The sequence below is a fragment of the Chionomys nivalis genome, chromosome 14 (assembly GCF_950005125.1).
Source record: "Chionomys nivalis chromosome 14, mChiNiv1.1, whole genome shotgun sequence".
In the NCBI taxonomy this organism is placed as follows: domain Eukaryota; kingdom Metazoa; phylum Chordata; class Mammalia; order Rodentia; family Cricetidae; genus Chionomys; species Chionomys nivalis.
The window spans coordinates 60,799,484-60,853,124 of NC_080099.1; the positions used below are offsets into that span (position 1 = coordinate 60,799,484).

The 53,641-nt window shown below is 41.4% G+C and overlaps 1 protein-coding gene across 1 annotated transcript; it reads right to left on the reverse strand.

Moving 5' to 3' along the window:
* Positions 1-6,190: 6,190 nt before the first annotated feature.
* Positions 6,191-35,833, reverse strand: Dsg3 (desmoglein 3). The gene is made up of 18 exons (XM_057789165.1): positions 35,782-35,833; positions 35,168-35,196; positions 33,225-33,240; positions 26,327-26,454; positions 25,337-25,492; positions 24,752-24,896; positions 23,837-24,003; positions 22,860-22,988; positions 22,028-22,213; positions 19,113-19,384; positions 18,112-18,251; positions 15,933-16,163; positions 13,958-14,212; positions 10,950-11,095; positions 10,612-10,675; positions 8,069-8,298; positions 6,702-7,054; positions 6,191-6,497 (listed from the first exon to the last, which is right to left on the reverse strand). The coding sequence occupies exons 1-18, from the start codon at positions 35,831-35,833 to the stop codon at positions 6,191-6,193; spliced, it is 3,006 nt and encodes a 1,001-aa protein (XP_057645148.1).
* Positions 35,834-53,641: the final 17,808 nt, after the last annotated feature.

Consider the following 53,641-nt stretch of genomic DNA (forward strand, 5'->3'; position numbering starts at 1 on the left):
ACCAAAACACATGTTCCTCAGGAATTTGGGGGTCGACCCTTTAAGAGATTTGTATCTTTGTGACCGGGATTTCTTGATGCCATTTCTGTGCCATTTTAGGGACTGGTTATGTGTGGTGTGGTTTTTGGACCTAGCCATGGCTGAACCATACATAACTGGCTGCTCCTGAAGCACCTAAGACTAGAAGAGCAATTGTTTTTTTTTTTTTTTGTTTTTTTTTTGTTTTTTTTTTCATCAACAAAACTAGAAAGCACCCTGCATGAACACAGAAACCGTGGGCACATACTGAGCTTGACTGTCTGGCTCATGGATTTGATAGTGAAAAGTCTTGTTTTAGCTACTTCAAGCTATGTGGTGATCTGAGGCGTGTGTGTGTGTGTGTGTGTGTGTGTGTGTAAGCCTGTGTTTTGCCTTGGAATTTGGATCATATAAGTCACACTTCAGTTCAAGTCAGTTCAACATGTTAATAATAACGACTTCAGTGCACTGTAAGGTAAGAAATGTGGGGTGTAAGGCCGAGGATATGATGGTCTTACATATTTGGCTGGAACAAAAGTAAAGTGGGGGTAGCTTCAAAGAGTAAGGCAAATCCAGCTGTTAAAATGTGCCGTTTCTCGTGACCCATGGAAGGACTCCTTTTTAACATATTATCTTTATTAACTCTGAGAATTTCATATAATGTTTTTTGATTGAAAAGACTCTTTTAAGAAAGTCATTTTCACACAGCATATTTCATGAAATCTCTTCCATGTAGTTTGCCCCTAGCTCTCTAAATGATTCTTAAACGTTTACTGGAAAAGAGCCTGTGACTTTCAAATAGCTTGTTTGGGTGCCTATGACATCTGTCAGCAGAAGCCATAGTCACATTCAGCTTAAAGACTTGTTCTGATCTATCTATCTATCTATCTATCTATCTATCTATCTATCTATCTATCTATCTATCTATCTATCTATCTTTCTTTCTATCTATCTATCTATCTATCTATCTATCTATCTATCTATCTATCTATCTATCTACCTACCTACCTGTATGCTTGTCTGTCTGTCACGTATCAGTCATCTGTCTTGTTCCACTATCTATCAAATTACCATTTATCTATCTATAAATACATCTCACATATCTGTCTATCTATCTGCATATCTATGCTTATATTATATTATACTCGTGTGTGTTTGATACAGGGTCTTGCTTTGTAGCCCAGACTGGTCTCAGAATCATGCTATTCCCCTGCTCCAGTCTTCTGAGTGCTGGGTTTATAGATGTGAGCCATCATGTCCCACACTTTAAAAGGATTTTCCCCAGTACTGGGAATTGACTCTAAGCTTCTCACAGTCTGAGCCAGTCAGTCCCCTGTCACTGAGACACATCCTCAGATGCCTTTCCTACTTATTTTGAGACAGGTTCTCACTGAGTTGTCTAGGCTAGTTTTGAACTTGCAGTCGCCCTGCCTCGACCTCTGGGGAAGCTAGGATTATAGAACTGTGCCACCAGACCTGGATACTTTCATCTCTGGGCTCTGTGTTTATATTTCTAACCCTTCTTGTTATTGTCATTATTTTTTCTCCTACTCTTTCTAATTTCTCAGGTGTTGCTCAAGTCTTAGAACGGACATTGAAGGGCATCTTCCAAACAGTTGTTCCTAGAGGACGGTGACTGTACATACACTTTTGTGTTTGCTCCACTTTGCTGTGTAACCTGGGAGAGATCGCCCTTCCAAGTCTCTGCATCTGTGATTGCAGTCTAAGGGTTACTGGAAGAGTATGGGGCTCTCCCAGCCACATGGCAGCGCTCAGTGGTATCTTCCTATTCTGGTAACTACAACCATTGGTACAGCTGCCCCAGTGCTGTTGTCTTGAGTTTTAACCCTATAACCATCACATCTGTATTTCTTTGTCTTGTATTTGTAGCAGAACTTTTTAAAAGAAAGTAAACACAAACCTGAGCATGGCTGATGTATTGACTGTGGACAAATCTTAGCCCACTGTTAACCAAGTAAAGCATCAGGAGTCTTAAATTGTGGGGGGAAATCTGTGGATTCTGGCACGTGGAATTGAAATGATGGTTACTTTTCTTTATTGAACAGTTGCTTTTCTTCTTTAAAACTATTCCAGACTGTATTACTGAATAAATGCTAAGCCATGTAATTGCCAACTCAGAATTCCTTTTCATAGACTGGGCAAAGGATGTGAAAAAAACAGACCAACCACCAATAAGGAGCCTGCTTGTATTTGTTTCCTAACTGTTGATGTCAGTGAAGCTAGACAGTTGCACACATACCTGTCACACTTTGTCTTTGAGGTCACAAAATTAAACCAAACCAATTTTGCAATGTTTTGTTTGGTGTGTGTGTGTGTGATGTCAAGGGTTACAAGCACAGGTGTGTGTCAGTGTGTGTGTGTGTTTGTGTGTGTGGTGATATCAAGGGTTATATGCAAAGGTGTGTGTGTGTGTGGTGATGTCAAGGGCTACATACACAGGTGTCTGTGTGTGTGTGTGTGCGTGTGTGTGTGTGATGTATATGGAGGCCAGAAGTCAAACTCAGATGTCATTTCTCAGGGGCATCCATGCTGTTTGAGACAGGGTCGTGCATTTGCCTGGAGCTCACTGGTGAGGTCGGGCTGGTTGGCCAGTGAACCCTGGGGATATCTGCCTGACTCAGTTCCCCACTGGCTGGGATTACTATGTGGGTTTTAGAGGTTGAGTGTTTTCAGGGATAAAGTATAACAAGCACTTTATCAATTGAGCAGTCTCCTTATATGCTGTCTTGTCATTTTCATTTCTTGAATTTTTCTATGAATAGAATCTAGTAATATTTTTGTAATTTACCTAAATGACTTTCACTTTTCTGGCCTTGATTCGGAATGTTCAGGGCAAGTCATTCATCATTCTTCAAGATTCTTCATCTAGTGACCATTTTTATCTAGTTTTTTTTTCTCTACATTATTTTCATCTAAGGCTGACCAGGTTTAAGGGGGAAGGGCCCATCAGAAGCAAGATCCCGTGTCTTGGCACCTCTTCAAAGGACACGTAACAGTGAGGCATGTATTTAGTGACAAGCCACCATGAGGGCAGATGGCTCTTCACAGTGCCATGGTACAGAGTCTGTCACAGTACGTGAACACTGTTCCTTCTTTACTCCAGCGTCTCTCTCGAAGTCATCATAGAAGGGTGGAGTTTTGCTTGTGAGGTTACTCCTCTCGTTCAGACACAATGTGCATGTTTAAAAGCAACCAGGTTCTAAGAGCTTTCTGCTTTGAACTCCTTGAGTATTGCACCCTCCCAAGGCAATTCTGAATCCTCAGATACTTCCTCCTTGACTTGGAGAATGAGGAAGAGGTATTATCTAGGAGCAAAATGCTAAATACCGTTAAAAGATTCATATACACGTTTGCAACATGTTTCTTAATAACCATTATGGAAAACTTTTTCTTTCACAGAGTGATTAAGGTTTGTTGACAGTTTTATTGTAATAGTTTTACACTACCTGCTTTACCTGTTTGTTTGTGTGTTTGTTTGTTGTGTGTGGAGCATGCATGAGCCATGGTGTGCATGTAGAGACCAGAGAAAACTTTTGGGAGTGGCTCTCTCCTTCTACTATGTAGGTCCCAGGGATCAAATTCGTGTTGTCAGGATTGACTGCAAGCACTCCACCCACTCAGCCATGCCACCAGCCCTTTTATTACGTACTGCTTACAATGTGTAGTGTATGAAGTCAAAGGAGACTTACATTTTCTACTTAAAACAATTTTTATTTTTAGTAAAAAATACAGATACATTGTTATAAATGCAGAGAACTCCTAGGCTGTTCCAAAGAGCAATACATTTTCAAACTCAAAAACACATTTAGATTTTCATCCACATAAACTTTACCACTGTGACCTGGTTTCCTCTGCGTTTTAATAACACAGTCAAATATCCATTTTTGAGGCTATTTTTCTAACCTTTAGTTTGAGACAAAGTCTCATGTAGCCAGGCTCGCTATGTGGCTGAGGATGACTTTGAACTTTGGATCTTACCGCTTCCATTCCCAAGTGCAGAGTTATAGGCATGTGCTACCAGGCCAGGCTCCAAATCCCATTTTATAAGTTTAAGAGCTAAAGCTAAAGCGCTCTGAGAAACCCGAGTCCACCTCTGCACATTGAGTAAGAACTGTTCTGGGTGTTAGTCTAGCAGTCCTGGAAAAGCAGAGGCACAGGCCAGCATCTGCATTCTGGATCAGAGCAAGTCCCTGGGCAGAAGTGAGGGACGGGCTGCTCCACATGCTGGGCTTCTCATAGTACTCGGTACAGGTGAGCTGAAAGTCTTGTCTTGGAAACATGGGCTGCTTAAGCTTCTCAACCTGTTTGTCCTAATACATACATTCCTGGGAACCACAATGCTAGCAAAAGGGACAGGAACTAGAGACAGTGACATTTGGGTGTTTGCTTCACCCTCAATATCATTAGACTTTATTTACTTTTAGGGTTAAAGCGTAGCTAATTAATATTCAGAGTCTGGAAAACATTTCAAAGCTTTCATCATGAAAAAAATCTGATGTAGGCGGTGGTTCATGCCTACAGTCTCAACACTCAGGAGGTTCACAAGTTCAAGGCTTGCGTGACTACCTAACAAGTTTCAGGACAGCCTTAGCTACAGCAAGACCCTGTCTCAAACAAAACAAAAAACAAAATAAAATGAACCAATCAACAAAAACAAACATCAACAACAAAAATAAAAACCCGGAAAGGAAAATTAAAAGACCTACTTTTTATGCAATTTGAAATAACTGAGCTGGACAACGGTCTTGGAAAGATTCGGCGAAGACAATAATGCTGAGAAGCAGGTGAGGTAGGGTGTTCTTTGTGGGCTGAAGGTTGGGGTCATGAATAACCAGACACGTCTGGAAGAACTGTATTTACTGTTAGGGCAACTCTTATGAAATATGTTCTAGACCAGAGGTTCTCAACCTATGGGTCACGATCCCTTTTTGGGGGTGTTGACTGACCCTTTCACAGAGGTCACATTTCAGATATCCTGCATATCAGGTGTTTACATTACGACCCATTACAGTAGCAAAGGTACAGTTACAAAGTAGCAGTGAAAATAATTCCACAGTTTAGGGTCAGCCCAACTGTATTAAAGGGTTGCAGCTGCAGGAAGGCTGAGAACCACGGCTCCAAATGTTCACTTACACAACATCCCCACACTCAGCATTAATTGCTACAGCTGTCCAATTCTGTTTCGCTTGAAAATGGCTCCACTTTCTCCTAAAGTGACACACGTTCACTCATCTCACTGCCTGCTATTTCAGTCCACGGCCCTTTTGGCTTCGAGGAAAAACCACGCGTTCTCCTCCCACAAGCCCTAGCTCGACGTTATTTGCACACCATACCGCATGTGCATCTGTGAGCCAGTCCTACTCGTTGGCACTTACACTAACGTGTCTCTTTAAAAGACTGGCACAGGCTTGGTTTTGGAGGAGTATCTGTGAGGGAGCTCATGTTTTCTGTAGGAAGTTGCATTTTCTTGGGCTAGCTTGAAATACATACAAAATATTATCTACACATACTAAACGTTCTTACATGCTACTTGTATTTTAAAACTGTCTTATTGTGAATACACATAGAATATAGACGCAGTAATTTAAGCATGTTCACCCACAGCCCTGGGCTTGAGCGGAAGACAGGCTTTGAGTTCTCTCACCAAGAAGACGAAACCTCTGAGCTGCATCCATTACCCTTGTCCCAAGCTGCCCTGAAAGCTTCATCATGCCCCTCAGATTCCCACTGTTATTAATAATACTCTCATATCCTTATTAATGATGCCAGAAAGGTGACAGAGACAGGAGCCTGAACTCCAAGAAGGAAGCCAATGTGCTAACCCACACTGCGTAGGGCTATAGCATCTTCCTTTGATGTTGATATCACAGAACCGTAAAGATGCTTAGGAACACTCCCTACATAATATCTTAAGATTGTTTTTGAAAATATACAGGTTTTACTTGTGCTTGAAAAAAATCAGAGAATTAGAAATATTCCTTAACATACCTAGCTGTTGTATATGAATAAGAATATGTAAATCATGATCATGATCAGAGGTTATCCAGTAGGAGCCAAATTAGTCTAATACCACAAGCTTTGCTAGATTTTAAAAAGATATTTGGGTACAAATATCCAGATTTGGCTAGTATATTTTTCCAGTTTGCTTTGGTCATAGATGGGAACAGGTTTCTTTTGTATAGAGCATACTGTAGGAGCCCCGCAGCTCCGTGGGAGCCACTATGCTGCCAGAGATACTAGGAAGGGGGCAAATCACTCTTTCTGTTACGGTGACATTCTGGGTGAGACGTGAGTCAGAGGTGGCAGTGGTGGGCTGCACGAGGGAACCTGAAGTTGCGTGGGTTTCTGTGAGCAAGTAGTTACCAAGCTGTAGAGGGTCAGGGATGGCAATGGCAGGGTGGACAGACCCGGAAGTGAACAAAACAGAAGCATCCTGACTGCCAGGCAAAGTCTGGTGCCTTTGAGCACCCAACTGAGCGACCTCTAGACTGCCAGGCAAAGTCTGGTGCCTTTGAGCACCTGACTGAGTGACCTCCAGACTGTCAGGCAAAGTCTGGTGCCTTTTAGAACCTGATTGAGGGACCTCTAGACTGCCAGGCAAAGTTTGGTACCTGTTAGAAACTGTTTGAGGGACTTCCAGACTGCCAGGCGAAGTCTGGAACCTTTGAGAAACTGACTGAGGGATTTCCAGACTGCCAGGCAAAGTTTGGTATCTGTTAGCACCTGACTGAGGGACTTCCGCAGAGCGAGCACAGATGCCTGCCCCAGAACCACCGTCTTTAGGGCCTGGCTTTGCCTGCTTGGCTTCGTCATCAATACCGAGACATATCTCTGCAAGCTTTTTAAATTTGGGGCCAAGGGACTCCAAGAAGCTGTCATCTAGGTCATCGGGAATAAAGCTGCAGGAACTGAGGGCGGGCGAACAGGGGGCGCCATCCTCGTCTTCGTCATCATAGATCAGCAAACAGTCATTCACTTCCCGCTCATCCTCCTCCTCGGCATAGGCAAACGATTTCTAAAGATGGAGAGAGGAGAAATGGACCTCACAAAGACCATCAAATTCATCCACAAAGCCCAAGACTGGAGAGTGAACCCCAATTAGGAAATCCCCACTAGTGATGAAAATGTTCTTCATATTTTAAATTTGGTCATTTTTTCCTTTGGATAGCTAAAATGTTTCCATTTATTTATTTTTATTGTTAATATGTTTTTAGTTAATGGTCAATATAATAGGTTTATGACATTCTTATAAATATATATCCTTAATCTTTGATCATATTTAGACCCCTGCTTGCCCTTTCTTGCTCTCCCCTCTCTCCTGCTAGCCATTTTCCTTTTCCCAAATAGTCTGTCCTTGGCGTCCATGTGCTATATATGCATATATAGTTAAATATAGATTTCCTCAATGAGAGAAAGCACGAGATGGCTTTTCTTCCTGTTACTGTCCCATGTTCCCCTCCTCTCTCCTATTCTTTCCCTTCCCTTCCAAGAAGTCCTCCTGCTTTCGTGTCATAGATAAAAGTAAACCTAGGTCCACATACTAGAGAAAGCAGGATATGAGTCTTCCTGAGTCCGGTTTCAGCAAATACTCTTTAATTTACATTTTTTGCTTGAGGAATTGGCAATATGGCTGATAGCCCATCAAAGAGGCTAGCCTAGGCTTATGTGTTAGTTCTTGATTTCAGTCTCCATAGCAACTGTATATACTGCCTGGAGTCTATCACTAGGGCTTCTCAATTTTTGTCTTGGGGACAGGCAGCTTTCTCAACGTTCACGGGGAAAGTTTTCACCCCATGGGGACTTTGCATTAACTTTGTCTTTGCTGGCTTGGCTTGTGAATTTGAACTAGTGGCTCAAATCTGACAGCCACCAAAATTATCCTGATTTATTTTGATAAGAGGAAGCTTTTCTTTCCTTACATTGAAAAAAGTGTAGAAGAAATGAATCTCAAAACTAATGTACACAATCAAGTAGCCAGATTTCCTATAAAAATGAGCTAACCCAGCCTGACAGTTTGCTACGCAGTTACCTGATTAAAGTAGGAACCTAGGAAAGTCATGTTCACTGGCGCAACAACGTAGTCTTTCAAGGTCCCCCCGGTGGAATGCCTCGTTCTCATCGTTCCTGAGTGACCCAGGGAACAGGGGCCAAGTGTTCCCACAGCTCCTGCTCCAGTAGCGGCTCCCACTTTGGTAGTCATTTCCATTCCCGAAGCACCTTCCACCACCGTCCCTCCAGCATATGTGTTTGTACAGACTTCTAAAGGAAGAAGAGAGAGAGAGTTCTCTGATAGTTCATGCTGTGACTTTGTAAAAGCTCCCATGTGTGTATGTTCGTGTGCACGCTCAGGGGTGTGTGTGCTCATGCCCATGTGGTATGTGTGCACACGTCAGACTTGTCAGAAGTCAATCGTGGGTGTTGACCCTCAGGGCACCGTCATCTCTTTTGAGCCAGGGTCTCTCCCTGGTCTGGAACTTGTAGATTCAGTTAGACTCTTTGACAGTGAGCCCTGGGATCTGCCTCCCCCATTACCCCAGCATGGCCACAATGCTTAGCTTTTTCATGAATTCAGGGTCTCATGCTCATACAGCAAGTACTTGGCTGATTGAGCTCTTTCCAATCCCTAAAATTGTCTCATCTTTGACAGACAGTTGCCATATAAAGCTGCAATGTGAGGAAAGTACGGTGGTGTGGCTGGGGAATAGCATCGCAGAGGAACAGCGAAGGGGCGTGGGCAGGTGGAAAAGCCACAAGAACATGCCAGTCAGTTAGAGGAGGGTACAGGGGAATTGGGTTGTCAGTGGCAATAGCCAGAAACAACAACATGAAAGGACAGTCGTCAGTGATCAGCCGTGGAAAGCTTCCGAGCGCATGTGTTCTCAGGTACAATGACATTGCAGTCAAGCAGCCGTGTGATTTCAGTACGGGGAAATGAAGAGAGTCTCCATGATGTGGCCGTGCAAAGTGACAGATGGTATCCATGGAAATTTAAAGAATTATATTTGTGATTTTTATTTCTTTCATGTTACACTTTCATAGATCATTTGAATTTATTTTTACTTTTTATTTGTGCATGTGTGCATGTGGGCACATGTGTATGGGTATCCACAGAAATTGTAACCGGTTATCAGATCCCCTGTGCCTGGAATTCACAGGTGTTTACTAACCACCCAGTGTGGGTACTGGGAATTGAACCTCAGTCCTTTGGAGTACCAACCAGTACCCTAAACCACCTGACCAATTCTCAAGTTCATCATGAGCTATATTTTATACACAATTCTGAGTTTAGTTTTTGCTATTTAATCATAATGGGAGAAGCAAGTGAGTATTTGAGAAGCTGTTAAAGGCTGTCACATAACTGGAGACAATTTGTGTAGATTTTTGCTAACTATAGAATTAGGAATAAAATTCCTGTGAGTGTCATATCTTATCACACGGTAGTTTATAGAGTACTTCTGGTAATGAGACAGCATGGTTGAAATTGTTACTCAGTAAACCCAAAGAAATAAGAGATTTACTTAAATGTCAGTTTTAGACTTCATGCCGCATGGTGATTGCATAGAACTAGGAACTGAACTCAAATCAGAAACACAGTTGATGCTGTTATGCCAGGAAGAGGGACAGAATTGCAGATGTGCGTACAGTGTACACACTGACACACACACATACACACACTCACACACACAAGCCATGAAGTTCACACATGAGACACAGATGTGCACACATAGGACTTGACGGGCAAACATAACCCGACCTGAACTAGCAATAGACAGAGTTGATGGTAGGCACAGCTATTGCTTGAATTTTCATTTACAGTTTTCTAATACTGTAAAATATTTCCTAACTAAAAGTTATTGATTAGTGGTTGGAGAGATGGCTCAGAGGTTAAGGGCTTGACTGCTCTTCCAAAAGACAGGTTCCATTCCTGGTACCCATATAGTGGCTCACAGCCATCTTTAACCCTGTTTCCAAGGGATCCTGTACCCTCTTCTGATTTCTGTGGGCAACAGGCATGCACATGGTGCATAGACATACATGCAGGTGAAATACCTCTAAACAAAACAAAATAAAAAATTAAAAATATTTTAAAGTTAGTAACTAGTTGATTGAGAGCTATAGTTGTTTCAACTCATTAAAATTTGGAAAATTAAAAAAAAGTCTTTAGATTTTTCCAGACAGCAACATCAGCGAGTAAATTAACTCATGGAGGGCAGACCAGTGCTGTGGAATTAGCTCAGACACAAAGAACTGTAAAGTCAGCTTCTAATCTCAGTGGTGATATCGCTTGTTATGTACACGAATGTGCAATTATTGATCATTTCTTAATTTGGCTAGTTTTACTCTAACCTGCCCTTACTTTCAAAGTTACATTTCAAAAATAAATTCCAGCCACTCAGGAGATTGAGGCTGGGAGATTTAAAGTTCAAGGACTGCCTGGGCAAATTAGTAAGAGCCTATCTCAAAAGAGAAAACATAAAGGATGGGCTGTCGCTCAGTGTGTGCACTTGCTTAGCATGCATGACACCCTGAGCTCAAATTCCAGTACAAATAAAAAATTTAATGCCTACTCACCAGAACTTTCCATAAAATCTGCACCATTGGTTGTGATAGGAGGCACACAAATATTTGTCATTTCCTAAAAATTATAAGACAAACACATGTTTCAGTGCAATATAGATGAAGTGTGACCCCCTTGTAAGTGATAACATTAAAATTCTTCTAGGAGTGTGGCCCTTTTTAGGACAGAACTTCTGTAGAGCTGGAGTCCTAAAAGTCCCCATCCATGACAGTCTCATCTCTCCACTTAGGATTAAGATGTCTCTTGAGCTCTCTCTATTCCCTTTCCTACTTTAACATAAACTGTTTTCGACTGATGACCGCAGTAACTTTCTTACAAACTGGATCCTCACCTTGTCTTCAGGCTGGGCTCCTTCGATTCCCCACTGATGGATTGTTCCTTCTGAACCATCAGGCACAGGGATAAAGCCACCTGTTGCGGCTCCTCCTCCGATGGGACCTGACCCACAGTCACAGGCCAGCAGCAGAAGCGGGGCCACTGGGCAGGAACAAGGATAACGAGAGAATGTTTGAATCCATTGGAAACTAATTGACATGGCAATTGTCAAAAGTGTTACAAAGGCAATAGAATAGTTCAAACATTAAAGGAGTATATTTACTGAAAGTAAAATTAGTGTCTACAGAATACAATTTGTTAGTTAAATGCAGTAATTTTCCAGTGATCATGAGTTGTCAGAGGTCAGGCCATTTCTTTCAGGAGGGTTTGTTCAGTTTTGCAATTCCTTTCCATAATACTTATTATTATTATTACTTGCTGATGCTGTTGTTATTATTGTTGTTATTACTATTTATTGTACTTGTTTGTACATGTTGACTGTATTAATTGTGTCTGGCAAATATACACAAAACTATGATACCCCATAACCAGAATTTTAGGTGATTTTGATATTACTTCAGAATCTGATCTTTATTAAAGAGCAATTGACCAGCAAAGTGCAACAGCGGCTAAAGACGGTTTAATCAATGGCTGTTAGTGCACCGTGTATAATGCACTGTGTGTTTGTGGACTGTACACGTGAGGTGCTGGGACCTGGAATCCAGGTTCTGGCAGAGCCTGTGCTCTTAACCTCAGAGTCGTCTCCCCAGTCCCCACCAGTGCACTTTTAGTTGTCAACCGAGAGTCCTTAGCGTGGAGGGTCTTCCAGCCACCATGCCATTTTTTCTGCTAATGGGTAAGACATGTTCATTTGAAACATTTTTTTATACGTATGGGTGTTTGGCTTGCATCTTTGTCTAAGGACCATGTGCCTGCCTGGTGCATTCAGAGGCAGGAAGAACTGTCAGATCCCCTAGAACGGGAGTTACAGGCACTTGCTGGCTACCGTGCGGGTGTTGCAATCCAAATCCAGGTCCTCTGGAAGTGCAGCCAGGGCTCTTAGCTGTTGATCCACTCTCTAGCTCTGTGGTCACTGCCTCAATTCCAACTCTGCACTGTCAAGGTCACAGGAACCCTAATGCTTGAACTGTCTGCATAGAAGTGGTTCCCTGAAAGGTTAGCAAACGCTGTCTCCGAATCAGACTTCTAGGGTTTGAACTTTGGATGCATGGCTTTTCAGTTCTGCGATCCCGAGTTGTTGTATGATCTAAAGGGGAAGCAAATGATGCCTTCATCATGGTTGTCTGAGAGAGGGCAAAGACAGTAATGGATACTAGGAAGACCTGCTAGTATTGCTAGAATGAACTATATAATTATGCAAATTATATCAGTCATATATTAGTATAAAACTAGGTCAAGTTATAAATAGATGGGATGTAATTCATACAGTATATTAATTTTAATATAATGCTTATATAAATTGTATTTATCATTAAAATATTTTATTTTTAATTATGTGCACACATGTGCATCAGTGTGTAGGTATGTACATGTGAGTGCACATGTCTCTGAGGGCCAGAAGAGGATGCTGGGTCCACTGGAACTGGATCTATAGGGAGTTGTGAGCCATTCACTGTATGTACTGGGAACTGAATTCAGCTCTTCTAAGAGCTATGTGTTCAAGACCACTGAGCAATCTCTCTGCTCCACAATCCATATTTCTAAAGACAACTGAAGTAGAATATACATATATACCATGAAAAACTTTTTACATTAATATTTTATGATGCAGTAATAAACTAAGGAATTATTGTGAATTTATTGAGGATCTCTTATCCGACTCCTTTCAAAGTTTCTTTAAGTAGAGGACTCTTGCATTCACAGCATCATTTGATTAATGAACTTTTGACTAAAATGAAAATTTCCAGAAATCTATCTATTGAATAAACTAAAATGCATATTTATTAAAAGACAGCAAGACATGTAGTTTCCCTAAATGTCTTCCTATTATGTGTGAACATTAAAATGTTTTCTAAAGGTTTATTTTATATGTATGAGTGTGCACTGCATATGTGTCTGGGAGTTATGGGTGTTTGTGAGTCACCATATGGGTGCTAGGAATTGAACCCGGGTCCTCTGAAAGTACTCCTAACTACCGAGCCACCTTTTCAGCCCAGGGGTGAATATTTTAAAGGGTGCACATGACATAAGGGGTAAACTCTGTTTGAGGACTTGCTGGATTAAATAATAAATCCTCAGGGCTCAAGTTCTGCTAACGTGGATCCTAGATGACCTCTCTGAGGTTTTGTGACCAGCACTCATTTGTTTTAGAACTGTAGTCATGAGACTATTATGTGGGTCGGAGATGTATATGTACTTCTTAGAAAGCCCATGCGTATGAATAAAGGCATGGTTTTGTGTGAACATAACTGACTGAATGTAGAGCATCTTTATAATTTTCCCCTCACTCTTGTCCCCTACCCTCTGCGTGTGTGGAATGTGCTTGTGAGCACACACCATTTGAGTGTACTCATGGAGGCCAGAGCACCACCTGAATATCATCCCGTGGGTGTCTTCCCCTTTTGTTTGGGACAGGGCTTCTCAGTGGCCTGCGCTTTGCTAAGTAGGCTAGACTAGCTGGCCAGTGAGTTCTAGGAATCAGTGTGTCTCTTCCTTCCGTCTTGCTATGGCTGGAATTACAAGCATCCATCACGGCACTTGGCTTTTTAGGTGGGTGCAGGATTGAACTCAGGTTCCTTATGCTTGCGAGGCAAACAGTATTGACTGAGCCATCTCCCCAGCCGTGTGTTTTTGGAAATTTTTGCATATATGACTTGCCTTGCTGTATTTAAATTGCTGTTAAGTGACAAGCTAAACATATTTGAGATTTTTTTTTAGCAATTTCCTTCAGCTTCACCAGTTAAGTGATTAGAATGATGCTTCTCACATTGCACAGATGAGCACAATGACTCTTGCAAATGAGGCCCTTGCCACGGACTCCGACGGGCGTGTTAGTTTACTCACACAGCAGCATCAGGAGTCCCAGCAGGATCAAGCCGATGGCAGCAGGCCCCAGCCGCCAGGATGACTCTCTGTGTCTCATAGGTTCTCTGCCCGGGTTAGGGGCTCGGCACATGTTCCGGTCATCACACTGACACACTGTCAGGGTCAGGACCTCTGGTGTGTCACATTGCCCGCCCTCCTTGTCCTTCACGATGACTGGGACGCTATACACTCCCGGAGACACCTGCTGCTGGGCTCGTAGAAGTGCTGAGGTATCTACAAAAAAGTCAAAAGCAACAGTGAGACCAGGCAGCACTTGCTCTTAAAGCCTCCTGCGTGTGATAATGGTGTCAGAACTGTCTTGGAATCATGGTCACAAACAGCCAGACTGGCGTTGTTGGAGCAGTGCTGAGTGGTGAAGGGGTTTGGCGGGGTCAGTCTGCCCACCAGGAGTGTCTAATCATGTAGGCCACTGTGGCCTAAAATAGCTGTAGATACAGTCGAACACAAAATTGTAAAAGCTAGTTAAAACACAAGAGATTGATTTGTTGTTTGTTTTTATAGACTGATTGCTCAGTACTTGAAGTCTTTAGAAGACAGCTTCAAAGTGTTGTGTCATGAAACACAGTGTTGTGAAAATATACATATATTTGCAGTCGCCAGGCTCTTGTAGGTTCAAGGTTGTGGGTTAGACATCCCTCTGTGGCCCAAGACAGTTTTTTATCCAATGGATCCCAGAAAAGCCAAAAAGTTGAACCCCTCTGGTATCTTCTTGTCATTCTCTCCCATAGCCCAACAGGCCCATGATTCCCTCTACAAGGACCCAGCCCTGTATTATTTTTTCCACTAAAGATGGTGGGAGATGGGGCATCACAATGTCATGTTTATATCTTGAACTTACCCACTCTTGTGTATATCTGCACCAATACTTATAGGCACGTGACCTCATGACGCTTTCAAACTCTGATCTCATGTCTGACTCATTGAAATAGACTTTTGGCTTTGGGGATACTCTCTCATCTGCTCCTTTTGCTTATCCCCAGAGCTAAGGGCCTGGGTGATCGGGTTCCTAGTGGTGGGGCCCATTGCCTGTTGGACAACTGAGCACCACCTGGTTTTGGTTCTCCATTTCTTTGTCACCTCTTTCTATGTAGGAAACCTGGTAGTGTTACATTGTTTGAATCATTCTGGAATCCACAGTGCCCTTGACATTGTGCCATGGCTACATAGTTTGTGTTGACCAACCTAACTCAATTCAGTCACCCCCATGATATCACCCCAATACTTGTCCCTGGGATCCTGTGAATGCTAGGCATGAGCAGTACTACTGTGCTACATTCCCAGCTGTATGTTCACTGACAGTGCGTCTATCTGGCAAACGCCTTTGGAGACCAATGGCGCATACAGTTTGGAGCTATTCCTCTAAATAAGATCAGAATGCCGAGAGTGAGAGAGCAAGATTTCTTTGGTGTCTCTGGCCATGACTGCCATACGACTGCAGGATACCATGGAGCACATCCATGAGAGGAAGCAAGATTTGTACAGAAACCAGAGAGGAAAAGTGTGTTTGCAGAGGACTAGAAGTGTCTTGATGGTCACTGTGCAGTTCAGAAAGGGACTTTTGAAAAACTCAGAAAAATATGATAAACACAATAGGCTTTAGGAGGAAGATTCCCTCTTTTTCATTGACTAGTGAGTTTACAGCTGTCAGTCCACTGTACTCAAGGTTACCTCTTACAGGGCAAGCTCCAGCCCAGGCTAGACCGCACAGAGAGACCCTGTTTCAAACAACGATACTAACAAACCCAGAAACCAGTAAATGATGCTTAGCTCATCCAATTTCTCTTCTCTTCAGAAGAGACCAGGCTCATGTCTTAGTTTCAAAACAATGCTTTCAGTTTTTCTCAGAAAAGACCTCCGTCAAGGGGGTTTATGTTCCTCTGTAAATGCACAGCAGCCACAGCTTCGGCCCACAGAGGCAAGTTTGCTCACTCACCGTTCATCATTCTGATGTTCCACATGACTGGCAGTTTCAGAGGCTGCTCCTCCAGCGACACTGTGTAGGGGCCAGTGTACCTGCCCCTCTCTAGGGTTCTCACCGAGATGAGCACAGACGGTGAGGCACTGCTACAGATCTCATTCTTCTCCAGGACAACCGAGGGACAGTTTTCACTGAAACTGGGCACTTCGACGTGCACTGTGCCCGTAGACGTCTTGCCAGTGTTTTCTGTAAGAATAGTAAAGGAATACAGAGAGTAAAGTTGAACAAAACATGATCTTCCACACCCCATCTCCTCTCCTCTCCTCTCCTCTCCTCTCCTCTCCTCTCCTCTCCACTCGTCTCCTCTCCTCTCCTCCCCTCCCCCCTCCCCTCCCCTCCCCTCCTCTCTCCCCTCCCCTCCCCTCCCCTCCCCTCCCCTCCCCTCCTCTCCTCTCCTCTCCTCTCCTCTCTACTCCCCCCTCCCCTCCCCCTTTCCCCCTCCCTCTCTCTCTCTTTGCTGTCTCCGAGTCCTTCCCCTTCTCTTTCTCCTTACTGTTCCTCTCCACTCCCCTTTTCTTTCTATCTTTTCACCTTCCTTTCTTTTTCTTTTTCCCCCTCCTTCGCACACTCTTCTCTCTCCCCTCTCCTCCATCCTTTCTTTTCCTTTCATTCCCTTCCCTCTCTCCCCCTCTCTTCCCTCTCTCTCTCCTTTCCTTCCTTTCTTGTTAAGAAAGAGTCACTCTAAATTGCTCAGGCTGGCTGTGAACTTCGGCCTCAGTCTCCTGAGTAGCTAGGATTATAGATATGCCCTGCACCCAACTTACAAAATTAATTTTTTATGTTTCTGTCTTGTTGCCAAGTTATGATAACTTCTCATGAAAAGGTGTGTTTGTTATTATCAGGAGTAAAAAGACATCATCCTATCTCTTCAACTTAGAAAACCAGTGTCTAGTAAGCAGCATGAGGATTAGTTAAATAGTCTTGAAATCAAAGTCATTGATTCATTAATTACAAATGAAATTAAAACAAAAAATAGCTTGTAAGGGTCATGCTTCTGCAATTTGAGCCCCCAGTATTTGGAATAAATAATTATATTACTTAATACTTAAAAGTTTACTGAAGTCAGGGTGGGTGGTGGCATGTGGCTTTTTAATCCCAGCACTTAGGAACAGAGACATGTGGATCTCTGTCAGTTCGAGACTAACCTGCTATACATAGTGAGTCACAGACCAGCTCCATATAGTCAGACCCCATTTCAAAAAAGCAAGCTAACAATTAATGTTTACAATCAAGCAACAAAATAAAACTCTTTGGTGGTGAGATGATGAGTGAGTTCTGTTATTTTTGCTGTTGGGGTGCTTTTTCCAAATGTTAATATTTTTGATGTTTATTTTTGGTGCTTATTACACCAAGCTTAAATTAATTTTATACAGATCGTTTAACACATACATTCTATGAATATTATTTTAAGACATTTCAGGAGAGGAAACTTTATTGCTTAATGGCGCGAGTTTACAGGGAGCTCACAACGTGAGCTTACATTTGGAGCGGATTTGTGGATTGACCGTCTATGGGAATTTTTCCTTGCCCTGTAAAACTCAGTTATTTCTGTAAGTCAAAAAATTCCCCCTGAGGCTTGGGAAACGGTTCAGGGTGTGAGAACACTTGATGTACAGGCATGAGAATTCAAGTTTGTATCCTTAGCACTGTGTAAAAACCGGGGCTATTGTGTGTGTGCCTGTAATTCTGTCTTGGCCTGCTGACAGCCAGCATTGCTCCAGGTTAAGTAAGATACCCTGTCTCAGGTTACTAAGGTTTACACTGATGAAACGGGAAACTCAACATCTTCCTCTGGCCTCCACAAATGCATGGACACATACATTCCCACACACATAGGGATGAATACACATCATACACACACATGCACACGTACACACACACATGTACACATGCACACTTTCTCCCTCACCCATAGTAAACCAAAGGGACCAGAGTTGTGGTGGGTACCAACTAAACTGGAAATTCTTAGTCTCTCTTAGGTTAAGGTATGGGGTCTCAGACTCAAGACTGGAAAGTTCCTAAGAGAATAATCTCTATGATAAAGGGAATATGTAAAGCAACCATGGCCATCTACTCTGAAGGAAATGCTTTTTAAAAAGTACTTAATTCAAGACCATGGAAATAGCTTTCTTACCGTCTATAGCCAGAACCTCAGCTGAGATTGTCTTGTTAACTATGAAAGTAGAATCTCGGTCTATGTTTTTGATAAATTTGATCTGAGCAGTTTTTGGATCAATAACAAGCAAACCACCATCATTACGACCCAGGGCATATCTGTTTTAAAATAGAAGAAAACATAAAATGTTTGTTTAACAAATATTATTCATTAGACAGCCAACACATTTATGCATGATCTAAAACTATTGTATATGTACTTGTAAACAATATCAGGGTGCTGGAAAGGTAGCTCAGTACTCAGGAACACTTGCTGCTCTCTAAGGGGGTCTGGGATTAGTTCCCAGCACCCACATGGCAGGCAGCTCAACCACCTATAATTCTAGTTCCAGGGGATCTGATGCCCTCTTCTGGTTCCATGAGAAACTGCACACATAAGGTACAAAGATACACATGCAGGTAACACACCCATCCACATTAAAATAAACATAAATAAATCTTATAAAGCAATTAAAAAACCAGAAAATCAGCATGGCATAGATCGATCATAATTCATAATCCTTACGCATGCATTCGTCTGGTTACCCAATTTTGGCTGTGAAAAATAAAATAGAACAAAGTAAAACAAACCCTGTGCCTTTGCTCTTTACACTGTGACTGTTACTCTGTACGGCTCTTTATGCTTCAGCTATTACTGACTTTGCTTTGGATTGAGCCATAATGTCTCCCCTCACTGGAGCTCACTCTTCTGATGAACTTCTAGCCTTTTCCAAGTCTCACCTGTGAAGCGCTCTCCTGATTTCCACATAGGCTAAGGCATCCCTCTTTTAGTGCCTACTAGTTTATGGGCACAATGCACTCTAATAATTTATCTTTATATCTTTTTTTGGGTTGTCTGGCTCCCCAATTTCACCCTTTCCATAGCTCTGGTTTTGGCAACTAGTGGGCGGAGCGTTATGCTGTAGTCGCTTATAGACAAAAGCTACACAAAGGCTTGAAAGGATAGAAGGTCCGTCTTACCTGACAGCCGAGGCAGCTCTACCAGTGTCTTCATCAGTAGCTTCATATGTTCCCAGGATATAACCAGCCAGTTTACTGGTGCTTATGCTCCCTGGCACAGTAAATGTCTTGGAAGGAGGATGGAATGAAATGCCTTCTTGGACATTGGTGACTTGGATGATGACTGGAATCGGCTGCACTCGGTACTGGGAGATCACGGACTGGTGGAACTCAGCTTTGTTCCTGACGGCAATGCTAAACTGCAGGCTTTGCATCTGCTCGTAATCCAGAGCCTGGAATGAAGACCAAATTTGACAGAAGGAAGCGTCACAAAAGACAAAACAAGCAAGCACAATCTGGAAGAGAGGACCTTCTAATTCTATAGAGCAAAGATAGTTTCAGAAGTGATTGCAATGTCCAATAGAGAATGCCTTTGGATTCTTAACTCATGAGACCTCGTTTTGGTAACCCGTGTTTAAAGCATAGTGTCTCCTTTCTAGATTAACAAAACATCATCAACACTTTTTAGGCTGTGAGGTAGAATTTAAGAAGTCCTGAATTCGTGGTGGTTACATGGCTCAAGTCTTCATTCTGATACATCTGAGCTGGAATCCTCAGCTTTTCTCTTCTAAATGCTACGTTCATTTTATTAATTTGTTTAAGAATATTAGTCTTTTCAGTACTGGAAACAGAACCCAGGATGTTATGCAAGGCAGGCAACTGTTCTATCACCACGCCACATCCCAGGCCTAACTTCCTGACACATAAAACCAAACTTTATCTCACCAGGTTGTTGAGAGGCTAAACAATTAAGTTCTATAATTCATTCTTTGTTTGTTTTTGGGACAGGGTTTCTTTGTGTAGTTCTGGCTGTCAATCTATAGACTAGGCTGGCCTCCAACTCAGAGATCTGCCTGCCTCTGCTTCCTGAGTGCTGGGACTAAGGACGTGCCCCACCACTACCTGGCGATTCATTTTTTTTTTAATAAACAGCCACTTGGCCATTAATAATATTGGATTCATGTGTCTTCTTTTCTGACATAAATAAAATTCCAAGGTTCAAAGGCCACCTATTGCATCTTTGTTGGCAAAAAGACCAACTAATTCTTTTTTATAGCAGTGAGCAATTAACCCAAATCCTTATGAAACCAATTTTCAGTGTTTTTTCTTGTAGCGGCTCAGTTTTCTAGTTAAGCTGGCCTAAATCAAGAGTTCGAGGTTAACAGTTCATTTATTCGTTTTTTTCTTTTTTTTTTTTTTTTAGGATGGTAGATTCGGAAATGCTAATTTTGGCTTTACCTATTTACCAGCAGAATATTTTTTAAGGGAAGAGATCTGGATTCGAGTGTCAGCTACAGGGACTGCTTGACAGTGTCAGAGTTCCCCAGCGGAAGGGAAAGTGTAGGTAAAGATGACAGAGCTGCGTGGAAGCAGGAGATGGTTTCCAGTCGAGAGCTGGGAAAGGCGTCTGAGAGGATCTGAACTGAGCACTGAAGGATGCTGGGAAGTTCTTCAGGGAAAGGTGGAGGTATCTTCAAACACCCTGCGCTGCGGAAGGATCTGAGCTGGCTGGTAGGGTAGGGTCTTGGGCACCGTAATGCAAAGGTCTGCCGCTTCATTTTGAAGTAGGTGGTCATCCGCCTGGATGGCATGTTAGAATCACGTTGCTTAATTTAAGACTCAATATGAGTGCTTGCCCCACAGACTCCTCCCACAAATCCTTTCTGTATTCCATGTAGAAAAACTGCAGGTGACGTGAAGGTGCTGTTGGCACCGGGGCCAGCTCAGCTCACTGAGAGCCAGGGGATGATTGACAGAACAGAGTAAGTCATCTTGTTTGTTTCTTTAAAAAATGTGGTAGTGGATTGGTGGCAGTGAGGAGGACAACTGGGGATAGGCAGCAGGGACACCTGCTAGACAGTATTGCAGTCAGGTAAGAGGGAAGGAGCAAGACCAGGCAGAGGCTATGTGGTAAAAGGAAGAGGAAGAAGGAAGCTATCTTTGCTTCATAGCTTGAGGCAAAACTCAACTGGCTAGCGGCTAGCGGAATGCTGTAGGAATTGTCAAGGTTCAAGGATAACAGCCAGGTGTCAAGTTTGAGAAAGGGAATGACCGACCCCAGGACATTAAATAGGGAATCACGATGATGTTGGAATTTATAACAAGATCCTTGCAGATTCAGAAGCAGTGACACTCTCTGTGAAATGTGGACCACTAAGAAGTGTTTGCAAACCTTCTAGAAGTCTCTTTGTTAGGAAAATACTATCACTCCATCTTTAAGTCAGACCCAGTGATTAAAGAAACTCCAGAATGTTTCAAGCCCAGTGCCAGAGAACATCAGCAGAGCGGCCACCGTTCTTTCGTGTCTACGCTATTTCCAGGCACAGCTGCCCTGATGGGGCTGGGGCGTCTGTCTTGCTGAACCCAAGCTTTACTCAGTGTTTTGCTTGTTACCTAGCAGAATTTGTTAAGTTTCCATTTTTTAGGGATTTTGTGATTTCTTTCTGTGATGAGATTAGTTAAAGCCCTTAAAGCATGTTGACCAATTCCCAAGCCATAATCTCATGCTTTCTTATCTCTTCTGAACTCCAATCCAACTGCAGACAGTGAATTTGATTAATATATGAAATGTCTTTTCTTTCCTGTCATGAGAGTATGCAAACCTCCCCCACCTTGTGTGTGTGCGTGCGCGCGCGCGCGCGTGTGTGTGTGTGTGTGTGTGTTAAAGAAAGTATGGTAGCTTGGAAGGAAAAAATAGTATTTCAAGAGAAGTTGTCTTTAGGCAATAGAGCTATGATCATAGCAAAATAAATGCTATCCACTTTGTTATGTTTTCTATTTTTTTAAAATAATAGAGTGGTCATATTATTGATGTAATTCATTTGTATAACTAATAGTTTGAGTTACCGTAGAATGTAAAGAAACTGAGACCTCACCTTAACCACCTTCAGGATGCCTTCGTTGGTTCTTGGATCTGTTTCAATTTCAAACCAGTTCCCCTCGTTCCCAGAGGTGAAGAAGAACACGGCCAGCCAGTTATCCGTGTGCTCCTCGTCCCAGTCAGTCACTTGAAACCGGAGTAGCTCGGCGTTCAGAGTGTTTTCCTCAATGCGCGCTGAGTACTGGAAGGGAGAAGCCAGGATTGAAGAGTCAGTGCTAGGAGTCCTGAGGGCGACCTGGCTGCAGCGCTGCAGCCACTCTGTCGGGTGCCAGGGTTGTTTGGGCGACCTGGCTGCTTAGGTCATTGTGCCCTTCCTCCGGCACTGCGTCAGCCCTCCTCCAGCTGAACAGGATGGTCCGCAGCTCCACCGCTAGAACCTCTAGAAAAGGACTCAAGAGTCCGCACTAGGGCTTACCTAAAAGAATATTTATTTTAAATAATATTTCTTCTTATTTTTCAAATTATGTGTTATTTATCCCTTAACTGCCATATTTGAATTTTTTTGTTTGTTAGATTTTGTTTCTGGTTTTTTTTTTTTTTTTTTTTTTTTGTTTTGTTTTTTTGACAGCATTTCTCTGCGTAGCCTTGGCTGTTCTGGAACTCACTTTGTAGGCCAAGCTGGCCTCCAACTCATAGACCTTCCTTTGTCTCCCAAGTGCTGAGTGAGATTAAAGGCATGCACCACCACCGCTCTACCTAAACTATTTTTTAAAATAGAAAAACATAGAAAATTTAAAGCCCAACAAACGTATAGTTAATAAATTGGGATGCAAAACTGTTAATCACATATAAAAATGGTTCTTCAAGGACAGGCCCGGGGGACATACCTGAGAATCCCTAAGCACGGGGAAGTTGTCATTGACGTCCTTCACCTTAATGCTGCATTCGCATTGAGTGGACAGTCCCGTTCCATCATTGTCTGTACCACTCACAACCAGATGGTAGCTACTGATTTGCTGAATTTGGAGAAAAAGAATAAAATTTACGAGTGGCCATGAAAACATTTAAGATCGTGAATGGTGGCTCATGCACGCTGTTAGCTGTCCATGGTGGAGAGGGACTGGTGTGGCTCCAGATGACTGGGTGGAGGTGTTGAGGGGCTGGAAGAGGCTTCCTCTTTGGCCAACTTCTGTAGGTAGCAGTATAGATGTAGAGCAAAAATAGGAATGAGGTGTGCTGTGCCTGTCTGAGAAAATGAGGGGTGCTGTGCCTGTCTGAGAGAAGCTCACTTGTGGCGTTTCTCTGCCAGTCTGTTGGGAAAACCATTTGTGTGAAGGAAATGTGTACCTGAGTAGCCTGCTCTGGAGATACATGGTGGTGGGGGATGAAGAGAGGGGAAAGGAAGAGATCCTTCGGTGTCTGGAAGGAGAGGTTAGCCTGCCCTGGAGATATGTGTTTGTGGGGGATGAAGAGGGGGGAGAGGAAGAGATCCTTCGGTGTCTGGAAGGAGAGGTAAAAATAAATGGTGATGTCTAGAGGAAGGGTGTGCCTTCAGACTTTTATGACAGATAGAAATCTCCTCATCTAAGAATTTTCTCCCATTCTTTAGGAATGAATCCCAGTGTAGTCTGCTTCTACACACCAGCGTCTTCTTCAACCCCATTTGAGCTGTCGTCTGAGAGGTATTGTCCCGGGTACACACGCTACTACAGCGGAATCACACCCATGGAGGCAGGGTCCTCCAGACGGTGTCTTTGTATTCTCTGTGTATCCTCAGATAAAATGGAGGCACTCTCTTGGGTTGCTAGTCGTCAAACCCTTTAGGATTTTTCTTTTTTTGATGCTTCCAGGTAATCTGCCTTACCTCTCGATCAAGAGAACTGGTCAAAGTGCGTACTTCTCCCGTGTTTCTGCTGATGAGGAACATGGGCATGCCTGCAGGCTCCTGGGAGACGATTTTGAAGGCAATTTTAGAGTTCATATGGTTTGGTTCATCTGCGTCTGTGGCGTTTAGGATCATTACCAGTGAATCTAGGAATATAGGAAAATTGTCAAAGACATTACATTCACATCAAAGAGCCAAACTAGTTTAGCACTGATTCCTATTCTATCTATCTATCTATCTATCTATCTATCTATCTATCTATCTATATATATATACATATATATATATATATATTTTTTTTAAACTACCTGTTTGCTTAAAACAAAAACAAAGTATGTCACTGTTTTTGTTTCTTTCTGTTGGCTTTCAGAAAAATCTTCCAATGTTCCCTCAGCCTTGACTTTGTTGAGGTTGGGGTTATCTTCTAGCTGGAGTTCTCCCCCAAATAGATGTACCTGTGTGTTTCATTGACTTTTTTGAGGTTGGGGCTATCTTCTGGCTGTAGTCCTTCTCCAGATAGATGCACCTGCGTGTTTCCTTTTAAATATGACCCAAGGAATGTGAACATATCTCAGCTTCCTATACTCTAAACTCATTGCGCTTGTGCATTAGGCTGCCCAGGAGGCCTCTTCATGTTTGGGACTCGCACAGAGGTTGTATGCCTAGGCACTAGTTTCATGACGGGACTATAATCCACAAACGTAATTCTGATGGGTAATTGTTGAGAGTTACTACAAAATTTGGAAAAGAAATCTCAGACTATCGTGATGAGGTGTTTTTTTTTTTGTTATTAAACTACAGAGTAAAAGAACAGAATAGTTTTTAAAAATGGTATAATGATATGTATAGTTGAAAGTCATGGATAGGAGGTGGTTGATGCTGCTAAAGACTTACTTGAAGCACTGTTTTCTTCAATTTCACCCTTGAATATGGTTTGTGAAAATATCGGAGCATTATCATTGACATCTAAAATTTTCACTGTCAATATGAGTGGTCTCTCTACATCTTGTCCCAGGGCGTTTAGAGCTCGGCATGTGATCTAGAGACAAAGGGAGAATAGCCATTATCACTATATGGAGCTAGTTTGAATATGATTAACACCCGTAGAAATTAGAGCAATGCTGGTATTTACAAAAGTTAACGAGAAAGGAAGAAAGAACATTTCTCCCAGTGTGGGTAAAGGGAAAGGTTCCCACTCTTGCTGTTGTCCAGCTGCTCTTCCTTCAAGCTGCTGCATTTTGGCAAAATGAAGTTCTGGAATATGTCCCCAGTCCCTCCCCTACTCCCTGTCATCCCCCACTCTCTGGTATATTATCCTAGGGAAATAAACCATGGGGTGGGGGTTAGTAAAAGGATGAATTTTATTCACTGGTAGTCTAATCCATGTAATAATTTCTTCTTTTGCAAACCTACCTGGAGAGGAGCTACAAGCTAACTTCACAAAGTACATGGAGAAGGCTAGCTTGACTGGGGACTCACCAGGAAGCTCGGGGTTTCCTCACGATCAACTATGGCTGTTATGTTAATATCACCATTGTTTGGGTCAACAACAAAGATTCCAAAAGGGGGCTGATCAATTCCCACCCCAGAAATTCGGTAGGTAATTTTCTGGGTTGCTTGAAAATCGGAAGTGATCTGTAAGGAAAGAAAATGGCTTAAATGTCAAGCCGACCCTTGACGAGCCTTCTCTGGATTCCTGCACATTCTAAAGTCTTCTGTTCACTGGACCCACCCTTTCCATTGCTGACATTTATTCTTGCTCTATTTATTTATTAGAGAGTCAGAATAAAAAATCAAGTACAGTTGCTCTGCTCACCAGCATGGACCAAGAATGAGAAGCCATTCTGAGTGCTTATTTGGGTCGTGGTGCCATGGTGGGAATGTTAAAATGTTGTAAGAAAACAAAGGAGGCTTAGTGGTGAGAAAGCTTCTTCTGGATGCCCAATCCTTATTTACCATTTACAAAAGGATGCTCCCGTAAGTCGGGGGAAGTGACAAGGAAAGGGGAAACAGAATAAGGTAACAGATGTTCAGAGTATGTGTGAACATGGACTGATTTTTTTTTTTTTATAATCTTAAAGATGTTTAGCAGAGTGAAGAGTACAGAGCTCAGGAGACAGCTCATTGTCCAGCCTCAGCAGTCGCCATCCATGGCCACGCCCACACTCACTCCCAGTCATCTAATTGCTATCTCTTTCTATGTTTAGCCTTGTTTAATAGAATCTGGACAGGCACAGGCTTATGCATTAAAATGAGCCAATATATTTCTTAATCCTTTTTTATAGCTCTAGAGGCTATCATTCCTATCTTTCTTCTTTTACATTATTATTATTGGAGTTTTGCTGTAGAGGTTGTTGTTCTGTGGACTTTCCAGGCTGCATAATGTTGAGTGGAGTTCCTACATTGTCTTTAATTTGCATGTAATATGTTTATTCTAAAGCTCACACTGCTTCTGTCAATATGACTTACCTTGGCAATGGGATTTCTTTTTGAGTTGTCTTCTCTTTCTCTGCAGGGCTTGGCAAATTTTACCCATTCACGTTTGTACCTTCTTTTGACAGGCTGCACTGCTGTCCCATCTTCTCCGTGCTGTCCTCCTGACTGTGTTGAAAGAAACCCCGATTTATCGCATCCATGACCGGCAGTCTTTGCTTTGAATATTGATCATAGATAGATACCTACGCCGATAACCTTTATGTTTCTACTTTGATGAGCATTTGCTCACCTGACCCTTTGTCGAGAAGCAGCATTAAATAGGTCATCACAAAGCTATGTGATATTTAATCTTACTATTTAGTCAATTTGATTTCCCCTATAAACTCCATAGTAGGATTTGACTTCTTGTTTATTTGAGCTATGAAGAAAGGAGCCAGACATAGCAGTGGATGCCTGCAAGCAAGCACTAGGGAGGCTGAGGCAGGAAGATTGCCAGGAGTTCAAAGCTAGCCTGGTCGGCACAGTGAGTACCCGGCTAGGCAGCACTTCCCAGAAGAGTGGTCCTCAAGAGAAGAGAGCCAAGCAACCAACCCAGAATCCAATAGAAAATAAGATAAAAAACAAGACCATATAAGACAATAATCATAATATGTATAGATAACTTTAAAATATCTTGGGTTATTTGCTAGAATTTTAGTTTTACACATTTTTACAGTTGAATTATCAAATAATTAAATGCTTTTCTCAATATAACTAAGTTTTACCAGTGAAGCGATTCTAATGATGCAGGCTGCACACTTTACCTCTGTTCGCAGCTCCCCGTGCACCAGCAGCACCTGCAGACATCAAATAGAAACAAGCTCCACGTGAGTTCCCCAAACAGGTGACTGGAAAGCCAGCCATCCTTATCACTGCATCCTGTTCTTCAGCTCGTTCGTTTCTAGTTTTAAAACAAACAGTTTGCAGAAGCATCCCGAAGTGTAAAATTCTACCAGGAAAAGGAATATTCTCTAAATAAACAAGGTCCTCAACTTTTTCGATCTGACTTTAGACATTTTAAGAATTTGTTTTACTTTATGTCTATGGATATTTTGCCTGCATGTATGTGTGTGCACCATGTGTGCTTCTGCTCAGTGCCCCACAGCTGGAATTTAGAATGGCTGTGAGCTGCCATGTCAGTGATGAGAGTTGCGCCTGGGTCCTCTACAAAAGCACCAAGAGTTATTAATTCTTAAGATATGTCTCCAGTACTGTGCTTCAGATTTTTTTATGCCAGAAAAGAGGAATCCATCAGTGGTTAGAGGCTGATGCTGCAGGATAGACAAACCTGGGCTATACAGTGACTGCAGATCAGCCTGGACTTCAAAATAAAACCCTGTCTCAAAACAAAACAACAAAAGCAAGGAAGAAGATTCACAGCCACCCCACAACACCATCATCATCACCATTGCCACCATTATCACCATCTCCTTGACTGTAAAATTACACTTTCAGGCAGTTTCAGTCACTAGATGTTTCTTACACAGTTATCATATAAAAACCTCCCAGAAATCATTGCTTCAGGAACTGTTATGATAAACTCCTGCAAGTGGCCACATAGTTATTGACAGCTGTCATGCTGGGCATGTTGGTGCATGCCTACAATCCCAGCATGTGGGAAGCTAAGGTAGGAGGATAGTCAGGAAGACATAGCAGGACTTTGTCTCAAAAAACTAGGATGAAAAAAAAGCAACAACAAAATCAAAACCCCAAACCTCTATTATCTATCACGTGTGCTTATACAAAAGCAACTTCAGATTAACTCCTTCTAAAGACAGGTTCTTTTGTTCCTCACTTTTTTATCCCCCGTCCTCTTTTTAAAGCTGAACTAGAGTAAAGATAATAGGACAAAACTATTCTGGTTTATGAAAATGGAACCTTTTTCTAAAAGCAGGGGTTGTCCTATGCCGGTCTTAAGTGCTGTTTGCTGTAGGGCATGAATCTGTTCTTCCTACTGTAACATAAACATTACACTTCATTTTAAATTCCAGACGTGGTGGTGTTGTCTTCAACCCCAGCACACAGGAGACAGTGGCAGGTGGGTCTCTGTGAGTCTGAGACTATCCTGGTTTACATAGTGAGTTCTAGGCTAGGCAGAGTTACGTGAGACCATGTCTCAAACAAACACACACACAAACAAAAACAAGAGTTTCATTGTGTGCTACGAGGACAAAAGAAGTTGGGCTGCCTGGGACCTTTGCTTTCTTCGGAGCCCACAGCCTGGCACCTGGATTGCTTTCCACCTGGAATGCGTTCCTGCTCCTCACGGCCCACCTACAGGTGATTCATCCAGTCAAGCACCAGCATGCTACATGAAGCTGCCTTCACTAATGGCTCCCTCTCTGAGTTTGTACAGCTCACATTCTCTTTAAGGGCATGTAGCTCACAAACGCTCCCTGTTTGTTACTGTTTTATGAGTAGTAAAGAATTTCTTCATGAGCTTTCCAAGTCCTGGGTCTTACGCTATTGCTCTTTCCTATTCAGGTGTTCCCTGAGTGTGAGATCCGAAGAAAAGAAGGCCATGGAAAACAAATTACAGGGTAAATTTAGGAGTGTGATAGTGGTGGTGACTTACAGAACATTGTGATTAATATTGCTATTGTTTATTGCAACCACCTGAAGAAGATTTGATTATATAACCCCCGTTTTTATGTATATAGAGATGCAGGAACACGGATACACTCTCCCTGTTTAAGAACCCTTGATGAGCTAGGGTTTGAAACATAGCCACTTTATCTTCAGGGTGTGTGCATTGCTGTGACAATAGATTCTAACCCCAACCTAACGTAAACACAGAGAAGATAGTTATATGACTGTGACTTAGATTTTTATCTGGCCAAAGGCTGTGGTTGATCCTGAAACAATGTAGACTTATTACATCATTTATTTTTAAAGATTATAATGAACAGGTAGGTCCAAGTCTTAACATATGATCAACCCCTCCATCATTTCATCTGAAATTCTAATTTTAAATAGCATCTCAAGATGATGCCCCAACATCGTGCAATCTCTGAGGAAAGAAGGGACCAGTATGCTGTGATCACTGACCGTTCTTTCTCATCTGACTGTATGGGGAAGGATGGGCTGGGCGTGCTCCCCTTTACAGGAAAAGTGGAGTCATCCAGAAACCATGAGTCACGTCTGTGCTGGCTCCGTGGAGAATGGGGCTTCTATAGACCTTAAAGCCCTGATTTACCTTCCCAGGCAAGCAAAGCCTAGTCTGTGGAGAATTAGCAGAGCAGACCACGGGTTATCGCATTTCCAGTGCTCTCAAAGAACCAGAGCCACAAATGACTTCTCCATTTAAACTCTCTTCTTTTAAGCCTGATCTCAAAGAGTGCCCCTTCATTTTAGTGTTGCGGAAAGATGCTCTTTGTTTCTGGAAACATGAGAGATACCATAGGAAATATTTCTGAATGCGGAACCATTATTTTTTGGCTGGCTGGAACTGTGATTGCAGCTCTATATTAATTCTGAAGGCCGTGGAGCCTTTGGAGGGGGGCCCTGGCTGGAGAATCAGGTCACCGAGGGTGGGGCTCAGAAAGTTGCCTCCTTCTCTAGTCCCAGCAAGCCCTCTTTGCCTCCTGTGTGAGCAGCTATTGATGTAAGATTCTCTTGGCATGAGCTTTGCCATCATGCTTCCCAGTGGCAGACTGGAATCACTGGCCAAAATAAAGCTAGCCTCCCTTAAGGTTTCTGTCAGCTGCCTGCAGCAGCTGCGAGAAAAGCAGCTTACACAGCCACTGCCTGTTTCCAAAGGTATCACAGCGCCCGCCACGCTCCCCGCTGGGGAGTTCAGATAATAACATAGGTAACTCAAAGAAGTCATTACAGAGTTTAAGTATGATTTTAGATTTATACCTTTCAGGCAAGAAATGTCATGAAATGCCCATAGGCTGGTGTTTCACTGCTATAATTGATCAACTAGTGAGAAACTGATTGTAAGCACATAGGTCATAGCAGCCCTTCAGGACACGTTTGATAAATGAGTTACCCAGTGCACAGCTCAGAAGAATGAGTGACTTCTTCTAATTTCTATGTGGAAGCTCCTTCACTTATGGTGTGCAATGTCCTAATAACCCATTGTAAGCTGGAAATACTGATCTGCACGTGCATGTAACATCCATAACCCTCTGAACATCATAGTTTAGTTTGCATCCTCAGAACACTTACTATAGTCTATGGTGGGGGAATCATCTAATACAGAGGCCGTTCTATAACGAAGCATTGAGTACTTCATGCAATTTATTGGATTTTACACTAAAAACAAAACACCAAGGGTTGTATAAATATGAAGCAGAAAAAATTTAAGTGTAAGTCAGGACTGTGTAGAAATTTTGAATTTTAAAGCCACAAAACATCCTAATAAATGTTATATTCATCAAGACAAAGACAAATTCTCCAACTGAATAATATATATTAAATTGTTTAGAAATTAGTATTTAATTTCAGGCAGTTCAGTTTTCGAGAACTGATATGTAAACTCAATTAATTTAGAAAGCTGATTTTTTTTTTTCCTGCAGTGAAGAGAAGCCAAGTAAAAGTAATACCCTTGGTTGCTTGTGGATGTTCCATTTGGATGCATTGGAGGATGCTGTGTCAGGTGTGCTGGTACGAACCTGGACCCTGCACACTGGTTTTCTTTTTAATAGTGTGTGTGTGTGTGTGTCTGTGTGTGTGCATGTGAGACCATGTGTGTGAGGTCAGAGGGCAACCTTAGGTGTCAGTCGGTCTTCATCCATCTTGCATAAGGTAAGAGCTCTGGTTCTGGGCCACAAGCATCCAGGGATTCCTGTCTCTCCCTACTGTCTTCCCAGAGGCATGTTCTGATTACATGTGTGTACCACATGTTCTGATTACATGTGTATACTGTGTGTTCTGATTACATGTGTATACTGTGTGTTCTGATTACATGTGTATACTGCGTGTTCTGATTACATGTGTATACTTTGTGTTCTGATTACATGTGTATACTGCGTGTTCTGATCACATGTGTATACTGCGTGTTCTGATTACATGTGTATACTGCATGTTCTGATTACATTTGCTCGGCAACCCCCTGAGCCATCTTCCTAGTCTCCAGGCTGATTTAAATCCTGGTCCCAGACATATACCACTATATGGCTTGGGAACATGACCCAGTCCTTGCCTTTCCTCATCTGCCGTAGTGAGATCACACCACTTCTTATTTGCATGTCGTTTGTTGTAGGGATTGAACTATGAGCCCAAGTGCATAGTAGGTGTTAGTAATTTCGGCAGAATAACAAGAGAAGGAAAAGGCTATTAAAAGCCCTTTGATTAGTACAGAGACTCCTTAACACAGCACTACACTGTACCGCTGTGCAGGCTGCTCCTTGCAAACTTCCGGGTGCTGCTTCCACTGCAGATCCCGTGAATGCACCCACTGAAGTTGTGCAATGCACAGCCTGGCCCGCGGCGCTGCATTAAGAAAAAGTGTGCATTAAGCAGATTCAATTATTCGTCATGTAATTATGGACGACCAACCCATCATCTGTGTAATTTCCTCATGAGGCATTTCCCCAAACAAGCCCTCACCTTAGGCTATCAGATTGACTTTTTACTGGAAAGGAAGCACCAAGAGCTAAGAGATTTACGAGAAACCTCTGGGACACGGAGTGTTCTAGTTAGGGATGAGAACCGGCTTCTGGTATTAAGCAAGCCGGAAGGCTAATTGGTAGAAATAATTGCGTCTATCCCAGCTGCTGCCCAAGCCAGGCAGCGTTAGGCAGGAGTCCTGGCAAGGTTCCTCTGCCTTTAGAATTTTGAATTTCGAAGAGATTCAGTGGGACTCATCTCCATATGTATTCATCAGGGGAGGAAACAACCATCTCACTAATCAAGACAGGAAGAGATACTTCTAAGACTTCCATTGACTGAGGTGGGATCTTTGACTTAAAACTGTTTTTTATAAACTTCGATGGGGCAGAGAAAGATGGCTGGAAGGGATCTTGCTAGTTTTAGGGGATATTCTACTCATGACCTGTCACTCTTCCCCTTTACCACAGCAGCTTAAAAAGTTGTGTTAGGGTTGGGTGGTGGCGGCGCAAGCCTTCTTTAATCCCAGCACTTGGGAGGCAGAGGTAGGTGGCCAGACTGGTCTACAAGAGTAAGTTCCAGGCCAGGCTCTAAAACTACAGTGAAGCCCTGTCTTGAAAAAACAAAAACAAACAAACAAACAAAAAACAAAACAAAAGCTGTGTTAAACCTTCGGGTTTGGCATTGTCACATGAAATTGACAAGCTCATTCTTCGGGTAAGGAGTGTTATGGCACAGGATGTGTGCTAGTTTGTTAACTATGCAGCGGGGAATGGTGGGTTTCTCTGAGGATAATCTTTATTTTCAGAAGTGAATCTCTGAAGGGGAGCATCTTCCCTGAAAAGTTTTTCTGATTTTGTGTTATGTGAAATAAATCAGATACATATAAATGACTGATAAATCTGACACCTTAAAAGGGATATTCAGGTTCACTTCATACCTACGTATTCCAAAGAATTAATCTTAAAGCCCAAATAGCAGAGATTTTTGAGAAAAACCTCTACATTAGAAAGCATGTCATTTTCCAACACTCACAGTATATTTAAGATTGGCTTTTTTTTTCCCTGTAACTTTCAAAACATTCGTTTCAGAAATGTTTTTTAAATTTTTTATTTGAGTATTCGTATGTAAAGGTGAATAGTGTGTGTATGTGTGTGTGTGTTATGTATTTACATGTGCCTGGAGGTCAGAGGGCACTGGGTATGTTCACTATCGCTCTTTATTCCCTTGAGACAGGGTCTGTCACTGAACATGATACTAGGTTAACGGGCAGCAAGACCCAGCAGTCCTCCTTCTCCATTTCCCATAGTGGGAAGCTTCAGTCAAATGGCCATACCTGGTTTTACATGGGTCTTGAGGATTCAAATGCACATCTTCATGTTTGTTCAACAAGCTCTGTTAACCTACTGGGACATCTCCCCAGCCCCACACATCATAATAAACTCTAACTGAAGAAACATGTTTGTTTATCTTTCCTTGACATATTAAAATGGATGTCAGTGGTTACTTAAAGCATTAAAACACAATACTGATGTCATCAAGAATCACCCGTAGAATGGAAACACCGCAAGTGGATGGTATCAGAGTTTTTCAAACACTTTTGTTTCTCCAAGCACTTGGGTGAACATGGTGACACTCCCTTCTCACTGTGGGCAAAATAGAGAGGTAGGGGGAGGACTAAGGTGATTCACTCTCTACTGTTATAACTTTTTGTTGCTTGTTTTTTGAGACATGGTCTCTCTACAGAGCCCTGACTATTCTGGAACTTACTATGTAGACCAGACTAACCTTGAACTCACAGATCATCTGCCTCTCAAGTGACGGGGTTAAAGGTATGTGCTACCATATCCAGTCTAAGACGATTTTCTGTTGACAATGGAGAACACAGGACCTGGAGTGAGTCACTGAAACAGCTGCACAGTCAAGCCTAGGTCTTGTTGTTACATCTCACGTTACAGCGCTGTCAATGACCTTGTGTGGTGTGTGCGATGGGAAAGGGACCTAGAAACCTCCAGACATGTCTTTCAACTTTCAGACACCACCCTTCAACAACAAATGATGCCTGCACTCTGAGAACATTGCCTTTTACCCGTAACCACATTATGTCAAAATTCTGGGTGGCTCCGCGTTCTAAAAGGATTCCATTTGCCTTCACAGAATGAACCTTTCTATGTCACATTCCTCTACCTTTGTAAATTGTGCCCTGATCCCCTAAAAGACAGTTTCGGTCCAGTCAAACCGGTAGCTCCACAGCCCCCGGCAGAAGCCACAACTGCCCTGTCTTTGCTTGTATCGGTCTGACAGTAGTTCGGTCCATCCCCACTTAGGGAATCTCAACTCCCACTCAATCCACGGAGTCTTAGCTGCCTACACCGCCCTCTGCAAGTAGAATTAGGACAGAGCTTTGCTTAATGTGAAGCACAAATGCCACCTACATGAACAGTTTTAAATTTTCTTATACTTTTATCAAAAGGTTAAAAAGTTAATTAGTGGTATATTTAATTTAATTTACTGAAAAAGATTACAATTTCAGTATGTAACAAAATAAAAACTAGTAACATCTTTTATACTCTTTTGTTATGTTGTATGTTTTCCATTTAACAGCATATCTCTTCTCAAAGAAATTATGTCCCAAGTGAAAAATGTCCATGTATGGATAGTGGTTATGATATTGCACAGCTTACATTTAGACCCTTCATTTTTTCCCCTCTCTATTTCTGTCTCTCTTCGTCTCTGTCTCTCTTCCCTTTTACCCTTCCTTACCCTCCCTCTCCCTTCCTCCCTATCTTATATGTTCTAACTTCCTTATCACCAGCATCATAAGAGAACTGAAGGTTGATTCAAAGTTAAAAGAGGCCTTGTTCAATCATTAGTTCAGTTTTTAAAAAGCGGTGCAATGCCTACTTTCTGTCTGAGCTCTGTCACATGAGGGAGAGTTGAGTTTTTCTTCCACACGAGGTGTCTGTTATAATGGCAGACAACTTTACTTTTCAGGTAGTCCTTGAGATCTGTCTCCCTGTAACTTTTAAAAATCATTGTTCTCTGTGTTTTGAAGTGAGGTAATGGCAAGAATGGCTGCTGAGGCCGAGTTTGTCATCTACAACGTGGTGATAAACTTTGGTGATTTCCCTGTATTTATTTATATTCAAGTTTTTGGTGAACTTCATGTATGAGATAAGTCATATTTTTGCCTCACTAATACAATGATTAAAGCATAAACTAGCTTATAGAATCTGAGCTAATTCTTTCCCTCTTGATTTTTTTTGTCTATCAGAAAACATGTAACATTTCCCCAGTCAACAAAAGAGCTACATGAACATGTAAAGCTCATGTCACCCCTCCCCAAGGCTCGATATAGTCTGTACATAATGGCTAAATGTAAAACCGGTTTTCTTAATAATCCTCCCAACTTGTCTAGAATCAAAATTACTTTGATTTTAGTTCAACGGTTGATGAGTATTCTAAAAACAAGTCGGGTGTCAAGATCAGGCATGCAGAGCTCTCAGCCATACCTTACCAGGAGATGTGTAATCCCGGAGAACAGAAGTGCCTGTGTGGTGCATGTTTTCATTTGGGTGTTGGAAAAATAATGCGCTGCTTTGAAGAAAACGAAGGTCATGGGAAACAAAACGTGGGATTGGGATGAGTTAATCTGATCACTGAAGAAATGTGAAATAACTGTATTAAATAAACTTTTTTTCCTGCTTTACACTTCTCATCAAAATTGAACATTAAGAAAATCAAAAAAAGAAGAAATGTAAAAATTTCAGTTTAACGCTTAGTTTTGCTGTGTCCTCTTTAGAATGTACATCAGGGATTCAGCAAACAAAGCCAATTTTCTGATCTATGCAAGGAAGCAGAGAGAGTTTTCTAGTGTTAGAAAAAGAAGGGACTTACCATCAAGAGGACCAGAGGCCCCAGGGCTCTGGGGAAAAGGCAGGTCATTGTCGCTGGTGTCCCCGGTGAACAAATCCAAGCCTCTTGCTGCCTCTCCTCACCTGAGTGTCTGTATCCAAGGTCTGAAACTCCCTTCTGGCAGTGGTGGCTCTCTTGTCTGCCCTAGGACTCTCCTGGTGGCCTGCTAGTCTGTTCCTCCCCACCCCAAGCCAAGGATTGGTCTCAGCTGAAATGCTTGCATCACTGCCTCCCAGGTAAAAGCTGAGACACACCTCAGTTCCTACAGCAATGGAATCCTTTGTTGGAAGCAAAATGAGATGTTCACAGGCTAAAGGCAAGAGTCGACTAGGAAGGTACCAGATGAATAACACATTAATCATGGCATGAAAGTACAAGAGCTGGCCCTACCACACTTAAAAAAAAAAAAAAAAGATCTAGTTGGCTTCTTATGGTCATAGCTAAAAACTAGAAAGCAGAAGAGGAAACAGAAAATCCCCAAACCTGCTTGTGGAAAAGTACTTGTTTTCAGGCTGTGTGTGGGTAAGGGGTGCATCTTAATTAATAATGTATGTTATTGAAAGGTCTATAAGTAACAAAGAAAGGAGCCATATCTAGCCACAATGAATGCAGAGTTTGAATAAAATCAATTAGCAATAACTAGAAACAAGCAGCTCCATGGGTGTCCTGGGGTTTGAGGTACATGACTAATGTATTGCAGAATCTGCTTGTGTTGACGCTGAAGCGACATCCTATTGTGCCTTTGTTCACTCATAACTTAGGGAAAGTAGATTGACTATCAGATAGGTTATCACAGTGCTCATTTAGTTACTCTTTTAATTTCCCGAGGCAGTCACCATGATTGTCACATCGTAAGAGGCACCTGAATACCTGGACTGTACCCCAGGTTAGAGGAGGGAGCTAGATTAGGCTCTTCGCTGGTTTCACAATATCTGAAGAGGACCTGAGGAAGAACAGTTTTATGTTTGAAATATTTATACATCATTTTAGAGCATTTTGTTCTAGGTAGCTCATTTAATACTAAAGCACTTGGCATAAAAGATTATGTAGAGCAGGAGTTAAAAAAAATCTGGTAGGAAACATTTTGTCTCTATTTCTTTTGAAATTGTGGTGAAATAGTAATGTTACTAATGAAATTTTTAAATATTGCACTTATAGTGTGTGTGTGTGTGTGGCCACAAGACAAGTTACAGGAGTCACTTCTCTCTTTGTTCCATGTCTCTGGTGGCAGAACTCAGGTCATCAGCCTTGGCCATGATGTCCCCATGTCTGAGCCATCTTTCCAGCCTTCCTGTTCAGGTACTTCAGGGTACAGCTCAGTGTTATTAAACACATTCATAGAGTTGTATAATTGTGATTACCACCTATCTCCAAAACACCTGTTGTTTTTGACATAAAATTTTTGTGAATTTAAGGTTAACGGACATAGGCATTTCCACTTGTTTTATTGTGAATGGCCGCCTTGGTGCAGCATGGGGTAGCTGAGCAGGGTTGTGCAATTACACAGGAGCCCGTGTGACTGCTGAGACAAATATATTAACTGTATGTCTTGTTCATTTGCTGATCTCTGGGTGACACTATAAGTGTGTGTGTGTGTGTGTGTGTGTGTGTGTGTATCTGTGTGTATCTGAAGTAGGGCAGAGGATGACCTTGGGTGTCATTCCTAAGGTGCCATCTGCCTTTGACTTACTTATTTACTTTATTTATTTATTTTGGATAGACTCTCATTATGTATCTCTTGCCTGGACTGGCACTTACTATGTAGACCAGGCTGGTCTTGAACTCATAGAGATTCACCTGCCTTTGACTCTGAAGTGTTGGAATCAAAGTTATGTGCCACCACACCTGGCCTTCCTTTCACTTTTTTTTTTTGACAAGTTCTCTCCTTGGCTTGGAACTTACTGAGTAGGCTAGGCTGGATGGCCAATGGGCTCCAGGAATCTGTCTGTGTCTGCTTTCCTAGCTCCAAGACTGCAAGCATGCTACCACGTCTGGATTTGGCATTCTGGGGATTGGACTCAGGCTCTTGTGCTCACGAGGCAACCACTTTACCAACTGAGCCATCTCTCTAGCCCCATCATCCATTTAAACAGTATTTGTGACAAATCTGTTGGGCATTTGAGTCTGTAACAGAAAAATAATTAGTGAATATTTTAAAGTCGACTTCTATCCAAGAGGTCAAGCTTGACATTCCTCGTAGAGTTTCCTCCATGTGATTCCAGCAAACACATTTTATGCACTTTTGGACTAGAAAAGTGAGTGACTACTCAGCTCTTGTCAACACTGAAGGATAGAGGCACAGGACAAAGTCTGGACACGGAGATGGTTGTTCTGTGTCTCAATCCTTGGGAGACTTGGGAGCACATGTGAGCGGCTAGAAGCTGATCAGAGATTGATCGCATTTGCCAGTGTTTTGTGCAGTGCTGGTATAAGGGATCAAATGTTAGGGGCTCTCTGAATTTAGTGCTTGAACTTAGTTAAGCTTGTAGATAACCTAGGGGTTTCTGCCTCTACATTGTTCACACAAGGAGGAGCGCAGAAGACTGACAAGAGTAGTAGGGATCATCGCAAGCCCCAAGCTTAGTTAGAAGAGTCTGAGTGTATTTTCCCGATTTTGATCATATGCTGACTTATTTGTGATTTTGTTTTTGTGGTGAGAACCTTTGCCACCTCACTTTGTTTGGTTTTGTTTGAGACAGGATCTCACTAAGTAGTAGCTCAGACTGGCCTTGAACTCAAGGTCTCCCTGCCTCGCCTCCTGTGTGCTGAGACTGTAAATGGGCGTCATATCCAGCTTGAGACTGTATTAATTTTCAATTCAAAAGGTAAGTTTCTTAAAAAGTAATGTGAAGAAACCAAGGCTTTATGAGTAATATTCCAAACTTATTGGTAGGGAAAGAAAGACAAATCAAGTATGGTAGTTTTCTCCCATAATTTAGTATCTTTCAATTCTTTAGATTTTTCTTGAGCTAATGACAAAAGGATCCACAGGCAGATGGGGTTCTCTGTGTTTTTTTCTCTGTGCCTTTAACAGTTCCTTTATACTTTATTGTACTATTCTGGGTTACATAAGACAAATTCCATGCAAGTGTATAATATACTTGGGGCACGTTCCCCCAAGGCCTGCCATCTTTCTGTTTTCTCTATAACTCCCCCAGACAGTTTGACCTCTATGTAATGCCATCTGTGCTTATAGGATTTTATGCATCGCTGTTAAATATAGGACCCACAGATGAGAGAAAACATGCGATCTTTGTCTTTCTGAGATCGATGTAATTGCCTTAATATAATTATCTCCAGATGAATCGATATTTTGGCAAATTACATACCTTCATCTTTCTTCATGATTGATCATGCCACTGTGTATATAGATCGTATTTCCCTTATCTATTCTTCTGTTGATGGGCACAGGTTAGTTCCATGACTAAGTTACTGTGAAGTGCTTCAGTAAACATGGAAGAAATGCAAGAACTGATGTGACATCTTGACTTGGAATCTTTCGGGTTAATACCCAGAGAGCTGTAGCTTGGTTATATGAAGATCTATTGTTAGTCTTCTGAGGCTCCTCCACTGATTTTCATAGTAGCTGTAAGAAGCCACACATCATGTTCATTGAAAGATGGGTCCCTTAGCAAGGTAGGGAAGCAGCCTGGTGTAGCCCTGTTCATGTGGCTGTAAAAGTGATATGGACGGTGATTTTAGGTAGTGTTTTTTACACTTAGTAGGACTTTCTCTTTCTATTTAGTTTGTGTTTGGAGTTAAGGAGGTTATGAACTGCTGTGTGGTGCTGGGAATTTGAACTCCAGTCCTTTGGAAGACACTGCTCTTAACCACTCACTGTTTTCCAGTGCTTTCTGTTTGACCAATGGTGTTATTACTCTTGGGATAATTGCTTGGAACCCCAGCCTAGCTTGAACTGGCTCTGGATCAAGAGACTGCAATCAAAATGAGAATCATAACAATAAAAATTAAAGGGGAACTTCATTGTATGTGTTGGCTGTGCCCCAACTAATGTACCATGTGAAGACAGGAGAGGCTGAAAGTGGATCCAACATAAGCTGAAGAATTCGTCTTCTCTTTGCTGGAAATTGAGCCTCAGAAGCCAAGCGATAAAAGTGAGTATTTATTCAAATGGGCAGAGTCTCCAGAAGTTTCCATGCTGTTTTTGAAGCTTGTTATCTATAGTAGCTCCCTTATCCATCAAGTACAGACACTAATTAGACTTCAGCTTCCCTGGCAAGCCCTTGCTGGCATTCATTGATTCCACTGGAAACATGTATGCAGCTCTATACCACATTTACTACTTTTTTGATGTTTCATTGTGCTTGAGTGTTCACAAACTCATGAACTGGTTAGTGCTGCCAGTCAGAAATGTACCTGTATTTTGATATGACTTGCAAAAGCATGGGTCTGTCTTCTTTTGTTATTCAAGGTACTGGGAACTGTATACCTCTTCCTTTCTGATCATCCAGGGGAGACATCCAGACATGCCAGGAAGTCTGACTGTGCTGCAGAGAACAGCATGTATTTAATTAGTGGAAACTCAGCTGTTGTCCCAACAGCACTTCACATGCTTCTGTGGTTCTTAGGAATATTTTGATAGAAAGCATTATGTAATCTTCTTCTTCTTCTTCTTCTTCTTCTTCTTCTTCTTCTTCTTCTTCTTCTTCTTCTTCTTCTTCTTCTTCTTCTTCTTCTTCTTCTTCTTCTTCTTCTTCTTCTTCTTTTCTCCTCCTCCTCCTCCTCCTCCTCCTCCTCCTCCTCCTCCTCCTCCTCCTCCACCTTCTCCTTCTCCTCTTTTTTCATGTATGTGCTTGTGGTATCAAGGATTAAACCCAGGACTTTGCACATGCCAACTGAGCACTCTGCTGTTGAGCTACCTCCTGACTTATATGCTGACTCTATCCCAGACTTCAGACTACAGACTTCAGACTCATTTAAAAAAACAATGAATGTATGCTGGGAACCAGGTCAGTTTCTCTTGCTCTTTTAGTCTGATTTAGTAATTGCTTACTTGTGGGAATGTTTTGTAAGATAATAAAAAGTGTGAGTGAGACTTTCCAGATGAACCTCAGTGCTGTTTTAGAGTAAACTTTTCCTTGGTTCCTGTGATTTTTTTTTGGAGGTAAAACTGACAGATTTGAGTCATTTTACAAAAATGTATATTGAAGTCATGAGTTCCTTTCTTCTCCCAGCTACTTTAATCAAGTTCCTAGCATCTGTCTCAGGGCAGAGGTAAGGACTTACAACTTTGTTCTTGCTCAGGTCCCACTCATTAACATCTTACATACTATTTTTAAAAAGATGCTGTCTCCCATGCTGGGTGGTGATGGTGCACACCTTTAATTCCAGCACTTGGAAGGCAGAGGCAGGCGAATCTCTGAGTTCAAGGTCAGTCTGGTCTAGGATAGCTAGGATTATACAGAAAAACCCTATCTTGAAAAACTGTCAAAACGAAACAGAAACCAAACAAAATCTATATACAACTTCCTGAACAGAGCACCAGTAGTGCAGACACTATGATCAGCAATTAATAAATGGGACCTCATGAAACTAAAAAGCTTCTGTAAGGCCAAGAACACCATCAATATGACAAAACTGCAGCCTACAGAATGAGAAAATATTTTCAACAAATATCTGATAGGGGACTAATATCCAAAATATATAAAGAACTCAAGAAACTAGATCTAAACACACCAGATAATCCAATTAAAAATGGGGTACATATCTAAACAAAGAATTCTCAATACAAGAATCTCAAATGACTGACAAAACAATTAAAGAAATGTTCAGAGTCCTTAGCCATCAGTGAAATGCAAATTTATATTACTTTGTGATTCTATCTTACACCTGTCAGAATGGCTAAGATCAATAATACAAGTGACGGCTCCTGCTGGAGAGGATTTGAAGCAAGGGGAACATCCTCCACTGCTGGTGGGAGTGCAAACTGTACAGCCACTATGGAAATCAATATGGCGGTTCCTCAGAAAACTGGGAATCTACCACAAGATCCAGCTTTATCACTCTTGGGCTTATACCCAAAGGACGCTCTATCCTACCACAAGGACACTTGCTCAGCCATGTTCATTGTGGCTTTATTGATAATAGCCAGAAACTGAAAACAACCTAGATGTCCCTCAACTGAAGAATGGATAAAGAAAATGTGCTACATTACACAATGGAGTATTAATTAACTGCTAAAAACAATGATATTATGACATATGCAGAAAATGATGGAACTAGAAAAAAAAATCCTTAGAAAGTTAACCCAGACCTAGAGAGACAAATATGGTATGTGCTCACTCAAAAGTGGATATTAACTGTTAAGTAAATGATAATCAAGGTACAATCTACAGACCCAGAGAGGAAAAGAGAAAGGCTCTAGGGGGTACACACGGATCTCTCTGGGAATGAGAAATAGAATAGAATTTGTGTTTGGTCTGTGGGATGGTCGGGATGGGAATGCGAGGGATCAGATGGTGGGGGAATTGAGATGGAGAAGGGAGATTCAGGGAGGGATGGCTGGAGTTGGGGAGTATTTGGGGTGATGTAGAAACAGTGCAGTGGAAATTTCCTGGAATCTATGAAGGTGACCATGGCGAGGACTTCTAGTAACGGAGGATACAGAGTCTGAATTGGCCCTCTTTTGTAGCCAGGAAAGGCTTTTAGGGATGGGTTGGGTTGCATTCCCTTGAGCTGTTGACCAAAGGGGTCCCACGGAGATCCCTAAACTACCCAGGCTGACGCTAGGACAGAGGGTTATTCTCTGAAAACTGATAGTGGGTCCCCATTGCTGAGGATGACATCCACACCACTTATTGAACTTAGAGAGGTAGGGCTGGTGCCCGCCTGGAACTTTCACCCTACATTCTGGTCACTTTTGTGCTGGAAGGTGATCTGCAGGTTACTGAAAAAGAAACCTGGGTACCAACTCAGCCACAAAACGGTCGACCCATAATCTGTCTTCCTTGCAGCATGTGCTGGGGCAATGGTGGCACAGAACTTGTCTAAATGGTCCTCATATGTCTGACTTACCTTGAGGCCCATGCTCTGAATGGGAGCACCAATTCCTGACACTGCTCGATGACCAGGAACCAGACACTGGATAGCCCAGAGATCTAAGACTGGTGCCTTGGCCTCCAGTTGTTATCGGAGAGGCTTCCTATGGCAGCATATGGAATCTGACATTACACAGAGAGTCTAAATTGGAGGTCTCTCTGCTTGGAGCTTTAGAGAACCCCACAGAAGAGGAAGATGAAATACTGCAGGAGTCAGAAGGGTATGGAGGACACTAGGAGAACATGGCCTACCGAATCAACTAGGCAGAGCTCATATGGGCTCACAGAGCCTGAAGCAGCAAGCACGGGTACTGCGTGGGTCTGCACCAGGTATATGTTATGACTGTTAGCTTGGTGTTTTTGAGGGACTCCTAACAGTGGGAGCAGGCGTGTCTCTGACTCTTTTACCTGCTGTTGAGACTCTTTTCCTATTGGGCTGCCTTGCCTATGAGGGTTTTTGCCTTGTTTTATTGTATCTTGTTTTGTATTGTCTTGTTGCTGTCTTTTAGAGGTGTGCTCTCCTATGAAGGCAAACCTAGGGAAAGTGGATCTTGGGGGGGGGCTTAGAGGAGTGGAGGGAGGGAAAACTGTGGATGGGATATATTAAAATAGGGAAAATCTATTTTTAATTAAAAACGAGACTGTCTTTTTGTGTCTTTAGGACAGAATCTAATCTGCTTGATGCAACTTTAAATACCACAGGATCTCAACTTCTACTTTCTATTGGTTGAACTGTACCAGTATCATTATTAGCAATTCTTAGGGAGATTTTTTAAAAATAATTTTTGTGAGTTAAATCACAACCCATTTCTTCTTCCAAGGGAAGAAATACCAAGTGGAATATTCTACTGGCTCATCAACCCCATAGTGGAAGATGTAGTGACCACTGGTCACTGCCTGGACTCTCTGTCACGTCACAGATGCTCATGTGTGGAAAGGTGCTGTCTGTAAACATCATGTCACATTGAGAAGAAGCCGTGTAAAGGTCTCAGGTCTCAGTGTAGTGGAGAACTGCCAGTTCTGACACCACAAAGGCAACACGTCATACTTAATTCTTCAAGGCCTGTGCATTTTTTATTCAAGACTCATGTACTCCTGTCTTTTTACCCAGTGAGGTATCGGGCATCTGTGTGTGTGTGATTAGTAAGTCCCCAGTGAATTTACAAAACCTGTAAGACTTGAACAACTAACTGGGCTCTGTGATTTTTCTATTGTCTCCTAACCATAAGTTATGAGACACTTCCTGAAGTGATTAACTGGTGGGAATAGAAATTTCAAAAGGGTTTTTGTCACTTCTGCCTTTCAGAGGACAGAATAACACTAGCTCATGAGAAACTACTTTGCAGTCTCTTGTGGTTGGGCAAATGTCTACAGCTCGGGATGTATTTGGTTGGCCTTTCTCTGTGTCATAATCATTCTCCTGCTGTTGGGGAAATGACCTAAGTTTGGGATACATTTGGTTGACCCCTCTTTGCATCATCATTGTTCTAGCCATTGGCATTAAGGGCAGAACCCAATGTCTATTTAACCTGTTCATGAATCTGCCTTAGAGAGATGTGTCGGTTCTTCTACAGAGATTTTCTATATCGTTTCCCATTGCTTTGATTCCGACTCTGATTACAATCTACTTTCTTGGTTTAAATATCTCCAGGAACCCAAGGGTTATTTAGTATGAACATTAGATGTGCCTCTCAAAGAGGGGTTTATAATCTTTGATCCAAGACTGGTACAGATGCAGCAATATGTGGTTCCCTTTCTGGAAACTTAATCTAAAGAGGATGACAGTAGAGAAAACCCCACCTTTCTCCTTCCTCACCGTGACAGCTGCTCTATGAGTCACGTTAGGCGAGTTTCTGATGCTTTAGTCAAAGGACAAATTCGATGGTTGTTTGTTCTCATCCCTCATCTTGTGCAATATAGTGGCTTAGCATTAATCTTCCATTCTCTGGTGCAGAATCAGGCTGACACATTCTCAAGACACCCTTTTATTGTTTTAGAAATAGAAGAGGCACAGTGCAGTCTGATCAGGCATCACTTGGAGGAAGTGTTGAGCTCAGGCTATTTAACCTCTAGATAAGAGTGTCCCTGCTCTAAATGCCCTCAGCATGCAATCAGTCTGCCAGTGTTTTCTTATGATTGAGAAGAAACTACATTTTTATGATTAGTGTTTTCTCAGGATCGAGGAGCCCTTCAGTATTTTCACACTCACCATTGCATATTTGCATATGGTACCTTTCTTAGAAAAATTTAATTCCAAGAAATGGTTAAGGGGAGTTAGGATAAATGGTAAAAAAAAAAGGTACCTTTCCTGTAGTCATGAGAATTCAGATAATGACATAAGAAAAACAATCTACTTAGAATTTTAGCTAAAAATGATCAAATATTTGGAAGTAATTTCTCAAGGATGCACAGAAATCACTAAAGAAGGACATAAAATACAGGAAAATAATAGTCAGATAATATATTCCTCTATGAAGCAAATTGCTGCTGTAAAGCAACAATTATTTTTTAAAAATCTATCTGCCTTTTTCAGGATTGACTGGTAATCTAAGCAGAGTGTGAAAGCTGGGACACTAAAAGGCCACCCAGAAGAAAAAAAAGCTTCTAAGCAATCTTCAAGGAAACACTGAGGATAGCATTATACTGAGGGTAGAGTGTGTGATTACCGTGTACAAAGCCCTGGGTTCAACCCCCAGCACACTTTGTCGAGTGAAATCCAATATTAACAAAAAACATGATTGTTGAGAAGAAGGCTGAAGGGTCTTGTTTATTAGGCATCAAAGTTTACCCCAGTGCTTCTATTGTCCCTGAATCAACCATTAGAACTGTTGCTACTGGGGATCTGGAAAGGGGCATCAGCAGTAGAGAGGCACCGAGTTTGATTCCCAGCACCTATGCTGGGCAGCTGACAATTACCTGTTACTCTAGCCCTATGAGGATGCTCTGCCTCCACCAGTATCTGCGCTCATGCCTCTCCTACATGCACATGACTAAAATAAAAAATAAATAGGGTTAATTTTAACATAAAATATTCTTACTACTATACAGTCCATAGAGGGGAAGGGTCATTTAACTAAGAAGGAAATGGAAAAGAACTCGCTGGAATCTCTTTTAACTATTTTACTTTTATGTTACTGCTTTTATTTATATATTAATATATCACATTTATGCATGTCTTAGTTAGGGTTTCCATTACTATGAAAAGACACCATGACCATCGCAACTCTTAAAAAGGAAAAATGCTTAGTTGGGATGGCTCACATTTTCAGAGGTTTAGTTCATTATCATTATGGTGGGGAACATGGAGGCTGCGATTATGGTGGCCTATAGGCAGACATGGTGCTGGAAAAGGAGCTGAGAGTCCTATATCTTGACCTGCAAACAACAGGAAGTTGTCTGAGACAATAGGTGTGGCTTGAGCATATGTGAGACCTCAAAGCCCACCCCTACAGTGACACACTTCCTCCAACAAGGCCATACCTACTTCGACAAAGCTACACCTCTCAATACTGCCACTTCTTATGATTTTATGGGGATCAATTGCCTTCAAACTACAACACTTACCTATGCCAAATGTAATATATGCATCTGGAAAATAAGGTATTTTGATTAAAATTCATTTCTATTTTTCAAAACATTTGATATTTAAAATCATTTAGAAAAAATGAACTTGGCCCTAACATGAAAAGTTACATATAATTTTTATTTTAAGACTTTGTCTACAATAAAAAAATACCATACAAACAATGAACTGTTAGATTTATTTGAGCCATGTGTTTTTCCCTTAATATAAAATGCTGTTTGAAGAGAGGAATCAGCTATACACATTGTACTGAAGATATTGGCAGCTGACTGACTATATTTTCTTTTATTGTGACTGAGAGAGAGGGACATTTAAAGAGAAAAATAGGAGCAGGACTGAGGAAGAACATTCTTTTCACTTGTGGTTTGAAATGAAAAAACCACTGAACAACTTTTTAAAAAAAATTTGGAAATCACATTCTTATTGTGGAAGATAAGAGTGTTGCAGCTCAGCTCTGACAATGGGGATTTATAGAAGATATTACCAATTTGGTGTGGGAGGTTCTTCTGTATATGTATTGTTTTTATTGGTTAATGAATAAAGAAACTGCTTTGGACCTATAGCAGGGCAGAACAGAGATAGGCAGGAAAAAGCAAACTGAATGCTGGGAGAAAGAAGGCGGAGTCAGTGAGAAGCCATGTAGCCCCCTTACTTTACTTGGTAAGCCACAGCCTCATGGCAATATGCAGATTAATGGAATGGGTTAATTTAAGATATGAGTTAGCCAGAAATACACTTAAGCTATTAGCCAAACAGTATTGCAAGTAATATGGTTTCTGTGTGATTATTTCAGGGCTGAGCAGCAAGGAACTAACTAGCGGCCTCCTACAGCGCTAATTGTTATGAGATTCACTAGCAAATTTCTAGGGACATGAAAAATTTTGGAAAGGGATTCCATGGCCCAGATGTTTGCTCAGTAGTAGAGTACATGTCTTAGCATGCCCAGATCAATTCTCAGTGCATTAAAACAAAGAAAGATGAGGAGGAAGAGGACTCCAGACTCTTGATGGAGGGCACAGCCCAGCATAAATGGGTAGATCCCAAAAGGTGAATGTGGTTGCCGGCTGTCCTCATCAATTCTACTGAGATGTGTGTACCACCTGCATCATTTGGGTCTAATCTATGAACCTAAGAGAAGTTGTAAGTGGCGGCTTGAGTCAAGTCCCTATGCCTTAAATCAAAACAGTCTTGAATAAAGTATGTAACATGAAAAAGCATGCAGTTCAAGAGAGATCTCTTCCAAAGGACTAGAGCCCAGGCTCTGAGAGGAGCAGGCACATACCTGTTATTTTCCACTTCTCTTTTGGTTCAGTGTTTGATTTTCACTATGCACCTATTGAGTATGTGAGTAAATACTATATGATTGAGTACGTACTATATTTATCTTTTTGGGTCTGGGTTACCTCACTCAGGATAGTGTTTTCTAATTCCATCCATTTGCATGCAAAATTCAAGATGTCATTGTTTTTTTTTTTTTTTTTTTTTTTTTTCTGCTGAATAGTACACTAATGTGTAAATGTGCCACATTTTCTTTATCCATTCTTCAGTTGAGAGGTTGTTTCCAGGTTTTAGCTATTACAAATAATGCTGCTAGCCGGGCGGTGGTGGCACACGCCTTTAATCCCAGCACTAGGGAGGCAGAGGCAGGTGGATCTCTGGGAGTTCAAGGCCAGTCTGGTCTACAGGAGCTAGTTCTGGGACAGGCACCAAAGCTACAGAGAAATCCTGTCTCAAAAAACCAGCCCCCCCCACCCCCCCAAAAAAAAACCCAAATCAAATAATGCTGCTATGAACATAGCTAACAAAGGCTTTTGTAGTATGATTGAGTATCTTTTGGGTATTTCTCCAAGAGTGGTATTGCTGTATCCTGATGTAGGTTGATTCCCAATTTACTGAGAAACTGCCACACTGATTTTCAAAGTGGTTGTACAGGCTTGCATTCCCACCAGCAACGGATGAGTGTTCTCTTTACTCCACATCCTCTCCAGCATAAGCTATCATTAGTGTTTTTGATCTTAGCCATTCTGACAGGTGTAAGATGCTATCTCAGAGTTGTTTTGATTTGCATTTCCCGATAGTTAAGGAGGTTAGCTTAAGTGTCCTTAAGTATCTTTTGGCTGGTTGAGATACTGCTGTTGAGAATTCTGTTTAGTTCAGTACCCATTTTAAAAATTGGGTTATTTAGAATTATATTGCCTAATTTTTTGAGTTCTTTATATGTTTTGGAGATCAGTCCTTTGTCTGATGTAGGGTTGGTGAAGATCTTTTCATATTCAGTAGGCTGCCTTTTTGTCATATTAACTGTGTCCTTTGCTTTAAAGAAGCTTCTCAATTTCAGGAGGTCCCATTTATTCATTGTTGCTCTTAGTGTCTGTGCTACTGGGGTTATATTTAGGAAGTGGTTTCCTGTGCCCACGCATTGAAGACTACTTCCCACTTTCTCTTCTATCAGGTTTAGTGTGACTGGATTTATATTGAGGTCTTTAATCCATTTGGACTTGAGTTTGGTGCATGGTGATAGATATGGGTCTATTTTTATTCTTTTACAGGTTGACATCCAGTTATGCCAGCACCATTTGTTGAAGATGCTTTGTTTTTATTGTATAATTTTAGCTTCTTTGTCAAAAATCAGGTGTTCATAGGTGTGTGGATTAATACCCGGGTCTTCAATTCGATTCCATTGGTCACCGTCTCTGTTTTTATGCCAATATCAAGCTGTTTTGATTACTGTAGCTCTGTAATAGAGTTTGAAGTCAAGGATGGCGATGCCTCTGGAAGTTCTTTATTGTATAGAATTGTTTTTGGCTATCATGGGTTTTTTGTCTTTCCATATGAAGTTGATTATTGTTTTTTTAAGGTCTGTGAAGAATTGTGTTGGGATTTTGATGGGGATTGCATTAAATCTATAGATTGCTTTTGGTAGGATTGCCATTTTTACTATGTTGATCCTCCCTATTTAAGAGCATGGGAGATCTTTCCATTTTCTGGTATCTTCTTCAATTTCTTTCTTCAAATACTTAAAGTTCTTGTCAAATAAGTCTTTCACTTCTTTGATTAGTGTTACCCCAAGATATTTTATGTTACTTGTGGCTATTATGAAAGGTGATGTTTCTCTGATTTCCTTCTCAGCTTCTTTATTGTTTGTGTATAGAAGGGCTACTGAGTTTTTTGAGTTGATCTTGTATCCTGTCACATCATTGAAGGCATTTATCAGCTGTAGGAGTTCTCTGGTAGAGTTTTGGGGTAACTTATGTACAGTATCATATCATCTGCAAATAATGAAAGTTTGACTTCTTTTTTTCCAATTTGAATCCCCTTGATCTCCTTTTGTTGTCTTATTGCTATTTCTAAAATTTCAAGAACTATGTTGAAGAATATGGAGAGAGTGGACAGCCTTGTCTTGTTCCTGATTTTAGTGGAATTTCTTTGAGTTTCTCTCCATTTAATTTGATGTTAGCTGTCAGCTTGCTGTATATTGCTTTTATTATATTTAGATATGTTCCTTGTATCCCTGATTTCTCCAAGACCTTTATCATGAAGGGGTGTTGGATTTTGTCAAATGCTTTTTCAGCATCTAATGAAATAATCTTGTTTTTTCTTTCAGTTTATTTTTTATGATGGATTACATTGATAGATTTTCATATGTTGGACCAGCCCTGTATCTCTGGGATGAAACCGACTTGATCATGGTGGATGATTTTTTTGATGTGTTCTTGGTTTCAGTTTGCCAGTGTTTTATTGAGTATTTTTGCATCCATGTTAATGAGTGAGATTGGTCTGCAGTTCTCTTTCTTGGTTGAGTCTTTGTGTGGTTTTGGTATCAGGGCAACTGTAGCTTCATAAAAAAAGTTTGGCAATGTCCCTTCTATTTCTATTATGTGGAACACTTTGAAGAGTATTTCATTAGCTCTTTTTGGAAGTTCTGGTAGAATTCTGCACTAAAACCATCTGGCCCTGGACTTTTTTTGGTTGGGAGACTTTTGATGACAGCTTCTATTTCCTTGCAGCTTATAGGTCTATTTAAATTGCTCACCTGGTCTTGATTTAATTTTGTATATGGTATCTATCTAAAAATATTGCCCATTTGTTTTACATTTTCCAATTTTGTGGAGTAAAGGTTTTTTTTAGTATGACCTAATGATTCTCTGAATTTCCTCAGTGTCTGTTGTGTCCCCTTTTCATTTCTGATTTTGTTAATTTGGATGTTCTCTCTCTGCCTTCTGATTAGTTTGGATAAGGGTTTGTTAATTTTGTTGGTTTTCTCAAAGAACCAGCTCATTGTTTCCTTGATTCTTTGTATTGTTTTCTTTGTTTCTATTTTGTTGATTTCGGCCCTCAATTTGATTATTTTCTCTCTTCTACTCCTCCTGGGTGAGTCTACTTCTTTTTTTTTCTAGAGCTTTTAGGTGTGCAGCTCAGTCACTAATGTGAACTTTCTTCATTTTCTTTATGTGAGCACTTAGTGCTATGAACTTTCCTCTTAGCACTGCTTTCATAGTGTCCTATAGGTTTGGGTATGTTGTGTCTTTATTTTCATTGAATTCAAGGAAGACTTTAATTTCTTCCTTTATTTCTTCTTTGACCCAAGGTGGTTTGGTAGTTGACTTTTAAATTTTCATGAGTTTGTAGGCTTTCTGCGAGTAGTACTGTTGTTAAATTCTAACTTTAATCCCTGGTGATCCGATAAGACACAGGGAGTTACTTTCTTTTTTTTTCCTTTTTCTTTTTTTTTGTATCTGTGGAGGTTTGCTTTGTTACCGAGTATGTGATCAATTTTAGAGAAGGTTTCATGAGGTGTTGTGTTTGGGTGGAATGTTTTATAGTTGTCTGTTAAATCCATTTGCTTAATTATATCTATTAATTCTCTTATTTCTCTGTTAAGTTTCTGTCTGGTTGATCTGCCCATTGGTGAGAGTGGAGTGTTGACGTCTCCAATTATTAGTGTGTGGGGTTTGATGTGTGATTTAAGTTTTAGTAATGTTTCTTCTACATATGTGGGTGCTCTTGTATTAGGGGCATAGATATTCAGAACTGAGACTTCATCTTGATGAGCTGTTCCTGTTATGAGCATAAAGTGTCCTCCATCTCTTCTGATTGATTTTAGTTTGAAATCAGTTTTGTTAGATATTAGTATAGCCACACCCGCTTGTTTATTAGGTCCATTTGATTGGAAAACCTTTTCCCAACCCTTTACTCTGAGGTCTTGAGGTTGAGATGTGTTTCTTGTATACAGCAGAAGGCTGGATCCTGTTTTCATATCCATTCTCTTAGCCTGTGTCTTTTTGTAGGTTAATTGAGTCCATTGATATTAAGCAATATTAATGACCAGTGGTTGCTAATTCTGGATATTTTTTGGTAGTAGCATTTGTTTCTTTTCCTTCTTTGGGTTATACGGTGGGGGGTTATCAGATGCCTGTGTTTTTGTGGGTGCAGTTAGCTTCCTTGGGTTGGGGTTTTCCTTCTAGTACTTTCTGTAAGGCTGGGTTTGTGGATATGTATTGTTTAAATCTGTTTCTGTCATGGAATATCTTGTTTTCTCCATCGATGGTGAATGAAAGCTTTGCTGGGTATAGTAGTCTGGGCTTGCATCCATGGTTTCTTAGTGTCTGTAGCACATCTATCCAGGACCTTCTGGCTTTCATGGTTTCCATTGAGAAGTTAGGTGTAATTCTGATAGGTTTACCTTTATATGTTACTTGACCTTTTTCCTTTGCAGCTCTTAATATTTTTTCTTTATTCTCTATGTTTTATGTTTTTATTATATGGCGAGGGAATTTTTTTTTCTTTTTTTATCGAATCTGTTTAATGTTCTGTAAAATTCTTGTACCTTCATAGGGATAAACTTTTTTAGGTTGGGAAGGTTTTCTTCTATAATTTTGTTGAATATATTTTCTGTGCCTTTGAAGTGGAGTTCTTCTCCCTTTTCTACCCCTATTATTCTAAGGTTTGGTCTTTTCATGGTGTCCCAGATTTTCTGGATGTTTTATGTTAAGAATTCGTTGGATTTAATGTTTTCCTTGACCAATGAGTCTATTTCCTCTATCATATTTTCAGTGCCTGAGATTCTTTCTTCTATCTCTTGCATTCTGTTGGTTATACTTGTATCTGTAGTTCCTGTTCATTTTCCCACGTTTTCCATATCCAGAATTCCTTCTGTTTGTGTTTTCTTTATTACCTCTATTTCAGTCTTCCAGTATTGAACTGTTTTCTTCACCTGTTTGATTGTTTTTTCTTGGTTTTTATTTTGAGGGATTTATTAATTTCTTCCAATTTTTGTTTGTCTTCTCCATTTCTTTAAGGAATTTTTTTCATTTCCTCTTTCTTCATTTCCATCATTTTTATAAAGGTGTATTTAAAGTCGTTTTCTTCTGCTTCTTCTGGGTTAGGATGATCAAGTCTTTCTGTTGTGTGACCTCTGGGTTCTGGTGTTACCATGTTGCTTTTTAGGTTGTTGGAGAAATTCTTACATTGGCACCTACCCATCTCTTCCTTCAAATGAGGCCTGCAGTGTCTTTGTGTCTTGGTCCAATATTTGCAGTGGCTGTCTGAGTGATTGGTAGTTTTTCTTGATCTGCTCTGCACTGTCAATATCTGTCTCAGAAAGCCTCTGAGGTCTCTATAAGTCTGCTCTCTTGGTCTTCTCTCCTGGTTTGCTCTCTTGGTGCTCTCTCTTAATCCCCTCAGTGTTGTAGTAAGCTGTGAGCTCTTAGACAGGGTGTCACTAGAAGCTTGGGGGATCCAGTGGATGTGTTTGGGTTTTGGGGGAACCTAGCCACAGAAAACCCTCTGCTGGCTGGCTAGAAAAGCCAAGGGAGAGGAGCATGGGGTTTTGTCCCACTGGGGAGAACTTCATTTCTTTTTTCCATTTCGTCCTCACTCCTCACCTCTTGGACACAAAGTCTTGCTGTATTGCCCAGGCAAGGTAACATCCACTCTAGGGGCTGTAATTCTCTCTGTGTTTGAAATTTATGATGTCATACTGGGTATTTTCACTGCTCTAAAAATGTCTATACTCTTCTATTTTACCCTTCCCTCCTCTCAGCCTTTAATGGCCACCGATTATTACAATTTCTACACTTAGCTCTTCCACAGTGTCAGATGGTTGAAATCATACATTATGTAGCTGTGTACAGGTATCTGTGGAGGCCAGGAAAAGGTGTAAGATCATCTGGAACTGGAATTAGAGACATTTTTGAG

Coding starts and splice junctions, on each gene's coding strand:
- Dsg3 (XM_057789165.1), bottom strand. CDS start 35,833: ATGACCTGCCTTTTCCCCAGAGCCCTGGGGCCTCTGGTCCTCTTGATG. Junction 16,164..18,111: donor TGAGGTTCTGGCTATAGACG/GTAAGAAAGCTA, acceptor CTATTCTTACAG/AAAACACTGGCAAGACGTCT. Junction 7,055..8,068: donor TAGGTTCCTACTTTAATCAG/GTAACTGCGTAG, acceptor CTCCATCTTTAG/AAATCGTTTGCCTATGCCGA.